This window comes from Carex rostrata, chromosome 24 (assembly GCF_964058835.1).
Source record: "Carex rostrata chromosome 24, lpCarRost1.2, whole genome shotgun sequence".
In the NCBI taxonomy this organism is placed as follows: Eukaryota; Viridiplantae; Streptophyta; class Magnoliopsida; order Poales; family Cyperaceae; genus Carex; species Carex rostrata.
The window spans coordinates 4,514,472-4,585,787 of NC_135941.1; the positions used below are offsets into that span (position 1 = coordinate 4,514,472).

Here is a 71,316-nt window from a genome sequence, read left to right on the forward strand (position 1 = left end):
GGGGCATTGTTGGCATACATCACACTGTAAATCACATTGTAAACCCCTGTGTATCATCACATCGTGAGTTTCTAATCTGCCTTGCAAGAGGAGATACGCAAAAACACATACAGTAGGCGGGATCTTTAATTGCCAAATGAATCTGAAATACCAAATTGTTTTACCAGCAGCTATAGCAGTATATTCCTTATCCTTAGACCATATCCACTGTATTCGATCTTCAGATTGACCACAACTTTGTTGTCCTGACAAAGACCACTGTCAATTGCCACTTGCAGCGATATTTTCCAGGTCGAAGCATCTGGTCTGATCTGAGAAGCTATAGTTAGATAAATCCAGGAATCGAACCAATATGAAATCCGCACCCCATCTGCTATATTCCATCTGACCGAGCTATCAAACAGTGGTTTTATCTTTACAAAATTATCAAAAATTGAAATCCACGATAAAAGACAATTTGAGATAAAAACCCAAATCAAAGAGATCTGCAAATCCCTGCATATTGTCGGGTTGATTTTTTAACAAAAAAACACAAATTGCTTATGACAAATGAATAAGACAAATGTGAGTTTGTGTTCATCCATTAATTACAGTCATAATTTGTCAGGGGATATGTTTATGTATCAAACGGTCCTTCCTAAATATTGCATTTATTTAAACAGAGAAGATAGAACTAACTGATCAACTTGACCAGTATTTTTCTTGTTTCCATTAGTACAGAAAGAAACTTAACAATATTGAGATGTCATTTTCAATCTCACTATTTGGGTGTGTTACCATTAAACATAAGCATTTGCGTTTTCTTGGTTGAAATCTTTTTATAGCAAATTAAGAAACCAAACAATTTGTTTTGTCAACTTTTATCTCTTTGTGAATGCAATTTTCCATTGAATATCTAGTTTTGCAAAATTTATCTTTTGATTCTAGTGATTTTTTTTCTTTTAAGAACTATAAGTCTTGCACAAAGGAATGATAAATATAACATTTCTACGGACCAACCAAGTTAAGTTTTAAATAGAGATCTAAGAAAGTTAATGACAGAATTAATAAGTAGCACAATTTGCTAAGACGAAACAGTGAAACAGCTGACAGATTAAATGCCATAATCAGATACAAATTCGAGTAGAACTAGGGTGTTCCTCACTTCACCAAGCTCCTTTGAACTTAACTCTGAAATCTATCGGATTGGCTTCAAACAACAAATCCAAACCGTTGAAATCCTTCTACTTTACGAGTGATGCGTCTACATGTGAAAATTTTAAAATTTTAAATTAAATTTATATAGAGTAAAGTGGTCAAAAAAATGTCAAAAAAATGAATGCATTAAAATTAATTTATAAACCTTCAAATTTTGACCACTTGACTCTATACTAAATTAATTCAAAACTTTAAAATGTTTACATGTAGACGGATTTTAACGGTTCGGATTCGTTATTTTAAGCCAATTCAATAGATTTTAGACTTGAGCTCACAAAGAGACTTGTGGACTCAGGAACACCCTAGTTCTACTCTACAAATTATATCATATTGCCGTGTGCCAAATTTGTGGGAATGGTGATGAAACAATTCTACATGCTTTGTTTCAATGTGACTTTGCTAGGGCTGCATGGTTATCATCACCTTTTGGGATCCGAACTGATCAGCTGCAAGGAGACTTCAAGGAGACAATTTGGGGAGCAGTGGAAGCATTATCGAGTCAAGATTTTTGTAAATTTGTTTCTGGCATGGGCTGTGTGGAGATCACAGAATGATGCAGTATATGGCAACAAACAAGAAAGCTTTCAAGTGTGCACACAATATTTTCAAGAAGACCACGCATGTAACATGAGAAGAGCTTCTAAGCAAACTGTTTGCTCAACAGAAAATGTGACTCGAGCAACACTGCCCACTTTGGCCGGATCCACTTCAGGTTATCAAGTAACAATTATTTATGCTTTATGGTTGGGTCGTGGGATGAATCTGGGAAGGCTGGTGCGGGTGTTATGTTATAAAAAGATGGAATGACGGTGCATTGGCTTTCTAAGGCAATTCAAGCTATAAACGCAAGGCAAGCCAAGCATAGGCTAGAGCAGTGTTAGAGGGATACAAGCTCTTAATGCATTATGCTAAGGGGGCGTTTGGTTCGCGCTATAGGTCATTCCAGGGAATAGAAGAATTCCAGGGAATGTAATGCCAGGGAATTGAGATGCCAGGACATGTGTCATTACCATGTTTGGTTCGCGCATGGCTATTGCTTCAACATTCCCTGAAATTAGTCATTCCCATGTTTGGTTCGCGCATAGCTATTACAATAGACATAACTTCACTATTTATTAATTATTAACTAAATAACATTACTTTACCAATTTTTTTATATATTTTTAAAGATAAATTATAAATTATAAATTAAATTAATGTAAAAAAATCACATAACGTGAAAGCTTATGTATTATTTAAAGATTAATTTAATTTAGAAGTTATTTTAATTTTAGAAGATTATGTATAACAAGATTATAAATGTGCCTACACATTACATACTATATGAATAATTATGCAGTCGACACGAGTCAAAATTTAGACTATAAAGTTAAATCTATATCTGATGCATTACTGATATCTATATATGGTCTATTTAAATCTAAGAAAAATACTAAAATCTCATACCGGATGGCCCTTTCATTTACCAGTAAAATTATACATGAATAGATCTTACTAATGACACAAGCTTAAGAAAAATACTAATTCCTAAACTAGCATATTAATGTTTAATTGTTTACACACAACAATATATTTTTATTACAGTATACTAACTAATTTTGAGACTTTAAATTCAATCTCTTCATCATCCAGTGAGGATCCAGGTGGCAAGCTGTGTAAGGGTACCAAAGCCGGGGCCTCCTACAAGAAAGAATAAAACAAAATCATGATAATTAAGTTAATCAACATACCATGCTTTAATTGTGTGCTTCATCAATAGCTTGTGTCGAAACATCTAGCCTCAAAACGAATTTAAGTACAATTATTCAAGGAAGCACTACATGGTCAGTGGCACTTTTACATATATGCCCAGAAAAATTATCAAAATTTTTGGAGCCCAACTTACTGGTAACGTACCTCAAAAAGAGAGATATATAAACAATTAACAAATTCAGTGTTATAATAAGTTCAATTTTTTGCAAATCTAAACAATTAACATAAGAGGGATATGATACCATAAAGACAATATATATCTTAGATAAATGAGCTATTCTGCTATTGTATGTACAAAGGAAATTTACTTCCAAAATCAGTATTATATATAGAAATCCTTTCGTGCACCAGAATACATATATGTTAGACAAAAAAAAAGTATTAGTGGTCAAAGTAGCTAGATTGTACTAGCTTGTGCCAATTCAGAACAGTACTGAATACCAGAATCAAAAAGTACTGAATACATACATAACTTAGAATAGTACCGACACATACAAATCTTATAACAGTACCAAATCAAAACAGTCCGAATACCAGAATCAGAACAGTATCGAATACATACATATCTTAGAACAGCACCAAATACCAGAATCAGAATAGTACCAAATACATACATATCTTAGAACAGTATTGAATCAGAACAGTACCGAATACAAGAATAGATACTATTCATGAACATTACCGAACCATAACAGTACAGTATTAGTGGTCAAAGTAGCTAGATTGTGCTACCTGATTTATTCTTAAGTGAAGCGGTAACAGAAACTGTCACAGGAATTGTGTAAAGATTTGTCGGTTCGTCCATTGATTGAAAACTACAAACAGAGAGATGTATCAACCACGTGTCCATGTCCAAACTACAGTCTCTACAAAATTAGAAATTGATGAGACAGGAAATTGATGGACCTTGTGCATGCAAATTCAAGCCCATTTAGAGAAACTACAGTATTTAATTTTTTTGATTGTGCGTGCACAATCAAAAGGGACCTTGACGGATGGCAAATTGATGAGAGAAATAAGTTATATACCGCTAGAGATCAACCAAAAATTAGAAATTGAAGGAGCCACTACCATTAAACTAGAACAAAGGTGTGACTTTACTAATACTAGAGAGAAGAGTTAAGCAGGAGACAGAAAATCGAAGAAGAGAGAGAGAAAACCTGTGAAGTCGGAGAAGTCGGAGACGGAGACGGAGAGGAGAGCACAGAGAAGTTGGAGACACGGAGAGGAGAGGAGAGGAGAGATGTTGGAGACGGAGAGGAGAGAGTTGTAATAACAGAGAGCAAAGAAAGAGCGCTAACGCGATTTCCTTCCGACGGGAATCAAGAAAATCCACCTTTTTTTTGGCTATCGGGATAGCCATTAAGCAGGGAATTGTGATTACAGAGGGAATCCTATATTCCCGTTTCTATTCCCGACTGTTTTTGCCAAACGCAGGAATGGAATCACAATAGCCTGGAATCCCCTCCCGAAAGCGCAAACCAAACGCCCCCTAAGGGATTTGGCACTGTATTATCTGACTCTGCAGAAACATAGGCATCATTAAAAGGTGGGCTCCCTATTTTATATGATTGGAGGTCGTATGATGAGATCTGAAGTGCCTGAAGACTTCAAGCAGATGCTACGACTGGTCTAAAAACTATGCACTGTAACGGGTAATACAAATCCTGTATTCAACATTGATGTAGTAGGAATCTGATATAATTGGCCTACGGGCTGTTTGAATACCAAAAAAAAAAAAAATTCTATCATATGCTTCATAGAAAAAAGAAAAAGATAAGAAAGAGAGAGAAGAGGAAAGCAATAAAAGCCACTTGCATTATTATAAGTGCCAACACGACAACTGTCTTCAATTTGATTGGACATGAATTGAACCATTTTCTTCACACTTATTACGCTAACAATAATAGAAATTAAATTATGAATTACTACTTGGGTCCAGAACTTATGGCATAGTTTAAATCATGGATCAAATCCTCTACATCTTCTATTCCAACAGAGATTCTGACAAGGTCTTCAGTCAATCCTCTAGCTTCCCGAACCGACGCTGGTATACTTGCATGAGACATGAAGCATGGCAAGCTTATTAGTGACTTCACACTCCCTGCATTACCCAATATAGAAAATGGAAATAGTTATGTAAAGCAGCATTTAAACTTGTTATGAGAAAATATGATCTTATCTTAGCAGTCATGATCAGGATATAGAGCAATATTGTATAAGAATGGTCAAATATTGGGGCTTCCATACAGTTCTTTAGGAGGAAGGACATTTTCTAGACTAACCTCTATATAACACTTAGTAAGGAGATACAACAAAATAAAGATGAATTTTATTAAGAGTTCAAATTTCAATACCAAAGCTAACGGTGACATTGAAGTACTTGGTGTTCTCAACAATATGCTTTGATAGAGCTAATGAACCCGTCAAAAAACTTAGCACAGAACCTGCTCCCTTTGCCTGAAAACACAATAAAAAATTAATAAAAAAATGAGGTGACATGCAACATTTTGACATACTAACCACATGAACAAGCAAACTACTACATTTATTTATGTATTTTTTTAATTGGTTTTGCTTGTGTTTTGTTAGAACCTGAGAAAAATGTAAAGACCGGCCAGGATGCCCAGGAAGGCCAGCATAGTTGACTTGCTTTATTCTTGGATGAGAAGATAAAAACTCAGCTATTTTCTGCGCATTAGCCTGATAAAAATCAAATTTATTTTGTTAACAAGGCATCTTAATCCCTATATTGCATGTACAATTGATAGTGGTTTATATAATCACAGCATTGTTGCAATTATACAACCAAACTAATAGCATATATACAAAGGAATTAAATTTGAGTGAGGCTACGGTACTATGCATAGCGTACATGGTCCGTACTATGGATCTATCTCTCCATTTAAAGTCCAAATAGTCGATCCAAACCGCTCAAAATAATCTTCATATGAAAATGTATTTGGATGCCAAATTTTATTTTATTTTTTTTACTATTTTTTCAGACAGGTAGAAAATTACTTGATCTAAAAACTTTGGACCATCCGAAAGTAATGATTTTCTACCTATCTAATAAATAGTAAAAAATATCTAAAAAATATAAGATTTGGCCTCCGAGTACATTATTATATGAAGATCACGTTGAGTAATTTGGATTGACTATTTGAACCTTGAAAATAGAGATATGAATCCATAGTACAAATCAATGTGCACTATGCATAGTACCGTAGCCTCACTCATTAAATTTTGTTGATTTGAGCTGTAAGGTTTGCAGAATCAAACCCAAAGGCTCTTGTTGCACTAGAGAGTGAATTGTCTTTTGAAGAGTATATCAAACCCACAAATACACACACAAACCTGTTGTTTCTCAACTCGTAAAGCCATGGTTTTGATTCCTCGCAAACAAAGCCAACAATCAAAAGGAGCAAGCCCAGTACCTACTGCATTTTGCAGAAAAGCAATCTCTCTGGCCAAGCTGTTAGTGTTCAAAAAATTTAAAACTAAGCACAGTTTATGCAGTGAACTTACGAATTATCAAGATAACATCTACATGCTATAAAATAAAAGATAGTATTCACGCATCCCCAAATAACCCTCTGTTTCCTCATTTACACTGATAGAACTATGAGGGGTAAATTAGTCATCTTTTGAAGAAATAGAGGACCGGTAGAGAGGCATGCCGATCATTTAGGGGCATACCTGAAATCATTTTTGTTTCTTGAGGCATGCATGACACCTCTCGTTTAGAGGGTATAAATGGTGCTCTGAATCTTTTCACAATTATACAGGAAATTAAAAAAGTAACACAGACCTTTCACCCTTGACAGCAAGTATTCCAGCCATGAGATCACTATGCCCAGCTATAAACTTAGTTGCTGAATGCATCACAATATCTGAAAAGAAAAGGAAAAACTTTATTTAGCATTTGCTTTTCATGCTCAAATTTTTTTTCTTTCTAAATATGAAGTACCGGCTCCAAGTTCCAAGGGCTGGGAGAGAACTGGAGACATAATGCTGTTATCAACTAACACTAGAGCTCCATGTGCATGTGCTATCTCTGAGATTTTCTGTAAGAGAAAAATAAACAGGAATGGTACAAGGTTCTGTTTTATCATTTGTGTTCATGAGCATCCTTCAAGTAGCAATCAATTTAAGAACACTACCTAGGGGTGTTTATTTGGTTTTCAACCGAACCGAAAATGTTTGGATTAAATGGTTTGGTTGAATTTTTGAATACTTCAGTTTTAGATTTTTCAAAACCGAAAAGACCGAACTCTCTATGGTTCAAACCTATGCTTCGGTTTTTGGACTTAAAATGTAGAACATTTTTGGTTTGGATATTTTAAAACATCCACATATTTTGTATGGAATTGAACAATGTGTATAATGCCAACAACTAATATACATTCAAATTTATTTCCATGATTATTAAATGGTATTTGTGTATGTATTGAGTTTTGACCTTTTAAAATTTAATCTCTCTTATTATGGTTCAACCGAACAAACCGAAATTTACTTTGGTCATTTTGGGCCAGTTGTTATTCGGTTGACAAAATTAATTTGGTTGGTTCGGTTATATTTTTTAAAAACCAATAAACTTTTGGTTTGACTATTTTAATTTGGTTTTAACCGAACCAACCCAATGAACACCCCTAACCATGAGTTAAGAGCAGAAGAGGTTATTACTCTTATATCAGTGATTTGTTGACGGGGATTAGTAGGACTCTCAAGCCACACCAGCCTTGTCTTGGGGCCCACTGCAGATACTACCTCCTCAATATTTGATGTCTCAATTCGTCTAGCATAGAAAAATATATAGACATATTACATTTATGACTTGATTATAAGGATATTGTAAAGAAGGTGACCAGACTAACTTTACCACAACTCCAGTTCTTGGTACCACTTGCGAAAGAAGCCGGTCGGACCCACCATATATGTCCTCCCCTGCCACAATCTCCTGACCTAAGATTAACACAGCAGCAGAGGAATATATCAAGTCTGAACTCTGAAAGGATTGTATCATAATAAAAGCTCTTTGTTAGATTTCAAAAAATTTAACGTTAAGACTCTTGGATTAAAAGAATAATGTACCATTTTCTAAAAGTTGAGTTACAGCAGCAAGAGCGGCCATGCCAGTAGTGAAGCAGAAAGCTTGGTCGGCCTTCTCCAGCTTAGCCATTAAACTGATCATAATAAATTATTTATTACCAAGATATCAAGAAAAGAAAATTCCACCAAAAATAATCAAATTGTTGTTAAAGGTCCATGAGGTAACTGGGCCAGGGAAGCCATCTGAGACAGGGTGATAGATACAAAATAGATTTCTTTAGAGATTAGATTGAGAAAATATATGGTTTGTAAGTGAAGGATGGTTCATGCTATAAATGAAACAGGTGGTATGACATACCACCTTTTATTTTCCTAAAAAACAAAAATATGTGGTTAAAAAACCTTTGGAGTACATCACGAGTCGGGTTGCCACTTCTGGTGTAGTCATATGTACCATAATCTGTAGCTGATGGCTGAAAAATATTACATTTATCAAAGGAAATTGTAAAATAGCAGCAATGTCCAAAGAATTTTAGATATTTCATGTTCTTTAGGGGTACACAGAATTTCTACAATACCTGTTTAAAAGTGGCGGTTTGGTAGAGAGGAGTGCTCAAAGCACCATAAGGATCAAATGAATTTTCAAAACTAGTCAATATGGTCGATATACTAGGCTCTTTCCTCTTCAAATCTGTAAACAAAATTGTCTTTTACCATGATACATAAGTTGATAAAACATTTGAAATAACAGGTTTATATGATCTTAAGCTCCACAGTCAATGGTAGCAACAATCACTGGGTGGTCTACAATTACAACAAAAATGATCCCCAATTACACAAAAAGATTTCTAGATTTGATTGTATAAATTGTTGAATCTGTTTTGAACTTACCAAAATAGAGGAGGTTGCATAAAACTATAAACTAAATATTTGATATAAACTATGCTCTATTGTTCATGTTACCACAATTTTGAAAATCATAGTGGTAATTGGACCAGTAAGTGATGGCATGTCCAAGAAATTTTCAAAGGAATAACAAAACTAAATCAATACATCAAATTTTGATACTAAAAGATTTACCGACCAGATTCCAGTGATGACCCATCTAAGCAATCCGTAACCCCATCCGACATAGCAGAGACACTAAAATCTCGATCTTTGCCTCCTTCCTGCATCAATTTCGATCTATCCGATGCCAGTCCGCTAGACATTAAAATAACACTTAACCTTCTCTTGGAAAGTGAAATGGAGGTACTTCTTTTGATCGGAAAAGATATATTGGATGAAATGGGGCCAGAGTTCGGAGTCGGTGCGAACAAGGAACGGAGGTGGGAAGTAGATGTGGCGCCACTAGCCATGGTGAGGTAAAAGCCCCAACTAGGGTTTATGAGCTTTTTTATCGGAATGAGATGTTTCTCGCTAAAATGAGAAATGGAATCGGAATTCTCGCTCGTCGTCTGATCGGAACAGAAGTGTCGGAGGGAGTTGATTTGATTTGGCGAGATTTGAGAGGGGATATTTCCTTCAGCGAAATCACGGGAAATCGAAGGTATTTGACGAGAAATGATTTTGTCGAGGTGAAAATACGCAGTTTGCCCTCGTGACTAGACTACAATATCGTTGGCTCGTTGCTCTGACTGGTTGAAAGAGAAGAAAGAAGAGGCAGAGGACTAGAGGAGAGTTGAAGTGGGGATCTGGTGCAGTCGCCTTGGCCTCCGCTTAGGTTTTAGTTCGCCTGAATGATTGCATTTCGTCTTCGTCTTGGCTGGTTGCTCGGTTTCCTCTTCAGTTTCTTCGATTGGGTGGCTACTCTTTCCAGATGATGGCATTATATCGTAAATTGATTGAACTCTTGGGGTTTTATTTACTATCAAACTATTGAATTCCTTTGTTCCATTTATACTTTACACTACAGCTTCCGAACAAAAAAAATTCAATCACATGTCATTTCTTTTCGTCTTGAATTGAATTCTATTTTTATTTGTTTGTATCCAATCAGAATATCAGATCCAGTCTTGTAAATAACAGTATGAGTCGTCGGAAAGACAAAATATCACCAAGTGATTAATCGGCTGATTAATCGAAATTATACGAACAATTTAACATTTTTATTAAATTTATATATATATCATAATTTATTAAAAATAATTTATTTAACTCGTTAATCTTATCAAATAAACTTAATTTAATTTAGCTCTATTATTATAATATGACACTACGCGTATTATTTTCTTAACGCATAAGCACTTTATATGTGTTAAATAACACACTTATTTAATTAAAAAATAAATTTAAAAATTAAGTTTTTTCAAATACTAATAACATATTATTTAAAAGAAATTAAACATTCCAACATAAAATCACTAAATTTAGTTTATAATAATAACTTAGTTTTATAAATGAACATGTCGTGCTAATTGAAAAAAATACATCAGTAAGTAAGAAAAATATATGGTATATAAATAACAGAAGAATTAATCAATTTCAATATAAGTAAAAAGAAAAAAAAATTATATTAAAAATATTGAATGTATGTCTAAACACAAATAAAACTAAAATGAATGATTTATAAAAATTATTATCACACACTAATACACTATTACAGAAAAAAAATTTGAAAATTGAAAACTAGAGACTTGTATAGTCTTTAAAAGCATCCGCACCCGAATCAACTTGCAGCTAGATTTAATTGCTAAATCCGCACTGTCATGTTCGCTTTCGCTTTCAGCGATATAGAGCTGCTTTCTAATTGTGAAAGATTTTACTAAAGTGAAAGCTCTTTCAGAACTCACGCTGGCGTGCTCAACCCTCCCGCCGCCAGCCTTTGTCGTCTTCGCCACCACTGCATTTTAATTGCACATTTTCTTTTAGCTGCGTAAATTCCTAACCAATGGCAGTTATATAAAGTTTAATTTAGTAATCACAATTGCAAATTGAATAGTCATGCACAGACACAGTAAGACTTGGCCCAATTTACAAAGTTGTACTAAATAGAGGCCTGCGTTGAGACTTGAGAGTAGACTTCGTCCAGTAAGACTTTGTTCTATTTCTCTGTTGTAATGTCTGCCTCTATGATCAATTGATCATTATAAACTGCCTCCTAATTATACAATGTGTGGGTCGAAGTCGGAGGTACTCTGATGTCCGGTCAAAATTATTTGATCTACATCAAGATTAATGCAGATTAATTGTTTGCAAATCTTAATATGGATCAAAAAGTTTTGATCACGCATTAGATTGAATTTGATTCTATATGTGTCGAACCACGCGCTCCGACTCCATGTCGGGTAGGTCTTTGAGTTGCTATAGACCATATTTGTTCTAAACGAAGAGTAGAACTAGGGTGTTCTTAAGTTCACCAAGTGTTTGGTGAGCTTAACTCCAAAATCTATTAAATTAACTTTAAACAATAAATTCAAACCGTTGAAAGCAATTTACTTCACGAGTGATGAATTTACATGTAAAAATTTTAGAATTTAGAATTAATTTTGTATAAAGTCAAGTGGTCAAAAAATGTTCAAAAAATGAATGCACTAAAATTAATTTATAAACATTCTAATTTTGACCGCTTGACTTTATACTAAAATAATTCGAAAACTTAAATCCTTTGCATGTAAATTCATCACTCGTGAAGTAGATGGATTTCAACGGCTTGGATTTGTTATTTGAAACCAATATGATATATTTTAGAGTTAAGCTCACCAAACACCTTAGTGAGCTTAAGAACACATTAGTTTTACTCTTGTTCTTATATATTTTCTTGTTTACGTGTTGATAACAAACCCTACCATTTCATTTCAAAAAATGAAAAACGGTCTTAGCATTTGATATTTACTCATTAATGATTGGTATTATTCTCATTATTTTGATAATTGATGGAATATTTTAAATATGATGTTTGATCCTAAACATAAATAAATTATGTGTTTATTTGAATTTACTTACTGTAGCAGGAACATGGTTTGTACTGTGACACGAAATTCATATTTTGTTAAATTGGTTCCATAGGTGATATTCTTATACCTTTTTGTTGTCTCAAACATATTTAATATTTAATCGACCGATTCAGTACAATTGAATTTGAAATATCAAAAGGTATGATACATCTTTAATGTCTTCATTACAAATTAACATCACAAATAAGTTTTGTATGTGTACAAAAGACAGGTGAATTTTTGCATGATAATATCATGTATTTGTCACTTGATTCTTCATTTCAATATCTTTAAATTATGCAAATAATATTAATAATGGCATATTGTCTGAACAAAAATAATCAATAGCAAATAACTATAATTGTTTTTTTAGTAAAAATTCAAAACCTGTCTCTATTAATTCTGCATTTAATATTTAATATTATATATGTTTATATATATTGCAATGAGAGAGCAGAGAAAATCAATGAAAACGATTATTTTTTAATTTATTGTAAAAACACACTATGTGCTTAATGCTCTCCTGATGTTGGCTCTTGGTCGTGGTCTCGCGTCCGAAGCCGACTCCAAATCAAAGATGTCAAAAATTCCTAAAATGCACGAGTGCACTAATTGTGGGTTGAGGTTCTCGTCTGGTCAAGCCCTAGGTGGCCACAAGCGAGCTCATTACGAGGGGATCACAACTCATAAAAGAAAGAGGGTCGCTAAGCCTGAGTTCGAGTATGGCACTGAGAAGAAGCATAAATTTGATGATGTGTAATAAGTTGTCATTGTCTTAATGTTTCTAGTTTTTAGGGTTGCGATTGCCTTATTGTTTCTATTTTCTAGGGTTGTGATTGCCTTATTATTTCTTGGTTGGAATTTATGATTGTCACTTGTGTTCTTCTATGGATTAATTGTGATTATTAAAAAATAAAGTTATGATTGAGTTGGTATCTATTTACCTTAATTTTAATTGGGCATTTAGTTCATTACGAATTTGTTTCTTGTGAACAATAATGATATGGGTGAAGATTGTTATAATATTTTAATTCATTACAAGTATGATCTTTCAACAAAAATTTTTTATATAATTTTAATTTCTCATAAATGTTTGTATTTGTGTGTTCATTGAGGGATTTTGATTTTTTTTTTTTTTTTTTTTTTGCTTCTTAAACGCCCGTAGGCTTCATTCCAAACAATCAGAGTTACATAAGATTCATATACTTCTACTCTGCTCATACCCTATTACATTAATTCGGAAAAAATCGGAAAAGTGTATCCTAGACACTCTAATCTCTCCCTGCGTGCTTTGCTAGCCAAGCTATCAGCCAACTCATTGTGACTACGGCTTATGTGCTTACAACGCAAGTTTTCATTCCTTCTCAATATCTCCCAAATTTCCCTGACCTCTCTGCTTGCTGTCCAATCGGCATCCGGTGGTATAGGTTGTGTCACCAACTTGACCAGGTTGCTACAATCAGAAGCAAAAACACAGGGCTCCCACCTATGCTCCATACAATACTTGATGGCCTGAAGCATACCAACTGCCTCTGCATGCAAGGGTGAGTATGCGGTGACATGTTGCGCCTTATATGCCAAAAGTGTATCTCCTTCAAAAAAAACAAACCCTACCCCAGCTTCCCAGTTAGCAGTCCATGCACCATCAGTGAAGCAGCATATCTCTGCTTCCTTAGGCTGCTGGTTCTCACTAGAACCAATCATTTTAAGGGACACTGAAGCAGCCACTCTTGTTTCACTTTCTATGGTGTGTAGAAATTTTTGAAAGGATGCCAGAGAAGGCGCTTTCCCAGAGTAGGTGAGGTCGTTGCGACATCTCCAGATGGACCAGGTTATGCACGCAAAATCAGTCCACTGCTGATGTGTAAACTCCCCTCCTAGGTCATGCAACACCTGTTTTAGAGGCACCGTCAGGTTTTCAGTTCTTAGAGGAAGGGGACTCACCAGCCAACAACCTCTAGAGAAGGGGCATAAGAATAGCATGTGATTAACTGTTTCCGATTGAGCACCACACATGTGACACGTGGAATCACCTTTGTGAATTCTTGAAGTAAGGATGTGCCCCAAAGGAAGTGCTTCATTGAGCAGTTTCCATAAAAAAAAGTCTCAACCGAGGCACTATATTCCCCTTCTTCCAAATGTTGTTCCATACTTCTCTTTCGGCATTACTAACCTGTTGACCACCCCACATTAAACCCTTATAAGCTGAGTTGACAGTAAACTTGCCGTTAGAAGACAGAGAAAACAAGAGTTTATCTTCCCCCCCTAGTTGGCATGGTGGTTTAACATTGGAGAGTATGCTCACACATGCAACATGGCCGTATAGCTGCAGCAGCTTCTCCCCATCCCATACTCCAATTTGGTCATCTACAAGATCACATACCTTGACTAATCTATCCCCATGCATGGTTGGCATGTGCTCAAGTGCGCCTTCAAACCATGGCTCGGCAAACGCCCCACACCTTCTCCCATCCCCTATCTTCCACATGATCCACTGTTTCATAATTTCTCTCAAAGCCATGACCCCCCTCCAAAACACTGTACAGTTATACACCCTCTTAGAATGCCATAAACTGCTTCTTGGGAGGTATTTAGCTCGGACTTGCTGCACCCAAAGAGAATCCGACCCCACTGCTAACTTCCAAAGAGACTTCATTAACATGGCTTCATTTACTTTGTTTAGGTCCCGTAACCCCAGCCCACCCACCTCAGTTGGTGCTATAATTTTCTTCCATGCGACATACGCCAGATAATGTGTCTTCTCTTGCTTGCCCCAAAAAAAACCTCTAATCAGAGCCTCAATCTTTTTCAACACCCCTTGTGGAATGAGTGAGGTGGCCATGTAGTATATTGGTAAAGACTGGAGCACACTTTTGATAACCACCACACGACCTGCATGAGATAGAAGCCGCCCTTGCCAAGCCTGGAGTCTGGAAGAAAATTTCTCAAGCAAGAAGTTATATGAACCCGCATTGGTGCTTAACATAGCTCCAAGGTATTTCTCACATGCACTATCCTGAGGTACAGAGAGTATCCCAGCAACTTCCACCCTTCTACATTCATTCACTCTATTACTGAACCAAATATTGCTTTTTTCCAACCCCACCTTTTGACCCGACACTTGACAGAAGCTATGCACAATGCCCCTTGTGTACCCTGCTTCCTCTATTGAAGCAGTCCCAAAAACCAGGAGGTCATCGGCATACAAGCAATTGGTGAGAGCTTGAGCCGAAGGAGCGAGTTTAACCCCCTTTATAAAATTCCTTTTGGCTGAGTACTCCAAACTCCTTGATAAAATATCCATCCCCAGAATAAACAAATACGGGGATAAAGCACAACCTTGCCTTAGCCCCGCCTCAGGTCTGAAAAAACCATCCCCATGCCCATTTATAATTACCGAAAACTCTGCAGACCTCACACATGTCATGACCCAGTCAGTGAACGGAATCGGCCACCCATATAGCAGTAGGACATCCCTTATATAATCCCAACTCATTCTATCAAAAGCTTTTGATGAGTCAAGTTTTAAGCAAAAATCTTCACCTTTATAAGAGCTAGACCGGAAAGAGTGTAGTACTTCTCGCAAGAGGGTCACATTTTCAGATATCTCCTTTCCCGGAACAAAGGCACTTTGACTTGGGGATACACACCTTGCAATAAACGGCCTTACCCTAGCAGCCAAGATTTTTGAGATGAGTTTATAGAGCACGTTGCAAACCGAGATAGGACGGAAGTCGGTTAGCTTTGTAGGGTTATCACATTTCGGCACCAGGACAAGATTAGATCTTGCTATCTGCCTTGGTAAAGTGTTACTTCTAAAAAACTGAATGACTTGATCAACAATGGGCGGTCCAAACAACTCCCAGTTTGCTTGAATAATCCGGGCATTAAAACCATCGGGACCCGGCGCCTTGTCTGGCCCGAGTGACATCATGGCATTCTTAATTTCAAGGGCAGTGGGCATCATGAGTAAGTGTTGGTGAGCAGTAGAAGGGATTTTGGGAATTTGGTTGAGGAGATCAGGTGGATAAGTCATTGACAACTTCTGACATGGTTGACTTGCAAAAATGGAACGGAAGTGGATTACAAAGGCTGTTTTTATGTTCTTTTCCCCTGAGATTAGGTTATTGTTGCCATCAAGGATTGAGCGAATTTGACTTCTTCGGTGTTTGACCACCGCTGTTGCATGAAAGAAACGTGTGTTTCTGTTACCATGCACCGCCCAGTTGACACGAGCCCTCTAATGCCAAAAAAATTCTTGTAGTTTTAACACCTTCGCATGTTGGAATTCTAGCCTCTTCTCAATCTCCCTAGTGCACTTGTCTACCTGATGAGAGTTAAGCTGGAGCATTTCCTTCTCTAATTCGTTGAGTTTCATATCTGGGCTTTTATTTGTTTCGGCCCACTCTCTGATTCCCTTTTTGAAAAGCTTGCGGATTTGACACCAATCTCCTTGCTCCAACTGAACCGACTCCTTACAAATCTCATTGAAACCTTCGCATGCCATCCACCAATTTTCACATCTGAACCGTTTTTTTCCCCTACTTTGACCCATGTCAGTTCGTAACAGGATTGGAAGATGGTCTGAATTAAATCTAGGTAGATGAAATACCATCGCCTTCCTGAAAATTAAGGTCCAATCTAGAGTGGCAACGACCCTGTCTAGGCGTTCCATTTCAAATTACGCAATGATGGGTAGAAATGGGTACATGTGTTATTAATTGTTTAGTTTATAGCTTTTGGTTGCTACCAATTTAATTGAGGTTTTGGTGATGTTTGTTTGTTTCCCACAAAGTGATGGCTCTATTGGACGTACGTGATTGAATTATAATTAAGCCTTAGTTTCATGTCTGTCAAATATCATAGCATGTTGACCTAAACAAATGTTTTCTTTAATTTTATTTTATAGTTTTTGTTGTTGTTGTTCAAGTAGTGAGTAGTTTTAGAGAACAAAATTAGGTTTTCTGAAACCATCTGTCCAAACTTTACCCAAAAAAAAAAAAGAATGCTTCTTTCAAACCTACTATCTAATTTAGAGCCCAAACTAGTCACTACCAAATTTAAAAAAAAAAAAAAAAATAGAGCCCAAACCATCAAACTTCTAACAAATAATAAACCTGAAATTTTAGTACATTTTGGAAATTTTTTCTTTTACTTTAGTTTATCATCAGCGCACAAGGACAAAGTGCATTGTGAAAATTCAGGGTTAATTACAGATATAAAACAAATTTTAAGCTTGGAAAATATAATAGCACAATTATGCTCCAACTCGTGAATTAGCCCAACAAAGAAGAATAACTTAATTTCTTCTCTAAACCTAACAGAGAAGAATAAATTGCTTGAAAAATATAATAGCACAATTATGCTCCAACTTTTTTTTGACAAAATTATGCTCCAACTTAATTGCCATAATATTTCATGGTTAGAATTTCTGACTGTCACTTGGGTTCTTCCATGGATTAATTGTGATTATTGAAAAACTAAAGTATATGATTGAGTTGGTATCTATTTACCTTAATTTTAATTGGGTACGTATTTAGTTCATTACGAATTGGTTTCTTGTGAACAACAATGATATGGGTGAAGATTTTTATAATATTTTAATTCTTGATCTTTTTTTGATGAAATTAAGCTTTCATTTTACATTTTCAACAAAAAAAATTTATTATAATTTTAATTTCTCACAGATGTTTCTCTTTGTGTTCATTGAGGGGTTTTAATTTCAAATTACGCAATGATGGATTGAAATGGGTACATGTGTTATTAATTGTTTAGTTTATAGCTTTTGGTTGCTACCAATTTAATTGAGGTTTTGGTGATGTTTGTTCGTTTCCTCCAAAGTGATGGTTCTATGCCTTTATTGGACGTACAATGATTGAATTATAATGAAGTCTTAGTTTCATCTCTATCAAAAATCATAACATGTTGACCTAAACAAATGTTTTCTTTAATTTTTATTAAAGTTTTTTTTTGGTTGTTGTTGTATAATCACTGGGTAGTTTCAGAGAACAAAATTGAGATTTTTGAAGCTAAACCTTCAATCCTCTCTTCACTTCATGTTTAGGACCCAAGCCATCTATTTTCCAAACTTTCCAGAAAAAAAATGATTCTTTCAAACCTATTGTTCTAAATAGGGCCCAATAATTATGTACAAATTAATAGCAATAATATTAGGTTACTATATAGAAATGTTTTCAATATATAGAATGAGGAGGGATCCAATACCTCATTTTTTTTTCATACCTTATCATACTTCATATTTTATATCTTCGTTTTTAAAGTTCAAATTGTTGATCTGAACCGCTCAATATGATATTTATACTAAAATATTCCTGGGGATGAAATTTTATAATTTTTGTAAATTTTTTACTATTTTTTAAGATATCTACAAAATCACTGTTTTTGGACCATTAAAAAAATAGTGCTTTTCTATCCACCTTAAAAAATAGTAAAAAAATTTCATCTCCAACCATATTTTAGTATGGATATCATCTTGAACGGTCCGGATCGACAATTTAAATTTTGAAAATGAAGATATAAAATATGAAGTATGATGAGGTATGAAAAACACGAGGCATTGAAACCCTCCTCATATATGAAATAGCTATGATAGTCGTAAGTAATTCAATTCTGAAATCTAACATTCTACATTCTCACAATATAAATATGTACTGCTATCTGTGTATACACTAGGGTGGCAAAAAAACTCATAGCTCGTGGCTCAATCGTGACTCGCTCGCTAACAGCTCACTCGTTATTGGATCGAGTTGTTAACGAGCCAGCTCGCCACTAGCTCGGTCTATAATTAATGAGTTCAAACTAAGGCCTAGCTTGCTCGGCTAGGCATCAATTTGTGAATTTGCGTGCATTTTATACTGTCTAGTTCGATCTAAGATAATTTGTAAAATTTATTTTATTTTTAAAACAAGATCCGCCTAACCCAATGAGCTAGCTTGTCAGCTCGCGAGCTAGATCGGTCCAGCTCGTGATGATTTCAAGCTGAGATTTTAGCTCAGACCTCTAGAATCAGCTCACTCGTGACTAGGACGAGCTGGATCATAATAAACGAGTTCAAGTTGAACCCAACTCGTTGCCCCCCTTAATATATACAAAGCATAAGACGAATTATATTTTTTTTCTGCATTAATTACTCATCAAATAGTTTACAATCACACTTTTGTCGTAGACAGATTACTCGTATATATATCAAACAACTTGCGTAAACTTAATTGTCTAGAAGAATGGTAAGTTTTACAGATTAGATTTCAGCATTTCACTTTATCTGATTAAATATAAGATAAATTGATTTGAAGATGGTTTAAAGATAATAACCTTACATGTACATTCTTTTTACCAATAGCTAGAATATGGGGTATACCAAATAAGGAATATAATTCTATTTGGAAATCACATATTCCTTTGAAAATCAAAAATATTTTTATGATTAGTTAGGAGAGATAAAATTCTAACAAAAATTAATTTGTCTGTCAAAGAATGGTAAGGTGATATATCTTGTATTTTTTGTGATCAACCTGAGGATACTAAACATCTATTTATACACTGTTATTACATTAAATTAATATGGAATTGGATTGTTGATTATAATAATTTCACATTTCAATGTGAATCTTTAGATGATTTATGATTATTAGATGTAAATATTTCTTTAAAAGATAGGCTATGAGTTGAGCTATTAAGAGGATCCATCTTATGGACCAGGGGAAAGAAAAAAAGAATTTGTTTTAATAATGCTACCCTCTTACCTATTAAGTCTATTGGTGCAAGAATTATTTCATTGGCAAGTTTTTGGGCATAAGAGAACATTTGTGTATGTATGCTGAAATGCTTATATAGCTGTTACATAAAAAAAAAATGTATCCTTAGGTACATCATCGTTGTGTATTATTTTGTACTAATCAAATTTGACAAATGTTTCCTTACTTCGTTAACAAGAATTTTAAATTCACTTGGATACAATTGTTGTCATTTTAGCACTATTTTGCTCATAATTTGAATTCCAGACCATTCTTCTTCCATTACTTGTCGGAAATCTCAGTAAAGATCGCCTCAATCTTTTGCCTTTGGTTTAGTTGGGCTATCTTTTAAGCCTCAATGGCCCAATTAACAACTGCATAAAGTAAGCCCAGTCCAAGTTTAGTTTGTTAGAACTTGGAATACCAATTGTATTGACATCTATCACAGAGTTTTAGTTGGTTCGGTAGTAATTATGGTGTGATCTAACAACTTACAATCAATATGCTATTTCTTTGATTTTTCCGCTTATATAAATGCTTCAATATATATACTTCTTTTGTACCTTGTTAATTGGAGAAAACCAATCTATTTTCTAATTATTAGACGGGTGTTGTGTTCTTTTCCTTTTGTATCCACTAAAAATTATTACTGTTTCTCTAATATTTTCATAAATATATTTTGCCTAGATTAGTTGAAAAGAAATACTGAAATATTGGAGGAAACAAATTGCCAATGCATGAATTTCATTTCCTTTAATATATGCTCGGTCCAGATATATCATGTTTTTTTCAACATTTGGTGAACTCTGGATAAATTTTTTGACAATGATGGTGCCGCTTAAGAATCCTGAGAATGGGAAATGGGCAAGTACTGGTGCAATTGTTAGCATTTCTTACTCAGCAATGCTTCTGATGTATTTGATAATATTGCTTAAGATAAGATTAGTAGTAAGAGCAATTGTGTGGGAAGCGAGAGGAGGAGGGAGGGGTCCACTTTAAGTTTGCCTGACAAAAAAATGCAAAAGTGCGCTGCATGTCATTATGAGACAAAGATGGACTCCTTGATATGATAGACATACTGATCATCTCATCCGACACGCAAAAAAAAAAAAGTAGTAGTAAGAGCAATTGTTTGTACTAATTATTAATTTTTGACCTAATCTTATGATGAACAGTCGGATCAACTGTTTAGAAATTAGAAATAAAGATATAGATCCGTAGCACGGACCAAAGTGCACTATGCATTGTACTAATTTAGTACATAAAGTATAACTAAAACCACCAAATTTCTAAACTTTTGATCTATTTTATCCTCACTACTTTAGTACATAAAGTATTTTAATATCTACTTCAATTTAATTTTACTTCATTTTGTCGAACACAAACACAAAGTTAATTACTGAGCAAATTGGGTACGGACCAATATCGAGCTACGGAATACCATGAGTATTTTTTTTAAAAAAAATTCTAGATCATCAATTTATAATTGTAAATGCACTATGACCTTTCAGGCATTCATCCATTTCTAAATACTAAAATATTCTCTAATATTTTGATCATTTGATTTTGATATAGAAAGCAATGATGTAGTATTTTTAATAGAAGAAGCAATATTTTGAGAGTGAGTCTATGGTACTATGCATATTACAATTTGGCACCGTACTACAGCTCTATATTCGAGTTTTCAAATCCTAATGGTCGATCCGAACCGTTCATCTTGTTCTCCATATTAATATGTGTTTGGAGACCAAATTTTACATTTTTTAATTTTTTTTTACTATTGTTTAGATATTTAGAAAATCACTTGATCTGAAAATTCTGGACCATCCAAAAATAGTGATTTTCAATAAATTTAAAAAAATAGTAAAAAAATTTCAAAAAATGTAAAATTTGGTCTCCAATCACATATTAATATGGAGAACAAGATGAACGGTTCAGATCGACCGTTAGAATTTGAAAACTCGAATATAGAGCCGTAGCACCAGTGTTTTAATATTCGGTCTATTCGGCCGAATATTCGTATTCGGTTGGAAACCGAATAGGAAATGAGTATTCAGTCCAATATTCAGTTCCGAATATTCGGCCGAATATATTTTTTCCGCATATTATCTATTCGGCCAAATATTTCCGAATAGAGAATAAGAATCCGAATAAGAATTGAATATGAACCGAATATGAACCGAATAGAGAATAAGAATCTGAATAAGAACCGAATAAGAACCGAATAAGAACCGAATAAGTCATAATTTCATTTATTTAAGTTTGAACTTATGTTTTATTTATGCTTATTTGTAGTTTTGTAATTTGTACTGTGGGTTGTTAACTTGTTCTAACTTGTGTTATGTTTTATTTATATTTATTTGTAATGTTTATCTATGTTTATTAGAGTTAATATCTATGAATTTTCATTTGAAAATCCGAATATATAAATCCGAATAAAAATCCGAATATTTGGCCGCATACTGTATATTCGGTATTCGGTCGCTTTCCGAATACCAAATAAGAACCGAATATTAAAACACTGCGTAGCACGGTGCCAAATCGTAATATGCATAGTACCATAGACTCACTCATATTTTGAAACACACAAAGTAGTTTTCCTTATTCTTTTTTTTTTAAGAAAGTTTGAGTATATATATTAGATGAGATTATATGTATTGAAAGAGATTAAAAAAAAAGAAGTAAAACATCAACTCTTGTCATATGGTCTACATTTTTCAACAAGTAAAAAAAGAGAGTAAGATATCAATTTTAGTTCTAACCAAATTGTGTGCAGCAAGTGTAGCGAGTAGGTTTCTAAATAAATTTAGACTTCTACTCATAAAAATACAACACATTGAATAAAAAAAACAAATTATTTGATTGAAAAATTAATATTTAATTAAATTTTTTATCTTTTAATTATGCATAGTTATTAATAAATTATGACATCTATGTACTTAATATAAGAAGGGAGAGATAGGTATTATAGGTGCATAGGGGTGAAAACGGAGCCGGATTATCCGGCGGATATCCGCTCCGTATCCGGATATAATCCGAATCCGGATTCGGATAATTCCCGGATACGGATTCGGATAATTTTCGGAAATCCATAAAAGATCCGGATTCGGATACGGAGTCCTAAACGGAGCGGATATCCGGATTATCCGAATTCGGATAGTTTGGCCAAACCCATATAAAAAAGGAATAAATATTTGCTATAGGTGGGATTTGAACCCATGTCCTCCCATCTCAATGCTTTTAGACTAAGCTTCAAACCACTACACCACAACATCTTTTGTTACCATACACTTATTTGATATATATATATATTATATGAATATATTATCTTTCATCTCTTATAAGTTCATTAATATTTATATTTATATTTAATGTTTTAATTAATATTTGTATTTTAGAAGTTCATATATCTTAATTATCCGACCATTATTTGTTTTATATCCGTATTCGAATCCGTATCCGTGGACTATCCGTTCCGTATTCGTTTAAGGCGGATTTGGTTTTGAATTTTGATATCCGTTTACTATCCGTATCCGTATTCGTATCCGCTCATTATCCGACGGATGCGGATATGGTATTAGCATTATCCGCTCCGTATCCGCTCCGTTTTCACCCCTATAGGTGCATCTTAGATGTTAAATAATTTAGTAGATATTTTTAAATTGAATCCAGCTTTTGTGGCCTTAATATAAGTAATATTTTTAATTCAGTATAATCATGAGGGGCGTTTCGTCAAAATTGCCATCTCTCATTCCATTCTAGTAGCTTCGTCACGATCAGAGAGCGGTTAAAACGAAAACAGCACACATAAAACCCTTCTCTTCTCTCCATACGTAATATCTCTTGTTAACCTCGACAAACTCCAACAAGCAATAGCCTCTAGCTTCTATCAATGGAGGGGTCCGGCAAGCTCCAGTGCGTCGGAAGACTGGAGATCGCCGAGCCGAAGCCTGTGGGGTCCGAGTTCTTATGCGGAACCATTCCCATCCCTACCTACTCGGCCTTCCCTCTCTCCGACTCCGCGCTCTTCCCTTCTCCTTCTCATACGTACTACTCAACTTTGATCTGAGTTTGTGTCATTCCTTTTTGTTAATTTGATCTTAGAGCACTTATTCAGTAATTTGATGTCGCGTGTTTGGTATGGATATAGGATTGAGGCGCCGAGGTATCAGATGCTTCCTATTCAGACCGATCTTAATACACTACCTGTGCTGTCTGATTTACCGGAGAAGCTCATTCCATCCTCAGCCAAGAACAGTGAAGGTTTGGTTTTTTTCTCTTGTTGGTACATTCCAAGGTTTATGATGTACTAGAGCAAAAGCATGCAATGATAGATTAGGTGTGCTAAAGATTTTCATTGCCAGCACAAGTTTTGTTATTCAAAGGATTTTGACCGTGTTGTTTAAAGTAGAAATGTGCATTATGAATTAGAATATGCTTTGTCTAGAAAGGAGTTTTTACTTTTCTTAAGTAGCTTGCAGAATTGTGCTTAAGACCGATTAAATTGGTTAATTCAAGGATGCATTTATTTGGTATGTACTGATTTAATGCAAAGTTGCACTTGAATTTTTTTTTCTTCGCATGTGTGCAAGTGATGTAAAATCCATACAAAACCGCATGATACAAGAGAAAACATAGAATTACTACAATGGAGTGACTGCAGTACTAGACAAAATACAAAAGTATTAATGAAATGACTATTATACCCCGCTAACACATTTTACGGCCTTTTAACCATAACGCTTCCAAATTACTTCCATTTTGATTTCTGCTTTTTGCAAAGTAACATACCAAAACATTTCCTTTCTCAGATCTCTCACTGGTTGTTTCTCTGAATCAGGATTTTACTATGAAAGCAGTCCCGTCAGCCAAAATCTCTCTCGCAAATGCGAATCTCTTGCTGTATTGGGGATCACAGAGTATGGAGACGAGATAGATGTTGTTGCGTCGACTGATATTTTAAAACAAATTTTCAAGATTCCGTACTCCAAAGCTAAATTATCTATTGCAGTTCACCGGATTGGGGATACGCTGATTCTTAATACAGGGTTTGCTTCTTTAGATCTATTAGCCCTTTTGTTATGTAACTCGAGATTTATAATCTCCCTTTTTTGTTATTATAACTGATCTTATTTTAAACGGGTAATTTCAGAACAAGGCCTGCTTGTTTCTTCCGATACCTTTTCCCCTTTGAGAAAATAATCCTCACTTATTGTTGTTATTCCTCTCAAACCCGTGAAGAATTATGAAAATCCAGAACAGGGGAATATTTACCAAAAGAGAAACTTCATATACTTGCTTACTGGGTTGCATGCAAAATGCAGATTCTTTTGTAAATTTTGAGAATTGTATGGGAGTGTTGACTGATAAGCACCTTGAACATATCTTTTGTTTATTAATTTATATCCACAATTGATAACTTATCTCTGACTCCATTTATGTGTGTGTGTGTTTTTTTTCTTCACAAATTACAACAGCCCAGATGTAGAAGAAGGAGAGAAGATATACAGAAGGCCAACTAACCAACCCCAGCCAAAGCCCCAGCCCCATCCGCAACACCAATCCAAGGCATCATCTGATCCATCCATATTTCTAAATTTCGCAATGCATTCTGTCAGGATGGAGGCATGTGACTGCCCTCCAGGCCACGAGCCGATTCAATCTGATGAGAGTGAACCACCAACCCCTCCATCAACTATCCTACCGGGAAGTAGTTTTGGCCAAAGAGACGGGGGATTATACTGGAGCAAGGGCAAGGAAAGGCGTCGGGGCTCAAAGCATCCGGTCAAGCACACTTCTCAGGTGCTGTATTAATCACTAAGTTCACATTTATTTAAACAGATTTGGTAGTTGTATTGAGCACATTTAAGTGTGAATTTTGTATTTGAACAGCGAAGTATGTGATATTTTCTTTAGAAACATTTGATAGTTGTAGATTAATCTCAAAGCACAACTATGCAAATGTATAAAGTTATAAAAAAATTAATTGGGTTTTGTGCTTGCAGCTCGGTCCTTATTTGCACTTCTATACACAATTCTAGACAAAAATGTTCTGATTTTTGGTGTTTCTTAGGTTGGTGAGAAGACACGGGGTCAAGTGCAAGAGTCAGAGAATATTAAAAGGGTTGGCAATAATGACTTTATGAGAATTCTGATGTGGCAATTTCACAATTTTCGAATGCTTCTCGGAAGTGATTTGCTTATTTTTAGCAATGAGAAGTACGTTGCTGTAAGCCTTCACCTCTGGGACATCTCTAGACAGGTATTTATTATTTTATGATCTCCTTCACAATTAGAATTCTTGTTCTTTGGTTTCTTCGAGCACCCTGCTCTTGCGAGTGTTGTATTAAGGACGGTCCTTCAATGTATTTTTTTGTTCTGGTAAATGTCCTTTGGTTTTAAGAGAGAGAATCAAGAGATTACATGCGATGATATGTGACAATTGAATTTTTGGAATAATTTTGTACTTTGACCATTATGTCTTAATATTTTTGCAAGGGTTTGGAGGCTAGATCCTGTACTGCAAGGTTTGATTCTGTCAAGCACATCAAATTTTTTAAATCTGATAATTTGGCCAATGTATACTATTTCATTGATTTAATTGATGCCAGTACTATTGCTATTACTGCTATTGTTCTTCTTATTGTTGTCTACAAGAAACCATTTCCTGGATTTGATTTAAATCCCAGTACTAATTGTTGAATGCAATTTTAAGGTGACTCCTCTGCACTGGCTTGATGCGTGGCTAGACAATCTAATGGCGAGTGTGCCAGAACTCGCCATATGCTACCACCGAAATGGAGTTGTCCAAGGATATGAACTCCTAAAAACCGATGACATTTTCCTGTTGAAAGGTGTGTCAGAGGATGGGATCCCTGCTTTTAATCCTCAAGTCGTTCAGCAGAATGGCCTTGCTGTTCTGAGGTTTCTTCTGGACAACTGCAAAGAAGACCCTGGTGCATATTGGGTACACTTATCTCTTCTCATTGTTTACTGATTTGAACCTTTAGTGCTTGAAAATTTAAGCAGTCACAACTTACCATTATTATTGTTCGGGAAATTTGTTGACTTCTATAATTTGGCTGCTGCAACTACCATCTTTGAAAAGACAATAAGGAACATAATAAGAACAGTTATCAGAAGTCAAGTTCGTGGAAGTACAGAACTGAAGAAAGCCAAATGAAATGGTTAAAAACTAGACCCTAAATATCGAGAATACCATATATTTTATAACTGAATAACGGTTCCAGATCTGATAGGTTTGCTATTAAATTTGCCATTTGGATTTGAGGGGCTAAAATTATTAGCAGATTAGTTCAATGGTTCAAAATCAGATTTTACTTGAATGTAAAAATATTTCTTTTTGTGAGGATCAAGTATTTTTCAGTCCCTTATTTGTCAACAGTCTCTTGTGGTTAGGCAGAGTAGCATTTAGTTCATTTATAACAAGTTGAATCTGTGTGTGAGAGTATGAGGGTCATGATTGCTTATGCATGCATCTTTTACTTTATCAACAGTTGTATAAAGGCGCAGGAGAGGATGTAATACAGCTTTTTGATCTTTCAACGATGCCTAAAGGCCGTTCGTCAGAGGACCACCACAGTGCATGCCCGTCCCTGCCTTCTCTTATAAACAAAGGAAGAAGGGAGACTTTATTTTCTCTTGGCACACTTCTTTATCGTGTGGCTCACAGACTTTCTCTCTCCAAGGTATATATATTCTTTGGAACTACAATTTGGCATTAGAAATTTCAAGCGAAGTATGGTAGGGAATATGTCTACTTTGTTCTTGAGAAAGATTGGATTCTGTAACTGAAGAATATATTCATATTCAACCGGGTTTCTATTGTGTTTGGAAATATCATCGAGCATTTGTTGCTATTGCCATTATTTATGACATTTTTTATGTTGTGTGCAAAGACCAAGCTATTATTGAAGCGAAACTAGTCCCTTAAGTGTTTTAGATCGATAACCCAATTAAACCTTTGGTGACAAGTTTGCGTAAACTGGTAGTTCATTATCTAAGTTGTTCTTTTTTAGCTTAGTTGAAGTCAAACAAATATCTAAGTGTCAGCAAATATTCCCAAATTTCACAGGAGGTAATTTTATCATAATACTTGCATAATTGTTCCCTTCTGTTTGCAAGTATTTCACTAACATATTTAAGTGTTTGAGAAATGTAACAGTGTTGGGTTATATTTTTACAAATAACAAAACTATGCTTGTTAGTATATCAATTGGAGTTGCAATTAGCTTAATTCCATTTCGATCCATCTACTTGTTATAATAAAATATGATATGATATTTTTTCTAATAAGAGTTTAGTTCATTGGAGTTTAGTCATGATCTTGCTAAATCATCAACAAATTGCTGAACATCTGTGGTTTTACTTTTTTTAGGCAAGAGAAAATAGTGTAAAATGTGCGAGATTCTTTAAGAAGTGCTTGGATTTTCTCAGTGAACAGGATCATCTGGTATGTTTTGCAGTATCTATGAACTATCTTGTTTTCATCTTCAAATGATTATGTTTCCTTTTTTAATAAAAAGAAATTCAATTGAACAGGTGATCAGGGCATATGCACATGAGGAATTTGCTAGGCTGATACTAAGATGCTATGAGGAACTAGAATTAAACTCGGAGTCGTTACTGCTCGAATCTGGTGCTACTGTAATTGACCTTGAAGAAGAGGGTAATTCTGAATTTACCATTGAGATGCTTGAAGCTGCAATTGAGGACTCCTCTCAACTGCCCAAAATCTCTTCGAACGATACTTCTGTAGCTTCAGTTAGTGGAAATGAAGTTTCAGTGGAAAACCTAGAACTTTGTCCTATTGGGGATTCTTCTCATACTGTGACAGAAACAGTGTCTGATCCAATTTCTTCCAAATTGGCTGCTATACATCATATTTCTCAGGCCATTAAGTCCCTAAGCTGGAAGCGCCAGCTTCAAACTGAAGACGATTTTAATGAATTTAGTGAAAATTTTGGTAAAAGCAAGATGTGTGAGAAATCAAGTTTCTTAATCTGTTCCTGTGGTGATCCTGATTGTATAGAAATATGTGACATAAGAGAATGGCTACCCAAATCCAAAGTGGACATGAAATTATGGAAATTGGTTTTGTTACTTGGTGAATCTTATTTGGCATTAGGAGAGGTTTATAAAGATAATGGACAATTGCACCGTGCTTTGAAGGTGGTTGAAGTGGCCTCTTTGGTTTATGGGTCAATGCCCAATAGCTTGGAGAATTCAGAGTTTATTTCTTCCATTTCTGATAACGGGTCTGCATCTGAAACCAACAGCCCGAAACTGTTCTGGACCAAGGCCTGGATGCTTGTAGGAGATGTGTATGCTGAGTATTATAGGTTGAGAGGTAATGAGGTTAGAGTAAAGAGAGAAAAAATATATGTTTCTAATGAGGTTGTAGAGGAGGTTAAACGGTTGAAGAAAAAATTAGGAAAGGACCGTCAAAATTGTGGCACATGTTCTCTGATTAACTGTAGCTGTCAGAGTGACCGGGCAAATAGTGGAAGCAGTGCCAGTAGTAGCACAAGTACTGATGCTGGTACAAAGTTCAGTAAGAGGAAGAACAAAAAATCCCTATCAAAAAGTGCACAAACCAGTGCTTGTGTTACTTGTGAAACTACTGAAGTGCAAAGGCATGATGTGGAGGAACCAGAGAGCGAGAAGATAGAAGATTCGACCAAGGTAAAAAATGGTGGTATCTTTAAATTTTTGGAGGGACCCAAATTTGGAGAGGTTGAATTTAACCTAAAGTCGGCCATTCAATGCCACGAGGAGGCATTAAAGGCAACTGCAGGGATTCTTGCTGACGAGGTTCAATCAGTAAAGAAGAAAATGGGATGGGCCTGCAATGAATTAGGCCGTTACAAGCTCGAAAAAGGTGACCTTATTGGTGCTGAGAGAGAATTCAATCATGCCATCAAAACCTTTCAGGAGGCTTCAGATCATAAAAATGTAATTTTGATAAATTGTAATTTGGGTCATGGTAGAAGGGCCTTGGCCGAAGATATGGTTTCCAAGATGGGCGAATTTAAGAATCTTAACGCCTTGAAAAATATTTACCTGAACGCTTTTAAACGTGCCAAGTCAGAGTATCTTCTCTCTCTGGAATACTACACTGCGGCCAAGAGGGAATTGGTTTATCTTACTGGAGGAACTGAGAATGAACAATTAATTAGTGAGGCACTGACACAGTATGCACACACATATCTACGGCTGGGGATGCTTCTGGCAAAGGAGAATTTCTCATCTGACAGCCATGAGATAAAAAGAGAGAATAGCAAGGAGATACTGGCAAGTGATGCCTTTAGAGAATCTCTATCTACTTACGAGTTGTTGGGTACGACCCGCAAACAAGAGGCAGCGTTTTGTTATTACCAGCTTGGATGTTATCACAGAGACATTTGTCTTAAGTTCGTAGAGTTGGAAGCTAGAGAAGGAAAGAGGAATATGTCAGAGAATAAATCTCGTCAGAGGGTTAAGTGGTATGGCTCCCTGGCGGAGAAGAACTATTACAAGGCAGCAGACTTTTATGGCCCTAAATCACATCCAAGTATGTACCTTAATATCCTCATGGAGCTCTCCACACTCTCTTGCAGCCTTTCAAGTACTTTTCATTTAAGCTCGGTACGCCCTTTGGTCCTTTTTTTCACTTAGCTTATCTTAGTTCTGTATTGATACCAGTCAACAGTTTGTTCACTCAATTACCAAACTTCCAATAAAATATATAAAAACAACAGTCATCAAAACAATAGATGTTTCTGTGTCTAATTAAATAAACTTAAAAATGGTATACAGAACCTTGAAGCGGCACTAATGCACCTATTGGAAGGAAGGCATGTAGTTGAAGAAAAGGATGATAATTTGTGTGACTTGGACCTTGACATTAAACCAAATTTCTGGAGGCAGCTTCAGTCTCTGCTCAAAGCCATGCTTTCAGCATCGATGTCGGGCCCCACAAAAGCAAGTCAGTCCGGGTCCGGGTCAGGTAGTGCACCGTCCTCACCTGCATCCAATAGGGTGTTGGATTCTTCTAAGCTGAAGGAAATGTACCGCATGTCACTCAAGTCTACCAGCTTGGGTCAGTTGCATGCGATGTACAAGTACTGGGTATCTTAAAGTGTTACTTAACCAGGGTTGGTTCCTTCATCTAATATGTTTAATACTTAAAGGAGCTAGAGGAGGTTTGCAATTTAATAACTTCTTGTTATTTGGTAGATAAATGTATAAAAAATAAAACAGAGAATAATTAATAAGAAAAAAATTAAAAAAAATATAAAAATGGAAAAACGTAGCTAAATGCTATGTTGGAATTTTGGTATACTGGTGGGTAACATCAGTTGGATTTTTTTTGGCAGACATGCATTTGGGAGTTTGTTGGAGCTCTTTTTTGTTTTGGGACTAAATTATTGTGTTCCTTGACTAGAGAGATTTCAAATGGTTATCTTGAACTGTCAAATTTTAGTTTGGTGCCGGTTGCTGCTGTAGTGCTATATATCCTATTTTCATTATGCTTTCATTTCTTTTATTTTATGTCGTGATAAAGCAAGCAACCGAACAGATGACAAGGTGCTTGTATGTCATTATCTGCTACTTGTTTTGTGGGACTATGTTAAGTCCTGAAATGAAGTACGGATTGTATGTTCGTGCAAGGAGCTTTATATATTTGCAATAGATGAAAATTGCCTGAAGTGAGTTTGGTGCTCTTTTTCGAGATTCCAGTTATGAAGTTCAATCAAACGGGGGCCATTTACACATCCCGGCTTGCAGCTGGACAAGTATTCTCTCCATTATTGTAAAAAATTCCCTTCACTTTACGGTTTGAGATGAACTCCAGCCTCTTTGGGATTCGGGCTAGTGCAGGGGGCAGTATTATTGGGTTTTTTTTTATTCGTGTAAGTTAAAAAGAACGGTTCAGATTCAGTAATTGTAAAAGATTCTCTATTTTCACTCAAAAAAAAAATTACAAAATTACAAACTAGCGCCGATATAAAGGTGCTTGTATGTCATTATCTGCTACTTTTTTGGTGTGACTATGTTGAGTCCTGAAATGAATTACGGATTGTATGTTCGTGCAAGGTGCTTTATATATTTGCAATATATGAAAATTGTCTGAAGTGAATTTGGTGCTCTTTTTCGAGATTCCAATTATGAAGTTCAATCAAACAGGGGTCATTTGCACATCCTGGCTTGCAGCTATACAAACTAACGCAGATATAACGACCCTTATTATGTAAATAAGCCTAATTTTAAATACATTTCTTTACAAAACTACAGTTACATGTTTGGTCAAACAAAACCCTCATTTACCGTTCAAAACCTAATTAGGCAGCGCGCCCTCAATACACAGTCCAGACAATACATATGCATACACACAAAAAAAAAAAAAAAAAAAATCTAGCTTATAACATGCCTAAACAAGATCATATAGAGAGAAAAAAAAAAAAAAAAAAAAACCTAACCAAAACCATTTTCCTTTTTTGACATAAAAAAGAAACAAAAAATGATTAAGCCTTCCTCTTAGGACCTGCACTATACAAAATAGTCCTGTCTGACAAGAGCAATGAAATCTCGAGATAACAAGTCTCCATCTTTGTTTGTACCAACCTCTCCATTTCCTTGTATGTGCCAGTATATTGTTGGAGAAAGTGGCATATACAGATCTGATCACCATGCAGAAAAAGAAAGAGTCAATAATCACCTTGCTAACTACTTGTTTATCAGTTGAACTTTTGAAGAAGGAAAGATTTACTTCACAATGGAATTTAGTGTTTCTGAAATTTATGCATGAAGTTCGAAAAGCAAAAGATAAAGAGTTCTAAAGGCATATTGTAAACATAAAAGCAGCTCTCCTATAGGTAATGCATTAAAAGGCTGTTCAATTAAGCCTACTGAAATATTCAAAATGCACAATTCTCATTCTATTTAAAATTGCACTGTAAATATGTGTTGTATTATTGTATAGATGACATGTAGAATGTCACAATTCAAATTCAAACTTCTTTCTTATTGAGGAAATCCCACCAGAAGCTGCTGGGATTTTTTTTTTAAACTTCAATTGTGATGATTGCCAAGTTCAGTCCATTAGCAATAGCAATTGATCCTAATCCCTTCCGAAATATGATTTGAAACCATAAAGATGAAGGTTCAAAATGCAACAAACATAAAAAGGAGAAGGAAAAAAATAAATAAATCAAAATTAGCGATATTGACCTGAAGAGGATGCCAGTTCAGGTTCTCTAGTAGAATGCAAAACAGTTGTACCCGATAGCACGGTGACAAACCCACATATCTCTGATGCAATGCTGCTTGCACTTTGCCCAGACCAATCCTTCAGACAAAAAAAAATATATATATCACATTTTTGTTTTATTTTTTAACAAAGAATTAAGGTCATTAATTGAATTATCAGAGCTTACCCTGAACATAATGGCGCTTGCAAGGATAGTTAGGGTTGTAAACATGGCATAGTAGATAGGAGAGACCATTGCCGTGTTGAAAGTATCAAGTGCCTGAAAATATTTTGATTGTATGTGTGAGAAAGAGAGAGATGGGAGTGCAAGAGAGACAGAACAAGTTTACCTTATTGAGGTAATTTAACTGAGTTACAATGCATGAGATGGCAACCATAGCAAAAATCCAAGTCTGGAAATAGCCCGCTTGATTGGTCCCCTCTATTGTAAGCTTTATGGCTATGCCCACTGCCTTTATGCTCATCACCTACAATAAAAAATAAATAAATAAAAAACAGTGCACAATTTCTTGAAGTTCTCTTCTCTGATAGTGACTATTACTAGCTGGAAACTCTGCAGGTACTGGTATACCAGAGCTTGTTACTAACATGATATGACATTTTAAGTTACGGGGACTAATTGGTGAACTTACAGTTAGAGATCCAATCACAGAACAGATGCCGACATAGACCATTATATTGGTCTGGCCATATCTTGGTGAGCAATGTAGCATTAGTACCAGTGATACTGCCACAGCTGATGCCGCATACAAGAGAAATGCTGGAAAATGAGACAAACAGAAAAAAGAAAACTACACATTTAAGGAAAAGTTTGGCATCAATACACATAAGAATATGTGCTGATATGAAAAGAATTATTTACCGGGTTGGGTTGCTAGCTCCCATATTTGAATAACAGAGGTCGGGGTCTCTTCTTCCGGTGCATGCAACACTATGATAGTGGACCCCACAATGCAGAGTAAGCAGCCCAATACTCCCATCCTCTGTAGCTTTTCCTTCAAAATAAAGTGGGCCAATACGGCACTGACCCAAGTCGATAAAATAAAACTAATCAAAACACTAATCCCACAAAAAAAAAAAGTGTCAGCTGCGAATTCTACTGGTTGGATATCCTACCTTACAATGATGCTCAATGCGCCAAGTGGAGTGACAAGCACAGCCGGCGCAAATATGTATGCGACAAAATTTGCAATTTCACCGACAATCACTGCATAACATCAAATTTTCTTAAATTTCCTATCAACTTTAGCTTACTTTGTTGATATATTAAATCAAAACCCATACATAAACCAACAAGAATCGATGAAATAAGCTATCGAGATTTGAGTTTTTAATATTCTTACTTGTGATCATCCCTATCCACCATAAAGGCTCCTTTAGATAGCCATATCCACCAACACCTGAAAACATAACAGAAGAAAAAATAAATTTCAATATAAGAAACAGGTAATCTTTTCTACAATATAGAATGAGTGAGACATTTTAATGGAATTGACAGCTCGCAATTCAGACTAAACCAATGTATAGAGACCAGGGGACAAAATCCAAAGGAGAGAAGCAAACAAAAAGCCAAAAATCTTTGAGATATTTTAATGGAATTGACAGCTCGCAATGTCAGCAATGGACAAAGAAGTGACATTCTCACATCGTTTCCGGCTGCTGGAAAATCGGGACCGTTGATTTTCCTCCCTAGCTCACGTGGCGCAATCTTAGCCGAACAAACAAAAAAAAAACGGTCACAAGTACTAACCGGCTCGTGAACCGGCGGCGCCGGCGCGCTTTAATCCCTTTTTCTTGACGATGAAGCTAGCTCCGATGAAGGCGCTTGAAACAATGGCTAGTAAGACCCCCTTTAGGTTGTCAGCGAACAGTCCAGTGGAGGTGCCTCCGCTCATCGTCTCCGGCGCGCCGCGTGGCACGCATCGATTGGTGAGGAGGTTTGAAAGGAACGGAGGAGAGAAGAAAAAGGAAAGAATAGAGGCGGGGGTTTCCCAAGAGAGAAAAAGGCAGATCGAAAGAGGGGCAGATAGAGAGAGAGAGGAGAAATGTAGGTGGGAGAGAATTGATCAATTCACAATAAAAAAATTGAAATTTAGTTGGAAGTTAAATTTATAATAAGATAAAAGAGGGGGACAGTTTTGAAATATCATAACTGGATAATAAGAACATGTATTTAATGATATTCCAGGCACATGGTACGTGGTTTGCCCCAGAAAAGGACGGGTCCGATTCCCTAAAGTAACCCAATCTTTGATTTTTGGATCGAGACCATCCGATTCGAATCCGTCGCTCGAGATTGCTTTGCAATTCGAATTCATTTTTTGGGATGTGTACACTACTACCGATAGATTATTACGGATTCGAATCGAACGGTTCCAATTTAAAACCTAAAGATTAAGTTACTTTACTGGATCTGAACTCGAAAAGGACCGATTTTTTTAAAAATACCTATTTAATAAATAAATTAAATTAAAATACCCAAGTTTCAACAAAATTTATAAAAATACCCCAACCGCGGATTTTATCCGCGCTCCGGAATTTTTATTCCGGGGCGCGGATAAAATTCGCGCCCCGAAAAAAAAAAAAAAAAAAAAAAAAAAAAATTTTTTGATCCCGAGCGCGGATAATATCCGCGGGCCGAATTTTAAAATAATTTTTTTTTTTTTTTTTTTTTAGAGTCTGGAGAAAAAAAAATTCTTTTTTTGGTCCAACTTTGGACCTCTGGTTAACATATCAAAACACCTTCAAAAATCATGAAAATTTACCGACATGCATTCTTGACTTCATAGAATAAGACTGTAAAGTTTCATACAAAATCTCAAAACAGATCGTGAGATATCGGCTCTCAAAAATTGCCCGAACTGCTGAAGGAGTGCTTCTGACCCCAACTTTGCACCTCTGATTAACATACCAAAACACCTTCAAAAATCATGAAAATTTACCGACATGCATTCTTGACTTCATAGAATAAGACTGTAAAGTTTCATACAAAATCTCAAAACAGATCGTGAGATATCGGCTCTCAAAAATTGCCCGAACTGCTGAAGGAGTGCTTCTGACCCCAACTTTGGACCTCTGGTTAACATATCAAAACACCTTCAAAAATCATGAAAATTTACCGACATGCATTATTAACTTCATAGAATAAGACTGTAAAGTTTCATACAAAATCTCAAAACAGATCGTGAGATATCGGCTCTCAAAAATTGCCCGAACTGCTGAAGGAGTGCTTCTGACCCCAACTTTGCACCTCTGATTAACATACCAAAACACCTTCAAAAATCATGAAAATTTACCGACATGCATTATTGACTTCATAGAATAAGACTGTAAAGTTTCATACAAAATCTCAAAACAGATCGTGAGATATCGGCTCTCAAAAATTGCCCGAACTGCTCAAGGAGTGCTTCTGACCCCAACTTTGCACCTCTGATTAACATAGCAAAACACCTTCAAAAATCATGAAAATTTACCGACATGCATTATTGACTTCATAGAATAAGACTGTAAAGTTTCATACAAAATCTCAAAACAGATCGTGAGATATCGGCTCTCAAAAATTGCCCGAACTGCTCAAGGAGTGCTTCTGACCCCAACTTTGCACCTCTGATTAACATACCAAAACACCTTCAAAAATCATGAAAATTTACCGACATGCATTCTTGACTTCATAGAATAATACTGTAAAGTTTCATACAAAATCTCAAAACAGATCGTGAGATATCGGCTCTCAAAAATTGCCCGAACTGCTCAAGGAGTGCTTCTGACCCCAACTTTGCACCTCTGATTAACATAACAGAACACCTTCAAAAATCATGAAAATTTACCGACATGCATTCTTGACTTCATAGAATAAGACTGTAAAGTTTCATACAAAATCTCAAAACAGATCGTGAGATATCGGTTCTCAAAAATTGCCCGAACTGCTGAAGGAGTGCTTCTGACCCCAACTTTGCACCTCTGATTAAGAATACATGTTGGTAAATTTTCATGATTTTTGAAGGTGCTTTGATATGTTAATCAGGGGTGCAAAGTTGGGGTCAGAAGCACTCCTTCAGCAGTTCGGGTAATTTTTGAGAGCCGATATCTCACGATCTGTTTTGAGATTTTTATTGAAACTTTACAGTCTTATTCTATGAAGTCAAGAATGCATGTCGGTAAATTTTCATGATTTTTGAAGGTGTTTTGGTATGTTAATCAGAGGTGCAAAGTTGGGGTCAGAAGCACTCCTTCAGCAGTTCGGGCAATTTTTGAGAGCCGATATCTCACGATCTGTTTTGAGATTTTGTATGAAACTTTACAGTCTTATTCTATGAAGTCAAGAATGCATGTCGGTAAATTTTCATGATTTTTGAAGGTGTTTTGGTATGTTAATCAGAGGTGCAAAGTTGGGGTCAGAAGCACTCCTTGAGCAGTTCGGGCAATTTTTGAGAGCCGATATCTCACGATCTATTTTGAGATTTTGTATGAAACTTTACAGTCTTATTCTATGAAGTCAAGAATGCATGTCGGTAAATTTTCATGATTTTTGAAGGTGTTTTGGTATGTTAATCAGAGGTGCAAAGTTGGGGTCAGAAGCACTCCTTCAGCAGTTCGGGCAATTTTTGAGAGCCGATATCTCACGATCTGTTTTGAGATTTTGTATGAAACTTTACAGTCTTATTCTATGAAGTCAAGAATGCATGTCGGTAAATTTTCATGATTTTTGAAGGTGTTTTGGTATGTTAATCAGAGGTGCAAAGTTGGGGTCAGAAGCACTCCTTCAGCAGTTCGGGCAATTTTTGAGAGCCGATATCTCACGATCTGTTTTGAGATTTTGTATGAAACTTTACAGTCTTATTCTATGAAGTCAAGAATGTATGTCGGTAAATTTTCATGATTTTTGAAGGTGTTCTGTTATGTTAATCAGAGGTGCAAAGTTGGGGTCAGAAGCACTCCTTCAGCAGTTCGGGCAATTTTTGAGAGCCGATATCTCACGATCTGTTTTGAGATTTTGTATGAAACTTTACAGTCTTATTCTATGAAGTCAAGAATGCATGTCGGTAAATTTTCATGATTTTTGAAGGTGTTTTGATATGTTAACCAGAGGTCCAAAGTTGGACCAAAAAAATAATTTTTTTTTCTCCAGACTCTAAAAAGAAAAAAAAAAAAAAAAAAAAAATTTTAAAATTCGGCCCGCGGATATTATCCGCGCTCGGGACCAAAAAAAAAATTTTTTTTTTTTTTTTTTCGGGGCGCGAATTTTATCCGCGCCCCGGAATAAAAATTCCGGAGCGCGGATAAAATCCGCGGTTGGGGTATTTTTATAAATTTTGTTGAAACTTGGGTATTTTAATTTAATTTATTTATTAAATAGGTATTTTTAAAAAAATCGGCGAAAAGGACCACTTGCTGAGGTACGCAATTATCAATAAATTTTAAGATTTAAAATTTGTAAACATCAAGTTTGAGAATAAATTATTGATAGTGTTGTTTTAGGTTCATGCAACGCATAAAATAATATGATAAAAACGGTATATTCTTAGTTAATAGTACAATTTTGATTTTGATTTTCGTAATGTATACTTCATAAATTTAAAAACGGAACTTATAATCTTTATTAATCTTCTTATTTCATTAGCAATAAAATAATAAATTAATAACATTTAATGAATTAAGTGCTTAATTTTTGTTGAAAACTTAGCAATTCCATATATCTAATATTTAACTTATTATGTAATTGAACATTGACTTTAGAAATATAATTTCTGAAAGTTTGAAATTGAATTTTGCTTGTACACATGATTTATACAAGCCCCATCATCAAAGAAACCTTTCATAAAAAATAATTGCTTAATTAATCTTGCGGAAGAACAACATTACCAGTCAAGCATCCTGAGCAGTTGAAATAATTTTCATAAAATTTATGCACATCAGGTGATGTCACGCATTCCCCTTTGGGGTATCTGATGCATTTCTCTTAATCAGATTTAAATAGAGGTTTAGATTTCGGATTAAATTTACTAATTAGATAGAAGTTTGAAAGGTACACACAGCGAGGTACGAAGGACTCGAAGACTTGCAGACGACAGCACTTCCCACGTTGTACCGTTGTCGCTCCCAGATGCAGAGTAACAAATATTCATTGTCGTCCCTGATTTCAAATAAAATTACAGAAATATGACTAGTTCAGTATAAGTTTGCTAGCTATACGCCTATACAGCTATACTAGAATCACTGAGGCGGGCCCAGATGTATCCAGGTCGGCCCCACCAGGGACGGACCGTAGTTATGGCTGGGGAGTGCTAAGCTACCCCAAAGATTTAAATTTTTTATAATTAAGAATATAGAAACCTTACTAATTTGTTTGTTTTACATTATAAGCCTCCTTATAATAATATAACAAAGTTAAAGGACTTGAATGTATTTTAAAAACCAAAATCAGATTTATTTCAATTTGGGCAATTGAGACAGTGGGCCTTCAGTGCGTGACCAGTGGAAAAGAAAAAAATTAAAATCCTTTCCAAATTAGAAAGGTAATACATAGAAAGAATTAGAAACAAATGGTATCATCAGCAAAGCTTCTTAAAAAGACAATTCCGTGTATTTCATTATTAACATCGGATCCAACAAAATAAAAAAAAACCCCAAATTTTAGCATTTCCGTTCTCCATGACTCTACCAATTACTCAGTGTCTCCGTTCTCCACTAAATCGCTTCTTCGGTTCTCAGGGGCAGTAGGACATATTTAGGGAATTGCAAGAATTTCATATCATTAATAGAAAGGAATATTCAATTTTCATGATTGTAATCAAACCTAGAACTAGTTTTAGGATACAAAAGAAATTTAAATTTCCATGATTGCAACTGACATGGTGTAAGTATAAAATAGAATGAATTAAGAATGAAGTGAATTTATTTGTAAATTTGACATCTTCATTTATTAAATTATTAGATTTGTGTCATGAAACTAAGGATGAAGTGATTTATTTGATAGACATGACACTTTGTTAGTGTTAGTTATTTATTGCGTATTTTTTGTGAATTCAAATAGTGAATGATCTTCTTATCTTGTGTTATATTGTTTTTACGTATTTTTTTATTACAAAAAAAATAATGATACTATTTAGCCCCCCCCCCCCCCCCCCCCCCCACTCAAATTCTGCATCCTCCCCTGAATTTTGAGTTTTAGTGTTAATCTATTGGTTCCGATTGATTTTGTCTCGTCTGAATTTTTTTTGTTTCCTTCTGAATGTTTGATTTGTAATTCGGGTTAAATTTACGATTTAAATCAAAATAAATTTCTTGAATTATGATTGGTAATTAGAATTATGAGTTAAATAATCAGAAATTACAAGTCAGGGCATTGAAAAATATAAGTCAAGGTATTATTTTTTTATCGAGTACCCAATTAGTTAATGCATTTAAACCCGATTTAGCTATTTAAACCCAATTTGATATTTTTTTTGTCCTCCTCTGACGAAAATCTCCGTCCCTGATCACAGATCACGCACGCTTAACCAAAATGCAGCAAGGCCATTATGAACATATTTGAATGCATGAGATTAATATTAACTTATGGATACTTCTACTCTTTTTATTTAAATCCAATTTAAATATTTTTCGTCAAAATACGTTAGGTTAGTACCATTTAGTTAATTCATAAGAATAACATATCATATTATTTTACAGACATTGGCAAACCTACAAAATTTTGACTGAAAGGACTTAAACATGAAATGTATAATATGACATTTGAAATTTGAATCTATTTATCTGCAATCACAACCACAAAATAGAATTCTAACAAGAATTACATTTACTAATCCGAAATTCTGAATAGATATAAATATACATTTAACATTTTATGTGGAAGACTGAACTATATATATATATATATATATATATATATATATATATATATAAAATCTAAATTTTAATCTACATAATTACAATAATTAAAATAATTGAAACGACTAAGCATCTTTTGACTTAGCTGTAGATCCATCCTCATGTACATAATACAATTGAAATAAGAGGAGGGTTCAAATGCCTCCATTTTTTGTGCCTCCATCATGCCTCCATTTTTAAAAACTTTAATAACTCAAAATTTAAATCTTAAAATTCAAAATAAAACCGTTGGATATGAACTATATCATTTTATCTATGCACATGTAAAAAATTATGGCATTTCAACTTTGTTTTGATTGTCATCTTGAGCTTATAAAAATGTATACAAATGTGGATAATTTTTAGACGTTGATTTTTCAACTTATTGATTCATATAAAAGCAAAATCAAAATGTGATAATTTTTTTATGGGCACATAGAGAAAATAACATAGATCACATCTAACAGTTTTATTTTGACATTTAAGTTTTAAACTTTGAGTTATTTAAGTTTTTAAAAATGGAGGCATGATGGAGGCACAAAAAATGGAGGCATTTGAACCCTCCTCTTGAAATAATGTTCATATTTTTCCTTTTTTTTAATAAATGACCCGATACATTTCCATCAAGCAATAATGACTAAAATTGTGTCAACATGATGCACATACCACTGTGCGTTTTTAGTTTGTTTACAGCTGAGTACTTTCTAAGATATTTCTTGTATAATCTTATGTAACAGCTAATTTGTAACTCTTTAAATTAATAAAATTGCCTACGGGTTACTGCAAAAAAAAAAAAAAAAAATGACCCTATACATGGTCCTATACATTTCAATGATATTCATAGTATTATGAATATTATGTTATTTTTTAGAATTAAACTTACATTTTTATAAAAAGAGATGAGAACTCATGCTATTAGTAGAAATAATACTATCCATCCTATTTTTTACACACCAGTTTAAATAATATTCTTTCTTGCAATGTCTAAAATATTATTGGGAATTCAAGCATAACTTTCTAGCTATTTCTATAAAACAGAATTCATGTTTAAATTTTCTTCTCAACCTAGGTGCGGAAGTAATTAAGATGTTGATAGACAAGTGGTGGGGTACCAATCAATCAAATTCTTTGAAGCACGGAGTAGTTATCTCAAAACGTCAAGAACAAAAATATTCCAATCATAATTATGTCCGGACCTAGAGCTTTATCCGACATCTGGTTTTCCATAACCGCTCAAGGCTGCCAAGTGTGAAAATATTATAAATGGATGATTTTTCTTCATAGTTTTTTTTTTTTTTTTTTTTTTTTTTTTTGTGGGATGTGTTTTTTGTTTTGTTTTAAAGAATGGTTAAATTAGAAGATATATACTAGTGTTCCACGAGAGAGCATATGATTCGGCAGAGAGAAAAGCACAGGTCTGGTGAGTATAAGAGATGTCGGATGCACTTTAAGATTCGTGCGTGTTCTATTTTTAAATTTGTGCGTATGAATTTTAAAGTATATCGGATGATTTTGATGCTCATTAAACCTAAATTTACTTCTAATGGTCATTGGACCTAAACTGCACTTTTCACTAAAGATGAATGTCAAATCTTTCAATTAAATATTAACTGAAAAAATTTCAATCGAATATGTAATTTTTCACATAAAATTATCTTTATCACTAAAAAAAAACTCATGACATTTAAAAAAATTCTCATGATAAGCTAATAAATATGTTTATTGACATTCAAATAAATAATTTCTGTTTGACACCCCGATGTGCAATCACTCAAGGTTTATCGGCTTAATCTAGAAAACGGTCGAATTTCGTTTTTGTTTAAGCTCATGAATTCCCTGGTGAGCTCTAGCTCATGCTCATCCTAATTTTACTCCTAATCCGAAATTTTTATTAATAGAAAAATAATTAAATAAATATTGATAATGGAGAAAGAAATTGTATTTTTTTGACATTTGGAAAAAAACATGTCTGAACGGTATAAACTATCACGGACAGTTTATCAAAAATCTAATTACTCTCTTAACTAAACCGCGGAAAGAAAAAAAAACTCTGGACTTCATAATCCATCATGGCCAAAGAACTTCATAGTCTATCACGGCCAAATGGAACAGTTTGCTTCGGCCTTCACAGAACATTTCACAGAACAACAAGCAATTCAGTTTTGTGCCTCTGGCCGTGATAGTCTATGAAGGCTAGGATTTTTTTTTCCGTAGTTTAATTAGTTTGTAATTAGATTTCACTAAGCAGGCCATAATTGTTTATAACGTTCACGTTCTTCTTAGATGTCAAAAAAACGCAATTTTTTTCTCCATTATCGATATTTATTTAATTATTTTCCTATTAATAAAAATTTCGGTAAAATTTGCATCATAATACTTATCAGTTACATTGATTTGTTCTGCCATTCTACTTTTTATTGCTTTGATAAAGTTATTCCATTAATAAAACTAACTCGAGATGATGTGAATATTTTTTTGTCTGGGGTGGAGAATATTTTGCTTTAGCGAGTAATCCGTTTCTCAATGTGAACAAACATTGAGGTATATTTTTTTGCTGATGAAGATGATGACGGGAAATTTTTTATTTGTAGTAATTAATAGAAAATAAGAGAGAGATACATAAAGAGTACAACGGTTTTTTTATGGGTAGTAAGATCGGTACTGTTTATACCGATCTAAACTTTCTGTTTTTTTTTTGCAACTTAATTAAAACAAACCAAAGTTTGGATCGGTACTGTTCATATCGATCTAAACTTTGTTTTTTTTTTGCAACTTAATTAAAACAGACCAAAGTCAGGATCGGTACTGTTTATACCAATCTAATTTTTTTTTTGCAACTTAATTAAAACAGACCAAAGTTAGAATCGGTACGGTTCATACCAATCTTACTATCAATTGAAAAATAGATGTACTCTTTTTATTTCTCTCTTCTTTTCTATTAATTACTACCAATAAAAAATTCCCATGATGACGCATGCATTTTATAGACTTATGGATTGAAAAAGAAGACACGATGACTAACAAATAAAATAGAGGGGTCAAATGCCTCCATTTTTTGTGCCTTCACTATTCTCTATTTTTTGTGCCTTCACTATGCCTTCTCTATGTGCTCATGAAAATTATAACAATTTAATTTTGTTTTTATGTAAATCAATAAGTTGAAAAATCAACGTCTAAAAATTATCCACATTAGTATGTTTTTACAAGCTATTGATGACAACCAAAATAAAAGTGAAATATCATAATTTTTTGCACGTACATAGATAAAATAATATAGATTATATCCAACGTTTTTATTTTGATTTTTAAGTTTTAAATTTTGAGTTATTAAAGTTTTTAAAAATGAAGGTATGATGAAGGCACAAAAAATAGAGGTATTAGACCCTCTCAATAAAATATATAGTTAATTATAAGGGAAGAATTAAAATTCAACGAACGATTGTGTTACGCTAAGTTTAGTGGGCTATACGTTCTATGTTTGTTGTTACTTGAGTTTACAGAAAATTAAGTTGCTTATTTTACTCTTCGTATTTTACATTTTATTTGAACTTAAATTGTGATTTAAGTTGATGTATCACGAGAAGTAGGTAACATTTTGGAAAATAAAATTATTTATAACAGTGGGTTCTATAAATGATGCAAATATTAAATAAGTTAATATGCCTAAAAAGTATAATAATTTATTCAAAATTAACTCATCTCTTATTTCATATTACTTATATTTATTGTTTGTTTAACAGTTTTAAGTGCGAATTACAACTCACCTCTTACTTCACAATCAAATACAACCTTAAAAAAATAATCTCAATATAACAGCTAGCTCTAGGGATCTAAATACGTGATGTGTCATGAGTAGTCACGTGTCGTGCTCTGATCAAATTTAAAAGAATAGTCACGGTACTTAGTCACATTTGGTCACATTTTACTATTTTTCATAATTTAAGTTAGTTTATTCAAGATTATTATCAATCAAGATCTAACAGTCATAATATACGTGGTTCATGTGATCAAATGATGTACTGCCACGATCATATCTTTCGCATGACATGCTGTGTTGTGTCAAATTTACAAACCATAGTCACATCACACAAATAGTTACAGCATTGTACATGCAATTCATGATACGTAATCGATGCACATATTGTACCATGACGTATCTGATCACGTCATGATTTTTTAGGTCCCTTCGATCTCATTTATAAAATTTAACTTCTATCAAAAAATCTATATTTCTATAGAAATGATTAGAGAATTAGAGATTTTGTAGTTATGTTTTTTTTATTTATTTATAAAAAGATAGAAGTCTATTTTATTAATTTTTATTTAATTGTCTATGAAGAACTTTTTTGTTTGGACTACGAACTCACGATCTTCTACAATAAAAATGTTATCATGAAAGAGTAATTCTTTATTATGTTACGTCACACTCAATATTGATCGTTTGATATGCTTTTCTTATCTTATTTAACTTATATTATTTTGACTTCTTTTTTTCAATTGAATTCGTTGTCTAAACTGTTTTTTGAGTAAATACTAGAGATGAATCTCTCAACTATTTAATATTAGATTTTTCTATTCGGATTTTGAACATGCAGTCTCTCATTCAATCATTCAGACGTTGTCTGAACTGTTATGAAATTCTTATAAATAATACATTTTTTAATTTTTTGTATTACACTGCACAGATTATCTACATCTCTTTTTCAGCGTTTAAAAAAATATTTATTTTCAAATTTGCTCCATACAAAATGTATTCTATAAAAGCTTTTACTGTAGTGGAGTCTTAAAATAATTCTAATACACATAAGGATGCAATAAAATGCTTCAATTGTGTAATAAATTTAAATAATATCGAGCCTAAGGCTGTGCTCCACAAAAACGAGGGGAACTGTCATTAATGGAAAGGAAAGGGAAGAGAACCCAGTCATTTCACCTCGTCTCCACCCCGATTTGGAGGTGACGGATTTCATCAAAATTTCAAAGAGCTTTCCCCTCCGCACTGTAGCGTTCTCCTCCGCTTCCTTTCCATTTCACCTCTTCTGGAGCAGGGTGAACCCACGGGCCCAGTGAAATCTTCCCTCCGCCCGTGTTTCTCCCCTCCCCTCCCCTCGGTTCCACTCGTCTGGAGCACACCCTAATGATTAAGATGTCACCCTTTGTGTGATAAAATACATATTTAGTGATGTGAGTCTCGTTTTTTTAACGTAGAGGCACATATTTGATTTCGAGAATAATATTTAAAAGATATCAGAATATTGTGGGACCTTTAATACATAAATACTAAATAATTAGTATCGTGTCCGTACTCTGCAACGGAGACATATTATAAGATTTAATATTGAGATTGAATAGAGAAGCAAATAAAAATAACAATATTATAAGAAACAACAACAAATGACTGTTTTAATTCAATAACATTCTTTGAATATCAGGACATACACAATTTTTGAGGCTCAGTTGGAATCAATGAAAATGAAAAAATGCTCTCCTTAATCTTTTTGTTAAAATTCAATTAATTTTAAATGTAGAAAGCTGCTAGGGAGTAAATCAATAATATGTTTTTTTTTGTTCTCTTCCAAAAATGAATAAGAGGTAGGTAATTCGAAAATGAGATATGATGTCTGTCAAAATCGGTAATTAATCTCTTTATGTGCCAATTAAAACTAGAGAGAGATATGGTAACAAAAATTTAATACTAATTTTATTTCCTCAATTCTTGATATTATGTGTGGCGAGTACATTACTAATTAAATTTAGACTTCTACACATAAAAACGATGCATTCAATCAAAAGAAGACATATAATTTGATTGAATGACTGATATTCAATTCGAAAATTAATTTTCTAATCACGGCCGTTGACAGATCAGGGCATCTACGTGTTTAATATAAGAATGGAAATACATGTTTATTACTCACATAATTTGTAAACTTGAACCCCTTATCTCATGATTCAAAAATTCGACGTAACAACACGCTCTAGAGGCCTTTACCTCAACAAGGCTTACAGTACCTAATATAATTGCATCGGTAATACAATAATTAAAGCTCTACTAAATTATTTGAAAATTTGAATGAACCCTCCTCTTTAAATAATATATTAAGATTGTCAAATTAGACGTGCAGCACGTGAAATTTAACTTATTATGTTTTGCGCAACTGGGCCTGTAATCTGGCATTTTTTCTGTTTTTTATGCTAAATTTACTATTTAATTTGAATTAAATAAAACTCGGATAACTATAATAGAACAAAAAAAAAAAATGAAAGAACACATTTGACTCGTTAAATGATATCATGTGAAACTTATTTGATTGAAAGAAACGAGAAATCATTTCCAGAGCATGTTCATATTGTGCCTCTCCGAGTTTATTATAAGAAAATTCAAAGAAAAATGATGATCCGTGAAACACGCTGTCCCATCAAGCATGTGAGCGAGATATAAGTTTTAGAAAATGATTTCCTTTGACCGTGCTTCCTTCATATATTAAATATTTCGTACCTGCGTATATTAATTGGCCCACATTTAATTGAGAGCAGTATAAGACTATAGAGGGATCCTGCATTTGTCTCTAACATGTAACATCCAATTGGATCAATTCAAGGGGGCTGATAGGTGTTATCTGGCAAGTCTCTCTATTATTAATTGGTCCTTATTTTTCTTCCTGCTGGATCTTCTCTGCTGTAGGTCCTCAATTTCAAGGATAGAAGCATGGAATTATTAATGAGGATTAATAATAAAAATTTATAGATTTTCTATTTTAGTTATAATTTTAATATAATACTTTCTTTTGAAAGTATGAGGGTGATAGTGAACAACTTCTATAGACATTTCAGTGCTTAACATCATATTCTTTTAAATTTTGCATTAAACAATAGAGTTAGGCTATTATACTATGCATAGTGCAGATTGATCCGTACTATGGATCAATATCTCAGTTTTTAAAGTTCAAATAGTCAATCTGTTCAACATGATCTCCATATGAAAATATCTTGTAGATAATTTTTTTTTTTTAGATAGGTGGAAAAATCACTTGATCTAAAAATTTTAGACCATTCATAAGTAGTGATTTTCTATCTATCTAAGCAAATAGTAAATCCAAAAAAGAACCTAAAAATTATAAAATTTGCAAGTACATTTTCATACGGAGATGATGTTGAACGATTCATATTAACTGTTAGATTTTGGAGTGTATACATGAGCAGGGGCGGATCTACTGTAGCACTGGGGGGGAGCCGTCCCCCTTGGATTTCGAGTTTTAGTGGTGATTCATTAGTACGGATCGACTTTGTCCCTCCCTGGAAATTTTTTTGCCCCCTCTGGATGTTTGATTTGTAATTCGGATTAAATATGAGTTTAAATCCGATAAGCTATTTAAACTTGATTTAATATTTTTTTAACCCCTGATGAAAATTCTAGGTCCGCCCCTGTACATGAGTGAGTATTGCAGGTGAGTCAAAATAAATTCGGTGTCTATTCTAAAATAAAGAGATCGATTTTGAAATCATCCCTGCTTAGAACAGACAACTAAGATCTTATTCTACACGGTGAGATATTGCACTGAATTTGAATTCTGTATTCATAAATCATAATTAATACATGTATGAGGATTGATTGTGCACATGGGATCCTGACATCTGTACTCAACACTCTGTTGTTGGAAAGGAGACTGATATTTATTTGAACAGGAGCTTCCCTCTTTCAAGTTGGAAACATTTTCACGTGCTGTCGGACAGAGGCACTGAAGCAGAGCCCTGCAGAGGCCAGAGACAAGGCAGCTTTAGCATCTCAAGAGGATTTTGAGAATAGTTCCATTTTATAGTTCATTAGTTCAGCCCCTCCAAACTCATTTCCTAGTGCAGTTGAACTAATGATTACGTTACGAACTTACAATCCCTCAGTTAATTAGCTCAAACTTCACTTCTGATATCAGAACCTTGTGTGCACAATCAATTGTCCATATTAAGATGCACATATAATGGTCTATCAGATGGTTCAGTAGATAGCTTATTTGTATCCCCAAACACCATCTAACGAGAGAACAATGATCATAATCTGCAAGAATATTTAAGGGCCCGTTCGTTCCACTCAGACCAGATTTTCAAGAATTTCTGATCACACAGTCTGGATCTAAATAGAAATATTCTGTTACCTTGGAGGATATGGACTCCAATATAGTTGGATCAATTACTATGTAACTCGGAAGTAAAATGGCATTAAACATATAGGTCCATTCTACTCCAATGGTCCTATTAATATGTTACTGATCTGTTGTTGGCCTAAGATATTGTAACATCCTTTATGGCACCAGCGTCTTGAACTGGTACGGAGAGGTACAACTTGCTCATTAACAGCCTTGTCAAACAGAAACAAATTTTTTTTTTCATCAAATAAAAATTGCAGTTCTCAGAATGACAGTAAAAGAAAGTAAAATAAGAGAAACCATGGATCATTTGTCTAAAACTATCTTTTATCCATTTTTGGTTCCATAACAAAAGAGAAGACAGAAAAGGAAAAACAGTATCACTATTTCAAATTATCACCAAGCAGTCAAATTTTACTTAACACCGTAACTAAGCACTAACAAAGCACTACTTAGAAACCCTTAATGGTTTTTCAGTTATGTCTGCGCCTTTTAGGGCCATCTTCAGTGTGTGATTCCCATCTACTATGATCCAATGGGCTCAAATCAGACAACTCTGCTATCGTCATCAAATACTGTGTCAAATGAACCAGCTCCCTATCAGTGCCTCTATTCGTGTGGGCCCGCCTGAAAGGCCTTATAGTCAGCCCATTTTGTGGGTTCATCACGAAATTCCTCTTCAAATCATCAAACATTATGGTATTTCTTGGGCTGTAGTACTGCAATACAAGAGTCAAAATAAAGAGAAGCAAAACAGGATTACGCATAATGAGATGGCCACAATTATGGTACAAGCCAAAAAATAACCAAATCAACCAACAATTTCTAATAACAAAGAATTAATTTCATAATTGCCCTTAAAGCAGGAAAGTATCCCTATATACTATGCTTTATTCTTCTCCCGTTTCCAGTGAAATACCAAATTGACCCTAGTTTTTCCCCTAAAATACAGAGTTATGGACAAATAGCAGGTACTGTTAAGACATATTTAGAAGCAAAATGGGGAGATGAGGTTTAGCAAGGATATTATCATGCTTTAGGTGTTAATGTAATATTTTATATGTTATGGATTACTGGGATGAACATGCACATTCTTGCATTGCAGGAAGTATGTGCATACGGAATTTTGATATTTCGAAAAAACGTCCATGAATTTACCAGCCTTTATATTGAAACTGTGTTTATATGGCTCTAGCAGTTCGTATACTAATCATTGGTTTAAACCATAACATCTGGCAGCTTCACTAGCTCAATTCATTTGAAGTACAAATCCTATAAGCTGATATATTGTGGCACCTGCTTGTCAGAGAGACTAACCTCAGGAAGTTGAGCCCAAATAAGGCCCAGGGGTTTACAATCAAAGGTTCCATACTTGTCAGACTGAACCGTGATCATGGCAAGGTGATCTAGGAGTGCTGTTATTTTGTAATTTGGGTTGCTTAGTACCCCTAGCTGCCCCATCTTCATTTCTACCCATTTCATGCTGCACCCAAGAATTAAAAAAACAAAAGAAAAAGAATTAGTGACCTCTTGTAACTAAAATTTGTGGTTCACTAAGGTGAATTAAATATGAAATGGGCACCATCTCAATAACCTCACCTAGTGGCCGACCAGATCATAATGTCATACTCTGCATAAGCAGCTGTAAGGAACTCGTGAAGATCTACACACCAAAAAATAGACACAAAATGACATTAGCTTAAAAAACATGAGAATAAGTTGGAACAAGTTTTTATAGTTCTCTGACTTACAAGGGCGCATAAGCTCTAAAGGATTTTCGGCTGGAGACCTATGATCAAAAAGTGTATAGTCAATGTCCAATACTAGAAGCTTCTTCCCTTCCCGGCATGGATTTAGAAGCTTTATCTGAAAGTATCACGTAATTACAGAAATTGTATTCAATTAAACCAAAATTAGGATGGAGTGACCATTAGTAATGATCAGTATAAACACACAATACATGCACATTATTTTTTGAGTATGAGATTGAGGTCTGGTACCTTATATTGGGCCACTCTTCGGCTTAATTTGAGCTTATTTGCAGCTTTATCCTTTATGTCGACGACCTCGTCTTGACCCAATTCAAAGTCATCTATTATTTCTGGTGAATCAGCTTGGTCTACTATTATCTCATCTTCAACTGTACTGTAATTTCCAATTATTACAAATAACATGTCAATAAATCTGAATATAATAAGTGCCTCACACCAACATTTACTTGATGCAGAAGCTGGAAAACTCAAAAGATTTAACCAAACCCTCAATCAAGTAAACATCAGTAAAACAAGAATCAACGCTAACCCAATCATAGTCATTTTGACAGAGGATTTGAGTCCCAGTTGAGAGATCAAAATCGAATCGTCGTTGAGCTTTGCTGCAAGCTTGGGATAAAGAAGCTTCTGGCGCTTGGGGAGAACTGAAGTGACCTCACAGATGCGGCGCTTCAGCTCCGCCACAGAATCATCGGCGCACAACCGCACGGTGTACTCCTTTCCACTCCATTTGACAGTAAGCGTCAATTCCTCCACCCCCTCGCTAGCAGTAGGGGTAGGGTTAGGGTTTGCCATGGTCGGAGTCGAAGAAGAAGCCTCCATGGTCGTACCGGTTCTTTCAATTTTTCTTCTCACTTTCTATCAGTGGGAAAAATTTCATGTATATCCCTCAAAAACCCAGAAGATTATGTATTGTCTTCCAGAATTCATAATATCATATTTACCCCTCAAAAGTTCCAAATGACTTTTCTATCAAAAATTATTTTAAATTTATAAATTTCTCATTTTATTTTTTATTATAAAAATGAAAATACGTACCATAAGTAAGAAATATTTTTTATTTTTTATTAGTTCGTTTCCATATAACACATGGTTCTTTTCTCTACTTGCGATTCATAGAGTATTATTTACACATATGTTTGTGTGTACATCACAAATAAAAGAAATAAATCATTTGTTCTTACAACCGATCAATTAGAAGACTGAATATTTATCTTAAATAAGCTACATACTTTTTTACTATTTAATAAAGAATAAAATAAGTTTTAATAGAAAAGACAATAAATTAAGTTAATTTATAATTATTTAAAATTTAGAGGGGTAAATATGATATTATGAATTTTAGAGAGAAAATACGGGATTTTGACGTTTTTGAGGAGCATAATGAAATTTTTATTTGAGCGTTGGTCTGAAATTAACATGAAAATTTGAAATGCATCCCCCCCCCCCAAAAAAAAAAAAAAAAAAAAAAAAAACACTCTGCTTGGGTCAGCATCAAATGTGTGTTTGTGTATTTTTTTTTTTTTTTTTTTTTATATACTTTTAGTTATACAATTTAGGTTACGGTAAATATAATTTTTTTTTCAAAAAATCAATTTGAATCATTTAATATGATCAACATATGAAAATGTACTTGTAGATCAAATTTTACATTTTTTATAATTTATTTACTAATATTTTTAGATAGTTAGAAAATTACTTGATCTAACCATTAAAAAACAGTGACTAAAAATATAGTAAAAAGATTCTAAAAAAAATGTAAAATTTAGTATACAATTTTATATGAAGATTATATTGAATGCTTTATATCAATTATTCAAACTTTAAAAATAAAAATATTAATCAATAGTATACCAATCTGCGCTATGCTTAGTACCATAGCGTCACGATTATAGTGATATATTATATTTCTGTGCCTTGTTTGGTTTATATTTACTAGCAGAAAATGAGGGAAAATTGTTCAAGTACAATTGAGGAATGTAGAATTGGATCCCAATTGAAATCTAATTGCTCACTGAAGCACTTTATTAGGACTAGTGTGACATTAGAAAATTTGGTAAGTAGTACTTTAAATTTACTGTATCTTAAAATTCAAGCAACATGGCCTTTTTAACTGTGTGTATACCAATAGGATTGAGCCGTCAATACCAGTAGAAGAACAAGAGGAGAGAGCTCGAAGTAGTCAATTTGCACAAGGCCATATTCTCTGAAATTTTTTTTTAGAAACCATAAATAAATAATTTTTTTTTATCAAATTAACTTGATTGCTTTAGTTTTTATAAAATTATAAAAACTGAGATGTTATTTCGGTCCAAAGTTTCATAAGTTTTACATCAACAACTACATCATCGTTTTTCAAAATCTGTGAAAATAGTTCGGACCAAAATAACAATTCGGTATGAAAAAAGAACACACTTCGGATCAAAATAGCATCTCAATTCTTGTAATTTTTGTAAAAATCAAAACAATCAAGTTGATTTAGTAAATTCTTTTTTCTTCTTGTTTATGGTTTCTAAAAAAGTTCCTTATTGCTGTATGGTGTGGGTGGGTGGGGTGGGGGGTGTGTGTGTGTGTGCCTATATGCATATCTTTAATGCGGACTTTCATGTGGGCCAGATGAAGGATCCAGATCCCCTCAGGTATTTACCTGTTTACGGTTTGAGATTAAATCTGAGCCTGTTTGAGATTCGGGCTAACGCAGGAGCAGTATTACTGGGCTTTGAGATTCGTTCCAAGTTAAAAGGAACGGTCCGGATTCTAATTGTTTGTTCATTTCCCTCGACTCCTCGAGGAAGAGAGAGGCTTTCCCTGTCAGTTTCCCTTTTTGTTTTAAAAACATAATTCGAAATAAGGGAGGGAAAGTTACTGGAACTTCCCAATTACGTTTACTCCGACGTCTCTCTCTCTCTGGGCGCCCCTTTATAACACAGAGATCTCCTCCATCTTCTTCTTCATCTTCTCCAGATTTCATAAACCCAAACCCCAACCCCAACCCAGAGGAGACACAGAGACTTAGACATGGCCATGGATCCCAACAAAAACAACAACAGCAGCAACCAAAACAACCGGAACCGCCAGCTCACCCCTGGTGCCAGCAGCCGTGCCACTCATCTCTCACCTCCTGTCACCGGAGGACAGAGCATCTTTCTGTCAGTTCCATTCTCTCTCTCTGTATTTAATTTAATTTCCTTGCTCAAAATCAAAAGTCAACCTCCCTCTGTCTCGCCAAAACCTTTTCTTTCTAGTCTTCAGATTTCTTAATTCAATTACTTGGTCAGTCCTTTGCCTTGTAATATTACTAACTTTTTCCATTGGTTATTATTATTAGATTATCTAGGGATCTTCCCATGCTTCACAGGTGTTTTGAAGACATGATTCGGAGATGTGTAAGGACCTCTTTTATAATTGCACAATTTCATTTTAGTCTATGTTTGGTTAAGCTCAAATTTGATTGCACAATTTTGGGTACATTGGGGACAATTTTATCTGTTTGTACCAGTACTGTCCCTAGATTGTTACTCTCATGCCCGTCCCAGCTTTAACTTCTGAAATTCATACGAGTCTATTGAGGTTTACGTGATGCCAATTTTATTTTAATTTAACAGGTCAGAGAAGAGTTTCATAAAAAATATCACTACTTCAATTTACCTCCACGGTAAGCTATTATTTACTCTATCTCAAATTCTCAATGCCCAATTATGGCAGTCAAAGATTTTACTTGAATAAACTCTAATTTTGTGAAAATCACTTATTTACCTTTTCTGTTCCAATTTTGGAGTAAGTAGTTTATTGGTTTTCAAATGATATAAAATTACTACATGATTCAAGCTGTTTTTCTTTTTTGCTTCTGTCTCCTGTAATTAATTATAGATTTCAAATATCTCTTAAAGGCTGCTGCCAGATCCAAACATCCAAGCTCGGTACCGGCTACAGTTCATCAACAAGGTGAAAAGTCCCACCTTCACAACCGACCTAGTGAGAGACGATAATGGAGACCTCATAAAAGTAGAAATATACGACACGTACACTCGATCAAAAGTATCTCCTGGCAGTCTTCTCGCTTCTGCCAAAGTCAGAATCACTGTACTTGATGCTGAATTTTGGAAAAACAAAGGAGTAAATTGGAGAAGAAGTGAGTTTATTCAGAGCATGTTAAGGGAAAGGGAAGGAAAAGGGACAATTTTGACAGGTCCGGATCTTATTATTCGACTCGAAAATGGGGTTGGTACTTTTGGAAATATTGTCTTTAATGATAATTCAAAATGGACAAAGAGCGGATTTCAGCTAGGGGTTATGTTTGAGGGTGACGGAGAAGAGGGTTATTTGAATGGAGAAAGAGTTCGAGAGGGTGTGAGTGAATCTATTCGGGTAAAAGACCGTCGAGGGAAAGGTAAAGAATGATTTTCATTGTGTATTCATCATTATTCTTTATACTAGGGATGAAGTCACGCCGTGACTGGATACGACACAGCATGACATGTGTGCCAATCACGTGCCGTGACTCGCATGTCCCGTGCCATGACCATTCGCTTGATGTCACCATCCTTATGAAAATAGGCATGGCACGTTGTCACGTGTGATCAGAACCATTAGATCTTGATCTAATGGTAAGATTTGAATAAGCTTACTTAATTATGAAAAAAGTAGTTAAATGTGACCAAACTTGACAAGCAAAAATCATGAAAATAAAGATTTCAGTGCCACTACATTGATTTTAAGTTGGTATATGTTGATACTAGAGGGTAAATTAAATCCTTGTATTTTTTTATACTTGCTGATTTGATGCTGTTTATTCTGTAGCGATTCAAAAACCAGACCGGCTGGAGCTAAAACACGGAGTACAATGTCTCAAGAAAGTTGGAAAAGACCGTGCTTCTCTCCTTCAAAGCAATAACATCATAACAGTGGAGGACTTCCTCTGCCGATATTACAATAATGAACCTGCACTTCGTGAGGTTAGAATACTCGCCTGTAGTTTTTATGTTTACAAGTGCAAATCACAGAATGGTTAGAGCCAGTACCTATACATAATGGTACAATTTCAGTAGCATAGGTACAATAAGGTGAACGAGTTATATCTACTAGTCCATATTTGTTCTAGGCCTGACTAATACTGGTAGTGGTACTGAAAAGGTACATGCTGATGCGAATCTGGTGTCTACCGCAATATACTGGTATGGAAACCAGGATTAAAGATAGTGAACATTTTTTTCGTATTTGTTTTTTTAATAAATTTTGCTTTCTGATGTCATGGATGGCAATACTCATTTTCCTCTCTTCTCTCTTTCACAATCTTTTAGATACTTAATATGTCAGAATCTGACAAAGGCTGGAAGTCTATGGTTAAGCATGCAATGCAGTGTGCCATTGAATTTCAAGCTAAATACCCTTCCTTGAACAACAGTTGTCAGCCTCCACAGGTGCATTCATTATATCCTTATTTCATTTAGCAGATTTTTACCATCTTTTCTGTTGATTTGTTAACACATGAATGAGTGAACTTAGTTACTAGAGAAAAAAACGGTATTGACAACATAAAACCACACAATTAGCGCCAGGCCATTTATCAAATAGATCTTGATGCGAAGTTCTCCTACAAAGAATTTCCAGGGGTAATACCTAATGTATTTGCACAATACATTTTACATTTTTTTTAGAATTTTTTACTATTTTTTAGATAGGTTGAAAATCAAATGAAGATCAAGTTATTTTCTACCTGTCTAAAAAAATAGTAAAAATATTGTTCCACCATAATAAAACCTGAGACAGTGTGACACCCTGCACCCATAATGTAATATTTTTTTTATTCTTTCAGCTTGCGAACGTCGACAGAGGAAATATATTGAACGGGGACTCTGTGCAACTTACCAATGGTGGCGGTAAGTATTACACTTTCGTCCCTTCATCTAAAATTTATATAAACTGATTTTTCTACAACTATATATCAAATTTGTAATATGCTGATTCTCCATATACCGATTAGTAAATAAAATTTTGTGATTCTCTTGCAGGATCCCCTCAACTTGAAATTTCGAGTGATTTCAATTCAATAATGGAATATCTGTATGCAGATGCTGAATCAACTGCTGATTCCTTTATGCATCCATTGAGAAGTAACGATTTTGATGCCGGGGTTGGAGTGTGTTTCACTGGAAGCATGTCAAATAGTGTGCATGTGGGGCCACTGATACCGCGTAGTAAGAGGAAGATAAAGGTGTTTCTTAGGTCAGTCGCCTTCCTAGAGTTCCTAGCTATTCCAAGAAAGCGGGCCAGAATTGCGCCTCCCGCTAACCAAACAACACTGCTGGCTATTTAAACTCGAGATTCCATGTTAGTTCCTTCGTAAATAGTTTAATGACTAGTTTTTTTTTTTTTCTTTTGGGTTGTGTGCCATGTTGTAGTTTTATGTGGAAATGGTTGTCACTAAAATGAAGTTGTACAGATGCTTTACTAAAAAAGAAGCGCGCAGGGTGGGTGTGGGCAGAGTATTTTTTTTATTATTTATTTATTATTGGGAGAGGGGGATGGTGTTGTGCAAAAAAATTGGGTATTTTTGGTTGCATTGTCGTTTAGATGTCATTTACCCATGAATTATAATTGTATTTGATTCAGTTGAGCTTCTAAACTGTCTTTTGTTTGATTTATTATTGGGAGAGGGGGGTGGTGTTGTACAAAAAAACTCTTTTTATGTACCACAACAACACATAAGTTTGGGTCCGACGCTATCAGACTCAAAAGTGAGTCCGATGGATTCCCAGTCCATCCGATCTATCTTAAGATCCATACGTGTTGTTTTTATATTCGTGCAGATCTAACTTCTATGGATCTTAAAACAGACCAGACAGACTGAGAACTCATTTGACATTGGACCCAAATTGCTCCCTAAACTTTTTGAAAATTTGAGATAAACAAATTCCCTTCAAAAATTTGCAATAATAAAATAGTGTAGTAACTGGTAAGGATGCAGCCAAATGTGGCCCAAACTTTTAATTTCAAATTTTCGGACTGGCCCAGCAATTCAACCATAGACTTCCAGCCTTGGTCAGATTATGAAAGAAAGAAGATAGTGAAATGAGTATTACCATCGAATTGTTGCTAGAATTGTGCGAGAATTACTTCTAATAATTCTAGAATCACACGTGTGTGTTTATCCTTGATCCGTATGATGTTTGCATACATATAATAATAATAATAATAATAAGGTTGAAGTCTTATCTTTTGTTAATCATATTCAACCTTAAATTACGGAAATTACCTTCCAGTTTCCGGAAAAGTTATTATTTTATTTTGCCCTTTTGAGCATTTCTGGTGGTACGACTGTTTTCTCTAAGAGCCTGTTTGGATGTAATCCCGAAAATACTGTTCACGTGGGAAAAAAAAAATTTACTCAGATTGATTTTTTTTTTCTCACGTGAACAGTAAATTTTAGTTCAAACTTTTTCTATTTCCGTTCCTATTTCCATTCCCACTGTGCAGCCGAACAGGACCTAAATATTGTTGTTGTCTTCTTTTCTTTTCTTTAATTTCTTAAATATAATTATATATACAGTACATTTCTGAAGAAAGAAAAGTCTAGATAAAATTATAATAAATAATTGAGTAAATCGGATGTTTTAAGGCAATCATGAATGAAAAGAAGATTTGATGCAAACATGAGAATCCTCAAAATCTATCTTGAAGAAAAAAAGGCAAGACCGATAAAAAAAAAATACTAGTATTACACTATTACTTGACCATCATAGTTTGTGCGACACTGTATTTGTACCAATTAATAAAGAAGCAGCATTAATTAATCTAGTCCCGTTTCTCCCAAATTACAGTTTTTCACAACATATAGTACGTGACTATATGTGGAAAAACAAACCTTTTCACAAAATAATGTCGGATCCATATGTTGCATAATGCCCTCAGCATGTCGACATGTATTAAAAAATAAAAAAATAAAGCTAATTTAATGAGCTTTATTCCGTTATAAAACTGTCAAACCCTAACTTAACATCCTCACCTTCTCTGACTTATCCTCAGCAGTTGAATCCTACAAAACCCACAATGAAGCCACTTAACGCGGATGCGAGGGCCCGCCTCAGCTACCTGAGCGAGTCTCATGCTTGTAGCTACTCCACCAGCGGCAGTGAGCACGATTCACTTTCGTACCTCATACATGAATTTTTTGAGAACGAGTATGAGCTCGGCAAATCCACCTTGCATCCAAACTCTGACGATGATTCAGACTCTGATACCAAATCTGGCTCGGCTGATCGTGCAAGACAATCAGCAGACGAGATAAGGAAGCTTCTAAAACAAAGAAATAAGTGCGATCCATTTCGCCTACAACTTTACTCCAATGTAGAGGAAGCAGTGGAAGCACTTGCGCCATTCAAGCTGAACCGATCTTGTGTCAACCGTGCAGTTATGAGTCGATTAAGAGAGAAAGGTTATGATTCTGGTCTCTGCAAGGCAAGGTGGGAGGGATCAAAAGGTCTTTCTCCAGGCAATTACGAGTATATAGACGTGATGCAAATAGCCGTGGATGGGAAGAAGGAGAGATATATCGTTGATGTATATTTCACAGCTGAGTCTGAGGTGGCAGGTCCGACGGATGAGTACCAAACTGTGTTGTCTGCACTGCCGGAAATGGTGTTGGCACGACAGGAAGAGGTAATGTGAAGTTGTGAACTAATTAAAATAAACTTCAATAACCAGTTGTCTTTCTGGAACCAACTAAATGTTGTGTAATACAAAGTTAATTAAACCAAATTAACTAATTAAAGGTTATTGTTCTGCCTATTAGATGAGGCCAGTGTTGCGCATCTTGGCAGATGAGGCAAAACGGTCGTTGAAACATCGAGGTTTGAGTTTACCACCGTGGAGGAAGAAACAATTTCTTATTGCCAAGTGGCTTGGTCCCTACAGACGTACCACAAATCCTGTGCCAGCATCATTGGGATTAGCGCCAGCTGGATCCGACGTCAAGTGTCGTGCAGTTGGCTTTGCGGTGCCGCAATTGCACCGGCAATAATATGCATGATGCGATATCAGTACTGCATTCAAACGTTGCTGTATTTCATTCAGCCTTTGGGTCTATGATGATGCCATGCAACGGCTATATTGGTTTGATCTAGGGGTGGAAAAAAAAAGCTCGTACTTTGTGGATCGATCGTGACTTGTTTGTTAACAATTCGTTCGTTAGTAGACTGAGCTGTTGCCGAGTCAGCTCACCACTAACTCTGTATAGAATTAACAAGTTTGAGCTCCACTTATCTCACTTGTCAGTAGCTCGGTCCATGTATGAATTTGTAAATTTGGTATGCATGAAATTATTATGTGAATTATGTTTGTATGAATTTGGAAATTTGATATTTTGGTATGTATAAACACTACAGCAAAAGGGAGCATCGGCGATCGGTCTACCGATGCTGACGCCGGTCACTAATACTCAATTTCTCCAAAAACAAAAGAATTTCACTCAAAATCAAGCGACCGGCGCAAACACCTGTCGCTGAATTTTTTTTTTTTTTTTTTGATCGTTGAAATTTTTGGGTAAAAAAAATAAGGCGCAAGAACCCTTCTTCTCCGCTCACCAGAACCCCAAATCGATCGCCTCTGAAATTTCCACTCTGATCAGAACCCCCAACCCTTCTCCAAAATCGATCGGCTCTCTCTTCTCTGGCGCCTCTCCCTCCGGAAATTAATATGACTCATTGATGAGTTAGGCCAATTTTATTTAAATAAATTTAAGATTTGTCAGTTAATTACCACCATCTGGGGTGTACAAACGGACATATATATTTAAGGTCTTTGTCAATAATTTATCATTCATTCCTCCTAGTCCTACCAGATAAAAAGAGAGAAAAAAAAGAAGGAAAAACATTCGATTCAGTGACGGAGTCAGAATAAACTTGAATCTAAAAGTACTTGAAACATATAGCTAGATTGGCGAGACATGTTGTATGAGATTAGTGCTAAAGGAACAAAATATATTTTGAAAAAGTTATTGGTAATGTCTTTCCATATTTTGAAATTGTCCAGAGATACAAGTCAGTAAAATTTATTCAATTTTCTTACGTTGCAGATTGTACATAATTATTGTTTTAGTCAATAAAATTTTGGATAATCACTATATGTATATCCAACTCTTAATTAATTATGAGATTCATGGATAACATAATACTAGTATCGTACCTGTATGTTGCAACGGGAACATATTATAAGATTGAATATAATATAAAGAGACATTTTTGTTTGACACTTACACAAAATTAAGAAAAAATATATTTAAATGAAAATAAAAGACACAAATGAGAAAAAATAGATATTCAAATAATAAATAACAACAAAAGAGACAACAACAAATGAAAAAAAATTAAATACAATATGAAAAAAATTCTTGAAGTATCATTGCGATTTAATATCTAATTTCCTTCACAAGTAAGACAGATTATTAAACGATTTAGAGGATAAATAATATGTAATTAAACAAAATTGGGAAATATATGATTAAATGATTTAAATAAGAATTTTTTCTGCATATATATTCATATATGAAAGATATGATTGTTTCCATCAGCACAAGATCTGTTATTCATCTATTCACAAAAATACAGTAGTCCTAAATAAAATCCGAAAAGATATTATAGTTTTCATTTTCATTGTCGAAACTATGGAGCAAGAGGAGAAATGAAATGAAAGAAACAGAGAAATAAGGAAATAAGTTAATTGCAAGAATTGAAAATAGTTGTAAAGAGAAATAAAGAAACGAATCGATAGGGATTCATTCAATTTTAAAAGTGACAACTCATGTAGTAGTTCTTGTGGTGAGTTTGTTTTTAACTAAATTTAGACTTCTATACATAAAATAGATGTATTTAATAAAAAAAAGATATATTATGTGATTGAATAACCAATATTCAATTTGAAAGTTCATCTTTCAATCTTAGTCGTTGGTGGATCATGACAACTACGTGCATAATATAAGAATGGAGATACAAAATTATAATTTTATAAATTATGAAATAAAAATATTTAAAATGAGATTTGTCTTATAGAATAAATTAAATTATTTTCTCAGTTTGGAAAAAAAAAAAGTTGTTCAATTATCTTAATTTTCCAGATTACATTTATTCTTAAATTATTAAAATTCAGATTTGTGGAAAATAATGCGTGAGTCGGCGGGGGTGTGAAATTTCTTTAAATTCTGCGGATTATATGATACATAACAAAGGTTGAAATGTCTGAAGTCTGTTGATGCTGAAAGCGACTGGTAATTTCCTGAAAAGCAAATAGCATGTAGTATTTTTTTTGGAACTTTGCTACTATTAGTAAGGAACATTAGTTTAATTTTGAGTATAGTATGGGCTTACCACAACTACAAAGTGAGTCAAATAAGCTGAGATTAAGGATCCGAACTATAATTTTAGCTCATGATTATCACGAACTAGTTTAGAGCTGGTAGCTCATTGAATTTTATTGGACCACTATTATACAAATTAAAAAGTTAATAATAATAAAACCCATCAAACAAAACATAGTTTGCATCAAATATTTATTTCCAAAGATTGAGAATTATTCTTAATTCAAATGGAAGTAAACAAATCAACTATCATAAATTAAGTTTGCAACTAAATTCATACATACCAAAATATCAAATTCTCAAATTCATACAAATATTGTTCACATAATAAATTCATGCATACCGAATTCACAAATTCATACCTAGACCGAGCTGGCTAGCCATGCACCAGCTCACAAGTGAGATAGGTTCAGCTAAACTTGTTAATTCTATACCGAGCTAGTGATGAGCTGGCTCGGTAACAGCTCGCTCTATTAATGAACAAGTTGTTAGCAAACGAGTCACAATCGATTCACGAGCTACAAGCTTTTTTCGCCACCCCAAGATTGAACCAATCTAGCCGTTGGATGGCATCATCATAGACCCCTGCCAATACAGCAACATTTGAATGCAGTACTGATATCGCATCATGCATATTGTTGGCAGTGCAATTACGGCACCGCAAAGCCGACTACACGACACTTGACGTCGGATCCAGCTGGCACCATTCCCAATGATGGTGGCACAGGATTTGTGGTACGTCTGTGGGGACCGAGCCACTTGTCAATAAGAAATTGCTTCTTCCTCCACGGTGGCAAACTCAAACCCCGATGTTTCAACGACCGTTTTGCCTCATCTGCCAAGATGCCTAACACTGGCCTCATCTAATAGGCTGAAGAATAACCTTTAGTTAATTTGGTTTAATTATCTTTGTATTACACAACATTTAGTCGGCTCTAGAAAGCTTGGGCGAATCTAAAGCTTAGTCAAATGTGGCTAAGCTATTCTTATAATTTCAAAATTGAAATTATTATATGTATAAAATTTTAAATGATTTTATTTTTTAAACTTTTTATATAATCTAGCGACCCTCAATAAATAATAAATTTTTAGCTGTAGTATAGTGGTTAAAGCTCTATTTTGTAGTTAAGAGGTCTTGAGTTCAAGTATCACTCACTATAATTGTGCAACCGTCAAAAAATATAATTGTACATTTTAATTTTCAGCTACCTCTATTAAAATTTTCTAGTTTCGCACCTGCCAAAAAAACAACTGGTTATTGAATTTTATTTTAAGTTCACAACTTCACATTACCTCTTCCTATCGTGCCAACGCCATTCCGGCAGTGCAGACAACACAACTTCACATTACCTCACCCCGCACGAGTGGATCACGCCCGACAGCTGGCCCGGAGTCGTGGATTATTGGTGTAGCGACGCATTTGCTAATCGGAGTCAGCGAAACAAAATGGCTTCAGTTGGAGAAAGTTCAGGTGCCACGACGGGTTATGTGAACATGCTTGTTCACAAACAACACTTCGTAAGTTGTTTTTTTTATTAAATTTATCAATTTTCATTTCAATTGAATTGAACTAACCTTAATAATTTTTTTTTTAATTGAAATTGTCTTTCAAATTCTTAAAAGGAGAAGGAACACTAGCGTGCTAGATGGTCCGATGAGCTGTTCCAGCCGACCCATACGAGGAAGAAGACGGGACAATTTATTTCCGCCAAGGCTGAAAAGGCACAGGTAATAGAACATAAGAATCGTTTTATAAAATTCATTCTTTATTGTACATAACATTATTGTTATATTTTACAAAATTTGCAGAAAAATTATGAGAGAGCTATGGTTCAGAAATATGTAGAGGACAAAAACACATGACCCCCTTATGACAACGCGGTATGGTACTCTTTGGCAATTGATGATCAGAATGCTAATAGTTCTCTCATAATTTTTCTGTAAATTTTGTAAAATATAACAATAATGTTTTCTAAAATTGTCTACATGGTCATACTATATATCAGGATTAAGTCATACTATATATCAGGATTAATAGAACAAATGTATAAAGGGCTATATAAAACCATAAGTCAAAAGATTTAAAAACTGAATCAAAAGAAAATATGAAAATTGAAAAGGTAACTCAAAAGCACATATGTGCCTTGCATTAGACGCCTGCTCAAACAGATGTGCCTATGTGCCAACCCTTAATTAACAGAATCATGTAAAAGGTTGGAACAAGGAAGGCTCAATTTGATAAATAACATGTGCATTGTTTGAATTAAACAAATTAATAGTAGAACCATGAAACTTCTAACAAATAATTTTACTAGAATACCACATCAACAAATAATAATTTTATTAGATTAGATAAATATACTTCATCCAACTATTTTTTATATTTTATATAAAATAAACATGAATGCATAATTGTTCCAAATTATTCGTATAAGTTACTGCTGACCTGTAGAAGTTAATGCATTAATATATATATTTTAAAGCCATCAGTAATAATCTAAGCGGAATGTAATTAATTAGCCAAATCAGCAATAGTACAACATGAATTAATGGCAATTCCAATTTATTACAACCTAGTATAATTTCTCTTGAGGACCGGTACATACAGTGACTTCATGAATTCAGTTACATTTAATGAAGCTAACTCCTGAATGTTAAGCAAATTAACATATAATAATTAATAAAAATAGTTAGTTGACTAAAAATAACTATTAAGCCAAGATTAGTGTTTTTTTGCTTGACTACCAACAGAATCAGTTTATCATTAGACCAGAAAGCTTAGTTTAATTAAACCTTGTGCTCTAGCTAGTCTCTTCTTTGACCAAGGTTGTCGTTTTAAGTCCAATTGAACGGTAAACTGAGACAAAAATATAAGTCCTACTTACATGCATTAAAGCTATTTATTTGACTAAAATTATAACTACCAAAACCTTAATGCGACATTGTGGTAAAATTATAACTACCAAAACTCACTGCTTTATACAATCCACAACAATAATAGTAAAAATTTATATAATGGTAAAAAAACAGTTACCTACAAACCAATCATCTTTCATTTGTTAAAATCTAACCACAATTGTACCTATTTATTACTCAAATAGTCAATATATCAAACATACCCTATTCCAATCTTGTTTCATAATCAGAAAACAAACCTGTATAGTAAGCTTAAGCTACAGTTGAGCTCTGTCCAATCCGTATCTGCTCCGAATTTATCCCTCAAAGCACCAACTTTAACAAAAAAAATTATAATCAAACTTTGTTGTCTCCTCTGTTGTATTGAAGAATTGAGGGTCAATTAGATCTAACTTTGTTGAATTGAGAATAAATTAAACTGCTAAGTCAAACTGCTAAGTAACTAGAGAAAGAAAGATAAGAGTTGTACCTTTGTCTAGCGTTTGGGCAGACTCGTCGATAGAGAGCAGAATTAAACCCGAGCAATAGAAACTGGTGGGAGGGGAGGAGATCAAAGTTGCCGAGAGAAGAGCGACAGCGATCAGCGTAGGCACCAAGAGGAAGAGAGAACCGGCGGCTGGAGCAGGAGGAAGAACGAGAGTGCGAGATGAGAATCGCGGAGAAGAGAATCGCGAAGAAGAGAACCGGTGGCTGAACCGACGACGATGGCTGAAAATTACTATTTTGCTGTGAACAGTAAAAAACAGTAAAAATTTCTGGACTATCGGATCAGTGATTTTCAAAATTGCTTAATAAATAGTAAAAAAATTTAAAAAAATGTAAAGTTTGGTTTCCAAGCACATTTCAACATGGAGATTATGTTGAGCGGTTTAGATCGGTCGTTTGGATTTTCAAAATAGAAATATAGTGTCATGGAGCACCAACTCATTTAACTCCATGGCTCACTGTAGCCCATCTCATATATATATAGAGTGACTAATGTGCATTTGTATGCATATAATCCGATATGCATACGGTCCAAATTTGAAATTTCAAAATTCAAAACGTCGATCCGAACCGTTCATCTTGTTCTCCATATTAATATGTGCTTGGAGACCAAATTTTACATTTTTCTGAATTTGTTTACTATTTATTAAGCCACTTTGAAAATTGTTGATCCAATGGTGGCTTAACAAAACAGTAAAATCAGCAGCCACCGTTGGATCAGCAATTTTCAAAGTGGCTTAATAAATAGTAAAAAAAAAAATATGAAAAATGTAAAATTTGGTCTCCAAGCACATATTAATATGGAGAACAAGATGAATGATTCGGATCAACGTTTTGAATTTTGAAATTTCAAATTTAAACCATATGCATATCGAACCATATGCATACGAATGCACATTAGTCACTCTCTCCCTCTCTCTCTATATATAAAAATATATATAAAAGGAGGGTCAGTAAGCAAATAATTATCTTAGCAATCGTCAATAACAAAATCTCAACTTAAATGAAACATTTTGAACATAACATATTTAGTGCTTAGTGCATGTAATTAACAACAAAATGACATGTACCAAAAACACACCACATCAACATAACTAACAACAAGATCAAAAGTCAGAATCTATGACATCCTTACTAGTAAATATTGCTTTCTGATGTCATACATAGATGGTAATACTCATTTCACGAGCAAAGCTAGGATGTGATGTGCTAACCAAGAGGATTTGGTGAGCACAACTCTAAAAGTATATTAAATCAATTTCAAATGAGGAATCCAAACTGTTAAAATTCATGTACTTCATGAATGAATCTTTTATAAGTTATTTTTATAAGTTATTTTCATATATATTCATTTTCATCATTTCTTTGACCGCTTGACTTTGTAGCAAATAAATTCGAAACTTTCAAAATTTTGTATGTACATACATTACTCATGAAGTACATAAATTTCAACACTTTGAATTCGTCGTTTGAAGCCGATTCGATATATTTTTAAAGTTGTACTTATCAAATCTTCTTGGTGAACAAACCACATCCTAACTTTGCTCCTCATTTCACTATCTTCTTTCTTTCATAATCGGACCAAGGCTGGAAGTCTATGGTTGAATTGCTGGGCCCGTCCGAAAATTTGAAATTAAAAGTTTGGGCCACATTGGGCTGCATCCTTACCAGTTACTACACTATTTTGTTATTGCAAATTTTTGAAGGAGATTTGTATATATCTCAGTTTTTACAAAAGTTTAGGGAACAATTTGGGTCCAACGTCCGATGAGTTCTCAGTCTGTCCTGTCCGATCCATTTTAAGATCCATACATAATTTGAAATGGATCGAATGGACTGAAAATCCATCGTATTCAATTTTGAATTTGATGGATGTCGGACCGAAATTTCTCTCAAAAGTTTAAGGGTACGTTACGGATTGTGAGATTATTATTTTTTTCTCTTTTTTTGTTTGCAAAAGCATTCAACTTATCGTATTTTTTGCACCTATGCATGCACATGATATAACATAATATGCAAGAGTCAGTGGCAGAACTAGAAAATTTAGATTGACGAGGTTGAACTTGACAATGTGAGATTCTACTCATTAGATTACAAACACACATTTAATATTTTAAGAGAAAAGTTGAACTATATAAAAATATAAGGAAACAAAATTTCAATATATATAATTGAAAAAATATAAAGCAATGACTAAATATCCTTTGGGTTGTATATATTAAGATCCGCTCTGTGCAGAGTTTATATATATGCTCTTGCCCTTATTACTATTTTGTAGAGTTCAGTGGCTAAGTACCACTCTGAGATAATGTTTCACGTTCATTTCAAGAGCAAGAAAGTTTAACAATGAACAATCACAGGAGGATATATTAAAGTCTCCCCTATGACACACAGAATTAGAGAATGGAGACATCCTCAAATAGACTAGGATACTGATTAGAGCCTGCTAACTAAGTACAAAATTTGAGAGAGACATGCTACCAGTCTAAATAAGCCATTCATCTACTTTAGGCCGATTGTAGTAGAGCTTACAATTTAATTGATCAGTCATCCAGAGACATGCAACCTTATCTGTGAAGGATGCCTAGCTAGATAGCTTTGGTTGTACCTGATACATGCATGGGGTATCTGTTGTATCATCTCTGATGAGGCAGCAGCATGTGGCTAACGTTTAGCATCGATAAATAGTCTTGCATCGCTGCAATTAAAGCCCTTCTCAATTACACTCAGTTCCAAGAGTCTAGTAGACCCTGAGTGGTCCATGAGATGCGTGCATGCCAACTATGTAACAATTATACAGGTAAGGGGAAAACATATCAATTATTATTGATCATGGTCTTTGTCAAAAAATTATCATTGATCATGGAGATTAATTTTGGGATGAACTTAATTACAATAAAAACGGCTTGACACTTGGTGTGCACATGATAAGGATCAACTGACTTTTATTTTATTTTATTTTTTTGTATTTATGTATGTTTTCTAAATAATTTAGAGTAAAATGTCATAGAGTAATTAAATTAATGTGTGTTTTTATCCTCATAATTTAGAGTATGAAAATTTTATATGATTAACTCTCAATATGTGTTTTTATCCTCATAATTTGAAAGTCGGGCTCCACCCCTAAGCATATACATAATACTTATTTATTTATTGTGTGTTGCTGACATTAAAAGTTTTTTTTAAGAGAATTGTTGCTGCCGCCTAACTCAACACCCATGATACTTGGTGCATATTGATCAATTAAATGTATCTTAATTTAATTTCTTCAAAAGATATAATTCCTCCATACATATTGACATTTTTTTTTTCTAATATTGTTATAGAAAATAATGTCTTGAATGCCTCTTTATTAAACAGAAATGGTGTTGCCTCCCCGGCTCAAGCTCCTACTCAACACCCTATGGCGTGCACGCCAGTCACCAACCATATCTCTATCTCTCCTTGGTCTCAATATCATCCAAGAACCGCACTGGTAAATGGACCAGTATTGGTGACAATTGTGATAAGGATAATTCCAGTACATCCAAATTTTATGTATACCTATTTGGAAATTATTATTATATTAAAAGATTATTCTTTTTAGTATTCTTAATTATTTATACAAGGCATGTATTAAATCTACTTCAAATAATTTAAAATGTTTAATGATGGAGTTTTAATTACTATATTTGACACAAATTTGATATACATCATATCTATATTAATTATTTTCAAATATATATACACATATACATATAGAGCCTGACTAAGCTCAAAACGTTTGTTTCTAGCCTTCAGAACAAACGATTCGGTTTTTTAATTTTCAAAGTCCAAACAGCCGATCCAAACCGTTAGATGTTTAATCTATATTAAAATGTGCTTGAAGACCAAATTTTATATTTTTTTATATTTTTTTTACTATTTATTACGATGGTTTGAAAATTATTGTTTTTATTAAAATTTTGCATCATTAAAAAACAACGATTTTCAAACCATCTTAATAAATAGTAAAAATAAAAAAAATGTAAAATTTGATCTCCAAGCACATTTTAATATAAATAAAACATCTAATGGTTCGGATCAGATGTTTGGACTTTGAAAATCAGAAAATCAAAGATTCCGAAGGCTAGGAACAAACATTTTGAGCTTAGCCAGTTTCTCTCCCTCTCTCTCTCTCTCTCTCTCTCTCTCTCTCTCTATATATATATATATATACACGAGGAGGGATCCAATTACATATTTTTTTGGTGACATCAGATTACACTCTATATTTTCGAAGTCCAAACAGTCGATCCAAACCATTCAACATGATAAATATGTTAAAATGTGTTTACAGGTCAAATTTATATATATCATAAGCATTGAAATTTACTATAGAAGTTGATTTTACATAATTAGAATTATGCTTGTGATAATATATATGAAGATTTGTGTACCCACAAGAGACACTTTTTGATGTTATTGATGTTGCCATAGAGTGCCAAACAAAATTTTCGTTGTCATCTTTATCCAAAACTTTCACTTTCTTGAAAATCCTCCCCAACTTCCTTCTTTCTACAGCCATTGCCCCAAATTTACATTTTGACAGTCCCAATTTTTCTTCTCGATTTTCACTTTATTGATCAGGAAATGATAACTGCAATCTATATATATATTCTGCATTTATTTCTGCACTTTAAATCTTATGCTTATACTTGATTATAGAAAATTTAAATATATATATTTTTTTTGTTTGGCAATGAAATAAATTAAATCACTACTATTGTCATTTGTTCTTTTTCATAAAAAAAATTGGGATTGGGTTTTTATCGCTGGCTCACCACGTCTTGTCACAACCTTCATTTATTCTGGTTTGAGATGGGCTGTGCAAAAACTATACTAGCGGAGTGTCATTTGTCAAACAACAAAATTTAAATATTGACCAAGTTAACTAGATAAATAAATGTTGAGCGTGGGTCCACTCCTGTCCTCTCCACACACTTAATTATTTGTTAACACATATATGATATATTATCTATTTGTTAAGTAAATAATTGTTAAATGTTTACAATTGTTATATAATCTCCATAAATGTATATAAGCAACAATAAATAAATAAATAAAATTAATATCTATATATTCTCAATCAATAGATTGATAATTGTGATCAACATATTAGTGAGTGCACAGTTGGATAGACATGACACGGCGCCTATAGATGTTTTCCTTAAATAGTAATATAATGCATCAAAGTACTTTTTGTTGACGGTATCGTCGCAGATACTTCCGTCGGTAATACCGATATGTTCAGAAATAACATGTTTTTGTCAGTGTATCCTCGACAATAGTATTTTTTACCCTCTCGAATATTGTTCTATTACTGTAGTATGCATTAATTATGAGACAAGGTCTTCTCTTATTTTTGCCAAAATTATTGTGAGACAAGATGCATGTATGTGGGGACTCATATTAACACCACTATTTTTTTTTATTAACACACAACAACTTTAAAATTTTCAATTGTATAGACAAACTTGTCCCTACTTATATTCTTATATTCTCCTTGCCAACATTTTCCTCATATATGGCTATTTACCATGCATGTTTTGTTTTCATAACTGAAACATCCCACTAAAATATTTCTTTTTAAGGAATTAAAAACATGAAAACAAAAAAATGCATTGCTTGCGGATGAAAGAAATCAGTCTACCAATTAATTTAATTAGCTTATGACACTTAATTTGTTTTAGTGTGAAGTTTATTTTCAATTAATTGTGTTTTTAGTATTTTTAAAGAGCCTGATAATTGTACACCAAACAAAATTTCTGAACGCATCTTCCAAGTTGTTTAACAGAAAA

General features: G+C 34.3%; 7 protein-coding genes across 9 annotated transcripts; 3 read left to right on the plus strand and 4 right to left on the minus strand.

Moving 5' to 3' along the window:
• Positions 1-2,627: 2,627 nt before the first annotated feature.
• Positions 2,628-4,468, minus strand: LOC144575777 (uncharacterized). 2 transcript variants are annotated; one of them, XM_078326014.1, is made up of 3 exons: positions 4,110-4,468; positions 3,682-3,764; positions 2,628-2,877 (listed from the first exon to the last, which is right to left on the minus strand). In XM_078326014.1, exons 1-3 carry the CDS (start codon positions 4,310-4,312, stop codon positions 2,822-2,824), a joined length of 342 nt encoding a protein of 113 aa, XP_078182140.1. In that variant the 5' UTR covers positions 4,313-4,468; the 3' UTR covers positions 2,628-2,821. The 2 variants fall into 2 exon arrangements, with proteins under 2 accessions (XP_078182140.1, XP_078182139.1); XM_078326013.1 differs by having other exon boundaries at positions 3,682-3,815; positions 4,110-4,461.
• A 283-nt stretch (positions 4,469-4,751) lies between these two features.
• Positions 4,752-9,400, minus strand: CBL (cystathionine beta-lyase). Its single transcript, XM_078326006.1, has 12 exons — positions 9,086-9,400; positions 8,580-8,692; positions 8,404-8,474; positions 8,044-8,135; positions 7,827-7,914; positions 7,636-7,747; positions 6,920-7,016; positions 6,761-6,842; positions 6,307-6,424; positions 5,545-5,652; positions 5,307-5,409; positions 4,752-5,053 (listed from the first exon to the last, which is right to left on the minus strand). The coding sequence occupies exons 1-12, from the start codon at positions 9,357-9,359 to the stop codon at positions 4,878-4,880; spliced, it is 1,434 nt and encodes a 477-aa protein (XP_078182132.1). The 5' UTR covers positions 9,360-9,400; the 3' UTR covers positions 4,752-4,877.
• A 14,009-nt stretch (positions 9,401-23,409) lies between these two features.
• Positions 23,410-31,004, plus strand: LOC144575476 (erythroid differentiation factor-like protein). Its single transcript, XM_078325628.1, has 10 exons — positions 23,410-23,737; positions 23,841-23,953; positions 24,531-24,738; positions 25,168-25,492; positions 25,764-25,952; positions 26,406-26,657; positions 27,208-27,399; positions 28,089-28,163; positions 28,253-30,337; positions 30,509-31,004. Exons 1-10 carry the CDS (start codon positions 23,583-23,585, stop codon positions 30,827-30,829), a joined length of 3,915 nt encoding a protein of 1,304 aa, XP_078181754.1. The 5' UTR covers positions 23,410-23,582; the 3' UTR covers positions 30,830-31,004.
• Positions 31,005-31,936: 932 nt separating this feature from the next.
• Positions 31,937-35,029, minus strand: LOC144575497 (putative magnesium transporter NIPA6). Of its 2 annotated transcripts, none has more exons than XM_078325662.1 (9): positions 34,714-35,029; positions 34,307-34,363; positions 34,080-34,170; positions 33,826-33,986; positions 33,596-33,723; positions 33,293-33,430; positions 33,130-33,222; positions 32,924-33,041; positions 31,937-32,373 (listed from the first exon to the last, which is right to left on the minus strand). In XM_078325662.1, the coding sequence occupies exons 1-9, from the start codon at positions 34,856-34,858 to the stop codon at positions 32,243-32,245; spliced, it is 1,062 nt and encodes a 353-aa protein (XP_078181788.1). In that variant the 5' UTR covers positions 34,859-35,029; the 3' UTR covers positions 31,937-32,242. The 2 variants fall into 2 exon arrangements, with proteins under 2 accessions (XP_078181788.1, XP_078181787.1); XM_078325661.1 differs by lacking the exon at positions 34,714-35,029 and adding an exon at positions 34,609-34,676.
• Positions 35,030-49,277: 14,248 nt separating this feature from the next.
• LOC144575564 (ubiquitin family protein) lies at positions 49,278-51,641 on the minus strand. Its single transcript, XM_078325756.1, has 6 exons — positions 51,275-51,641; positions 50,974-51,118; positions 50,725-50,839; positions 50,573-50,636; positions 50,291-50,456; positions 49,278-49,692 (listed from the first exon to the last, which is right to left on the minus strand). Exons 1-6 carry the CDS (start codon positions 51,565-51,567, stop codon positions 49,447-49,449), a joined length of 1,029 nt encoding a protein of 342 aa, XP_078181882.1. The 5' UTR covers positions 51,568-51,641; the 3' UTR covers positions 49,278-49,446.
• Positions 51,642-53,711: 2,070 nt separating this feature from the next.
• Positions 53,712-56,211, plus strand: LOC144575334 (calmodulin-binding protein 60 B-like). The gene is made up of 5 exons (XM_078325431.1): positions 53,712-53,894; positions 54,074-54,131; positions 54,351-54,400; positions 54,636-55,135; positions 55,546-56,211. Exons 1-5 carry the CDS (start codon positions 53,764-53,766, stop codon positions 55,755-55,757), a joined length of 951 nt encoding a protein of 316 aa, XP_078181557.1. The 5' UTR covers positions 53,712-53,763; the 3' UTR covers positions 55,758-56,211.
• A 2,583-nt stretch (positions 56,212-58,794) lies between these two features.
• On the plus strand, positions 58,795-59,862 carry LOC144575282 (uncharacterized). Its single transcript, XM_078325377.1, has 2 exons — positions 58,795-59,403; positions 59,537-59,862. Exons 1-2 carry the CDS (start codon positions 58,795-58,797, stop codon positions 59,762-59,764), a joined length of 837 nt encoding a protein of 278 aa, XP_078181503.1. The 3' UTR covers positions 59,765-59,862.
• The last annotated feature ends 11,454 nt before the right edge of the window (positions 59,863-71,316 follow it).

Bases quoted from the DNA above. Each gene is read 5' to 3' on its own strand.
- LOC144575777 (XM_078326013.1), bottom strand. From the start codon at position 4,312: ATGGCTATCCCGATAGCCAAAAAAAAGGTGGATTTTCTTGATTCCCGT. The intron at 3,816-4,109 runs GTTTTCTCTCTC...CTAATTTTGTAG, and splicing joins CGACTTCTCCGACTTCACAG to AGACTGTAGTTTGGACATGG. The intron at 2,878-3,681 runs GTAGCACAATCT...TCTTTCTTGTAG, and splicing joins TTCACTTAAGAATAAATCAG to GAGGCCCCGGCTTTGGTACC.
- CBL (XM_078326006.1), bottom strand. From the start codon at position 9,359: ATGGCTAGTGGCGCCACATCTACTTCCCACCTCCGTTCCTTGTTCGCA. The intron at 6,843-6,919 runs GTACTTCATATT...TTTTCTTTTCAG, and splicing joins GCCCTTGGAACTTGGAGCCG to ATATTGTGATGCATTCAGCA. The intron at 5,054-5,306 runs GTATTGAAATTT...TGGGTAATGCAG, and splicing joins CAATGTCACCGTTAGCTTTG to GGAGTGTGAAGTCACTAATA.
- LOC144575476 (XM_078325628.1), top strand. From the start codon at position 23,583: ATGGAGGGGTCCGGCAAGCTCCAGTGCGTCGGAAGACTGGAGATCGCC. The intron at 23,954-24,530 runs GTTTGGTTTTTT...TCTCTGAATCAG, and splicing joins CTCAGCCAAGAACAGTGAAG to GATTTTACTATGAAAGCAGT. The intron at 30,338-30,508 runs GTACGCCCTTTG...AATGGTATACAG, and splicing joins GTACTTTTCATTTAAGCTCG to AACCTTGAAGCGGCACTAAT.
- LOC144575497 (XM_078325662.1), bottom strand. From the start codon at position 34,858: ATGAGCGGAGGCACCTCCACTGGACTGTTCGCTGACAACCTAAAGGGG. The intron at 33,431-33,595 runs GTAAGTTCACCA...TTTTTATTGTAG, and splicing joins CTGTGATTGGATCTCTAACT to GTGATGAGCATAAAGGCAGT. The intron at 32,374-32,923 runs GTCAATATCGCT...CATGGTGATCAG, and splicing joins TGAACTGGCATCCTCTTCAG to ATCTGTATATGCCACTTTCT.
- LOC144575564 (XM_078325756.1), bottom strand. From the start codon at position 51,567: ATGGAGGCTTCTTCTTCGACTCCGACCATGGCAAACCCTAACCCTACC. The intron at 50,637-50,724 runs GTAAGTCAGAGA...TTTGGTGTGTAG, and splicing joins TTTAGAGCTTATGCGCCCTT to ATCTTCACGAGTTCCTTACA. The intron at 49,693-50,290 runs GTTAGTCTCTCT...CTTGTATTGCAG, and splicing joins TTTGGGCTCAACTTCCTGAG to TACTACAGCCCAAGAAATAC.
- LOC144575334 (XM_078325431.1), top strand. From the start codon at position 53,764: ATGGCCATGGATCCCAACAAAAACAACAACAGCAGCAACCAAAACAAC. The intron at 53,895-54,073 runs GTCAGTTCCATT...TATTATTATTAG, and splicing joins GGAGGACAGAGCATCTTTCT to ATTATCTAGGGATCTTCCCA. The intron at 54,132-54,350 runs GTAAGGACCTCT...TTAATTTAACAG, and splicing joins AAGACATGATTCGGAGATGT to GTCAGAGAAGAGTTTCATAA.
- LOC144575282 (XM_078325377.1), top strand. From the start codon at position 58,795: ATGAAGCCACTTAACGCGGATGCGAGGGCCCGCCTCAGCTACCTGAGC. The intron at 59,404-59,536 runs GTAATGTGAAGT...TCTGCCTATTAG, and splicing joins TGTTGGCACGACAGGAAGAG to ATGAGGCCAGTGTTGCGCAT.